The 69,739-nt window shown below is 47.5% G+C and overlaps 3 protein-coding genes across 6 annotated transcripts; all 3 read left to right on the forward strand.

Annotated features, from left to right (window-relative positions):
* The first annotated feature begins 3,968 nt into the window (after positions 1-3,968).
* On the forward strand, positions 3,969-27,449 carry CPXM1 (carboxypeptidase X, M14 family member 1). Its single transcript, XM_087723915.1, has 14 exons — positions 3,969-4,691; positions 8,783-8,887; positions 14,044-14,153; positions 15,734-15,873; positions 16,270-16,354; positions 17,284-17,434; positions 18,587-18,675; positions 19,502-19,625; positions 20,839-21,035; positions 22,265-22,444; positions 23,751-24,048; positions 24,938-25,077; positions 25,887-25,989; positions 26,943-27,449. Exons 1-14 carry the CDS (start codon positions 4,376-4,378, stop codon positions 27,269-27,271), a joined length of 2,367 nt encoding a protein of 788 aa, XP_087580041.1. The 5' UTR covers positions 3,969-4,375; the 3' UTR covers positions 27,272-27,449.
* Positions 27,450-30,156: 2,707 nt separating this feature from the next.
* Positions 30,157-37,120, forward strand: LOC106545778 (N-acetyltransferase 8F1). Of its 2 annotated transcripts, none has more exons than XM_014062437.2 (2): positions 30,157-30,263; positions 33,152-37,120. In XM_014062437.2, the coding sequence occupies exon 2, from the start codon at positions 33,203-33,205 to the stop codon at positions 33,866-33,868; it is 666 nt and encodes a 221-aa protein (XP_013917912.2). In that variant the 5' UTR covers positions 30,157-30,263; positions 33,152-33,202; the 3' UTR covers positions 33,869-37,120. The 2 variants fall into 2 exon arrangements, with proteins under 2 accessions (XP_013917912.2, XP_087580045.1); XM_087723919.1 differs by lacking the exon at positions 30,157-30,263 and adding an exon at positions 32,142-32,239.
* Positions 30,189-44,485, forward strand: LOC106555384 (N-acetyltransferase family 8 member 3). Of its 3 annotated transcripts, XM_087723918.1 has the most exons (4): positions 32,140-32,239; positions 39,922-40,068; positions 41,341-41,939; positions 44,209-44,485. In XM_087723918.1, the coding sequence occupies exons 2-4, from the start codon at positions 40,014-40,016 to the stop codon at positions 44,227-44,229; spliced, it is 675 nt and encodes a 224-aa protein (XP_087580044.1). In that variant the 5' UTR covers positions 32,140-32,239; positions 39,922-40,013; the 3' UTR covers positions 44,230-44,485. The 3 variants fall into 3 exon arrangements, with proteins under 3 accessions (XP_087580043.1, XP_087580044.1, XP_087580042.1); XM_087723917.1 differs by lacking the exons at positions 32,140-32,239; positions 44,209-44,485 and adding an exon at positions 30,189-30,263 and having other exon boundaries at positions 41,341-42,972; XM_087723916.1 differs by lacking the exon at positions 44,209-44,485 and having other exon boundaries at positions 41,341-42,972.
* The last annotated feature ends 25,254 nt before the right edge of the window (positions 44,486-69,739 follow it).

A 69,739-nucleotide genomic window follows, 5' to 3' on the forward strand; every position in this document is an offset into this window, starting at 1 on the left:
ACTTTCAGTCCTGTGGACTTCAACTCCCAGAATCCCCCAACCAGCAGATCTTATTTATCAGATTATTCTAATCTGATCTCAGCTCTTACTAAATGCCCTTTTAAGGGATCCCAAGAAGCCCCGTATAATCCCCGACCTCCGGTCCTTCCGAACGCACCCTAAAAAGTTGGCTTTTCCAGCAAGCCAGCCTGGCCTGAACAAAACAAAATAAATTATTGATCATTGTTCATTTTAATTCAGATTTTTAAAAAAATGTTATTAATAGCAATAGCAGTTAGACTTATATACCGCTTCATAGGGCTTTCAGCCCTCTCTAAGCGGTTTACAGAGTCAGCATATCGCCCCCAACAACAATCCGGGTCCTCATTTTACCCACCTCGGAAGGATGGAAGGCTGAGTCAACCTTGAGCCTAGTGGGATTTGAACAGTCGAACTGCTGAACTGCAGTCAGCTGAAGTAGCCTGCAGTGCTGCATTTAACCACTGCGCCACCTTGGCTCCTTATTGTTAATTCTAATTGGGTTTATTTGGAATATCCTATTTAATTTTTTTTTTAAACTTTTGTATTATGTGTTTCTTTTAATGTTGTACGCCACCCTGAGTCCTTGGGAGAAGGGTGGCATATAAATCTAATAAATCTAAAATCTAAAAGCCGGCAATGATTATGGGGTCTTTGAGGCCTCGCTGACTCCTTTTGAAGCAACTCGCAGTGGCTAGAAAGGAAATCTGGGGGGCAAATCATGGGGATTTTAGGAGGCAGGAAAGAGGCTCAGAAGCGGGAAAGCCGGGAAATTAATCCTGCCACAAATTAAGTTGCTCCAAGGCAGGGGGAAGGGAGGGGGAATGTTTTGCATTGGGAAGGGAGGGAGGGCAAAGAAACAGGGCAGCTCACTCAGATTATTAATTCCAGATGGTCTTGTTTTTGTTTTTTTCTTATCTGCTGGAATAGCAGGGAGGACAAGAAGGGATAATATAATAACCCTTTCCTTTCCGAAAATCTGGATTTGCGTTTCTCCTTTTGACTGCAGAGCAGGGGGTGTCAAACTCAAATTTCATCAGGGATGTGATCTTGGGGTGGGGGAAAACAGTGTCGCTGTGGTTCAGCTCGACATCACTTCGATCGGGCGTTGAGTTTGACACCCCTGCGGCATTGCCAGCCAAAACCCCCGTAGGAATCTGGCAACGGACCGTTAAAATATTAAAGGGCACATTCTTACCCAGGGGACGGGCATTTCGAGCCCGAAGCCCCCAAAGGAATTGATAGAAACCCACCGACGGCCAGCCCCATTTGGTCAGCTGCTGTCTCTGGCTACCGAATAAAGAAGGGGGCTTCCTTTCCTGCAGCCGGCCTCCATTTTATTTCCGGCGTCTTTCTCCGGATTTTTCTTCCAACGTTTTTCTCCCACTGTTGATGTTTAGTGCATCAGATGAGACGGATGCAAATGAATTCTTTGCATAATGAAGGCATCAGCCTTCCAACATCTGGGAGCTTCTAACGGAAGTCTGAGGAAGTAATTAGCTGTGGATTTCAGTTAACGCAGGGGTGTTCAACCTTGACAGCTTTAAAATATGTGGACTTCAACTCCCAGAATTCCCCAGCCAGCCATGCTGGCTGGGGAATTCTGGGAGTTGAAATCCACAAGTCTTTTTTTTTAATATACTTTTTTTATTTTCCATTTTCATAACATATAATCGCATGTATACTATTACATAGCCAATATCCTATTGTATTAAGTAGTAATTACATCAGTTCCTCTTGTCATCAACGCCCAGAAAGTTAAAAACCCATTATTAGCTCTTCTGCTCTCCATACACCTCTTTCTTCTACCTCCCTCCTACCTCCTTTCTTCCCTCCATCATCTTTTTCTACTCTACTTCCCCTTCCTTTCTCCTTCTCCTCTCTCTTCATTCCACTCCTCCTTATCCTCCTCATCTTCCCCCCTTCACCCTCTCTCCTATCCCTCTCTTCCCATCTTTCTTCTCTCCTCTGTTTCCCACTCTTCCTCTCATTGGTGTATTTCCGCTTCTGAGCAAACTCCGTTCTATGTCGATGGTATTTATGCTTCCATATCAATATACTTAACATATCCTAGTTTTAAAGAAAAAATAAGAGAAGACAGTATACATGTGCAATCATATTACTTTTTAAATCTAACACCCCTCGTCAAGCCTAATATACATCCCTCCCCCCCTCTCCCCCTCCCACCCCCCAGCCTTCCCTCCGCCAACTTCCCAGAACCCGTACACGGTATAAATCTTTAACTCCACAAGTCTTAAAGTCTTAAGGTTCAACTCCTTGATGTAAAGAGACCACAATCTCAATTCATTTCCAATTCTCCAAGGGGATTCTCGGATCCAAATCCTTTAACCTGAAGCCCATAAAGTATACTAGCTGGGCATCCGTGTTTCGCAACAAAACTATGGGATTGGGCAATGCGGGAGAAATCCGGTTCACAATCCGTCGGCTCAGTGGTGGTCGGTGATTGAAACACACAAGGGAATATCGCTCCCGCCACCTTGAGTCCTGAAGCGGTTCCATAGGTGGAAGGCGTACACATTTTGGTGAGGTACAGACGTTCAGTATTATAAGGAGCCCCAGACCGCTCCTGAGGGAAGGAGTGGAAATGTCTGCCAGTTTGAACTGAGGTAACGGAATGTGAGGCAACTGGCAGTTGGAACAGAGTTCTTTTCAGGTGGGGAGGGAGAGTAGAATGTCTAACTCCATAGCATCAGAGCGTGTTAATAATAATAATAATGTAGAAAAATATTAATGATCTGATGGTCATTTCAAAAAATCCTTTCTTAGCTAGCACCTAGAAGCCAAGAGTAGGTGCTGAATTTCAAGTTTGTAGGATTTACAGTTCTGGAGACACAAACCGGTTTGCCATAAGGCCTGCCTCCTTAGGGCACTCAGTGCAAAAGAACCTCCAAAAAACAGAGTTTATTTGTTCTCTTCCAAAGAAATCCATTCCCCAGGGAGGAGGGGGAGAATGTGGGTGAGTCCATCCCATAAAATGATACCCAAGCACTTTGGCTGTCCAGATTTTTTGGTTATGAAATTGACCCGTCATTTTTTATCTGCGGTTTTTATCTCCGAAAGGGGGAAATAAATCAAAACATCTGTCCTTCTGAAACAACAGCTGTGACTCAAAACTTCCTTAGAAACACAATCTTTACATGGCCCTTTCGCTAAAAAGTAGCTCCATTTTCCGGAATCCGATCTTAGATGCTCTCTTGGATTATGGACAATTTTATTCCCAAAGGAGGGGAGCCTTATGAAGCTTCCATGGTTAGTCCAGGAAGTGCCCAGATCAGGAGCTTCTGGGAAAGGTCCCTCTGCTTTTTGAACAAGAAAAGCTTGGGGATGAACTGTGGGGTCCTTGGTGCTCTCTGAGCTTGGTGGTTTTCTTGCAAACATTTCATGACCCAACTAGGGAACATCATCAGGTCTAGAAGGGAGAGAGGGAAGGTGGGAGGGAGGGAGGGAGGGAGGGAGGGAGGGAGGGAGGAGGAGGACTGTGGGGTCCTTGGTGCTCTCTGATCTTGGGAAGGGAAAGGGAAAGAAGAGATGGAGAGGGAAGGGAAGGGAAAAGAAGAGAAGGAGAGGGAAGGGAAGGAGAAAGAAGAGAAGAGAAGAGAAGAGAAGGGAAGGGGAAGAGAAGATATAAAACAAGAAGAGAAGGAGAGGGAAGGGAAGGGAAAAGAAGAGAAGGAGAGGGAAGGGAAGGAGCAAGAAGAGAAGAGAAGGGGAAGAGAAGATATAAAACAAGAAGAGAAGGAGAGGGAAGGGAAGGGAAAAGAAGAGAAGGGGAAGGGGAAGAGAAAGAGAAAGAGAAAGAGAAGAGAAGAGAAGAGAAGAGAAGAGAAGATATAAAACAAGAAGCGGGGGAGGGGGATGGATGGGGAAGAGAAGAGAAGAAAAGGGGAAGAGGGGAAGGGAAGAGAAGGAAAGAGAGAGAAGAGAAGTCAAATCTCTCATGCAACCCCCCAAAGCTTGGGGTGCGGAAGGCGAGGGGTGTTGGGGGGTCCCAAGGAGAAGAGCTTCAGAGGGATTCGGCCGGGCAGGAGAATCACAGCCGCCCCATTGGAAGAACAAGCGGATCAAGTGAAGCCGAGGAAGCTGACGGGCAGGAGGGCGGGCTTCCCTCTTTGTATATCTGTCTGCGTCTTTGCGAGTGTGTGATTGTGTGTCTCTGTGTGCGTGTGTGTTTTTATGGTCCCAGCTATTCCCAGCAATGCGGTACCCGTGGGGAAGTAAGCAGGAATGCCAGAGAGGAAGATGCTTTTAAGCTTCTAAGCCGCTCAGGGAGAAGCAGCCGGAGGAGACTTGGAGGAGCGAAGCTGCAGACCGTGGGGCTTAGTTCAGCTCGCCCGACATGTTGCTGTGGGTGCCCACCACGCTCCTGGCCCTCTCCCACCTCGGCTGGGTCCCCTCTGCGGTGGGACGCGCCCTTTCACTCACACCGGGACCCTCCGTGGAGATGCTCGGGGACCCCAAAGTCAACTGGACCACGGCTGCACCCCAGCTGGTCTCGCCTTCAGTTTCCACGGAAGAAAAGGGCCCGGGGCCCACGGAGCCCCCCAAAGTCTCCACAACTCTGCCCAGGGCTCACGAGGATCGGGAGCTGCCACCGTCCCCCAGCGTCGCCACAAGAGGGAGGGTCTCCACTGAGACCCCAAGGGACACCAAAGGTACCTGAGTAGCATTTGAGCTTCAGAGGAAATTTGGGGGGGGTTGCGGAGGGGTGGAAAGAGGGGGATTGATGTGGTTTTGGGGTGGAGGAGAGAGAGAGAGAGAGAGAGAAAGAGAGGAAGGAAGAGATACACACAAGGAACGTAGGACGGGAGAGTGAGAGAAAAAAGAGAGAGGCAAAGATAGAAAGAGAGAGAGAGAGAGAAAGAAGGAAAGAGAAAGAAAGGAAGAAAGAAAAAAGAAAGAAAAAGAAAGTGGGAGAGAAAAGAAAGAAAGAAAGAAAGAGAGAGAGAGAGAGAGAGACAAAAGGAAGAAAGGAAGGAAGGGGGAGAGATACACACAAGAAAGGAAGGAAGGAAGGGATAGAGAAAAAAGAAAGAAAAAGAGAGTAGGAGAGAGAGATGAAAGAAAGAAAAAAGAAAGAAAGAAAGAAAGAGAGAGGGAGGGAGAGAAAAGGAAGGAAGGGGGAGAGATACACACAAGGAAGGTAGGAAGGGAGAGTGAGTGTAAAAAAGAGAGAGAAAGATAGAAAGAGGAAATAAAATAAATAAATAAATAAATAAAAGGAGGAGGAAGGAAGGAAAGAAGGAAGAAAAAAACAAAGAAAGAAAGAAAGAAAAGAAAGAAAGAAAAGAAAGAATGAGAGAGAAAAGAAAAGAAAGGAAAATGAAAAAAGAAAGAAAAAAGAGAAAAGAAAGAAAATAAAACGAATGAAAGAAAGAAAGAAAGAAAGAAAGAAAGAGAGAGGGAGGGAGAGAAAAGGAAGGAAGGGGGAGAGATACACACAAGGAAGGTAGGAAGGGAGAGTGAGTGTAAAAAAGAGAGAGAAAGATAGAAAGAGAAAGAGAAAGAAGGAAAGAGAAAGAAAGAAAGGAAGAAAGAAAAAAGGAAAAAGAAAGAAAAAGAAAGTGGGCAAGAGAGAAAGAAAGAAAGAAAGAAAGTAAGAAAGAAAGAAAAAGAAAGAGAACTTATGACCACAATTGAGCCCAAAATTTTGATTGCTAAGCAAGAGCGTTGTTAAGTGAGTTTCACCACATTTTCCAAGTTGGCCACCCGGTCACATGGCCGGCAAGCCACTCCCACAAAACAGGCCACACCTACAGAATAGGTTGTAAAAAAACCTTGAAAGCCACCCGTGGGTGGAGGGCATCGGCTGCCCCCCCCTTTTGGAAGCAGGGTGCAGGGGGGAGCAGGTGCATAAGAAACGCAGTGCATGCCACGGACAGCCAGAGGAGAATTCAGCTCATCCTCAGCCGGCCAGTCAACCCGCAGTTGTGACGATGGGTATTGTAGTCCCTGGCATCTGGAGGACCTCAGGTTTGAGAAGGGTGGTCTGATAGGGAGTAGGAGAAGAGGTGGGGGGCTGGTGAAACATGGGTCTGTTTTTTCCCCAAAGACCCAAATCATTTTGTTTTGTTCTGGAGCATGATAGACGTAGATCGATAAAGGGGAATATTTCTAGCTCAGGGTTGAACTGTGGGGTCCTTGTGGTCTCTGAGCTGGTGGCTTTTTTGCACACGTTTCATGACCCAACTAGGGAACACCATCAGTTGTAGAAGGGAGGGAGGTTTGCAGAGAGTGCTAGGAAGGGGGGGGTGTTGCAGGGAGGAGGGGGGGGGAGGAGGAGGATTGTGCAAACTCTCTGAACTTGGTTGTTTTCTTTCATGCCATTTCATGTTTCCTAGTGCTGTATTTGTGTGCCTCTATCTATCAATCATCTATCATTATCTACCATCTATCTATTTGCTATCTATCTATCATCCATCCATATCTATACATATATTATACATATATCCCAGCAAGGGTATGGCTAGCTGATGAGAGCTAAATAGCTTGAAATGGATCTATACTAGTCTCCCTTTATTTATTTATCAGCACAAATATAGCACAAAATATTATACGTATAAACACACACACACAGACACACACACACACACACACACACACACATATGCTTCTTACATATTTATATATGTTCAACCTAAACTGACCTGTATATGTTAAACTAACGGCTACTTTTCCACAGCTTCAATCAATAGGATCTAAGCAGGTTACAACAGCTAGCAGATAATATCAACAACCACCCAATAAATGTCAAGAACATTTGTGAAGATAATCCAAGTGGCATCTAAGGTGTGGGGGAGATGGGCAGTTTCCTATATCTGACAGGTAGATGATAGAGAGAAGAGATAACGATAGATAATAGACAGACTGATAGACAAGGGGTGAGAGGGATGTATGATATATATGTATAGATTATATAGATAGTTGTTAGGTAGGTAGGTAGATTAGATAGATAGATAGATAGATAGATAGATAGATAGATAGATAGATAGATAGATAGATAGATAGATAGATAGATAGATAGATTAGATAGATGATAGATAGAGAGATAGATAGATAGATAGATAGATAGATACAGAGATAGAGAGATAGAGAGATAGATGAGAGAGAGAGACTAGATAATGATAGACAATAGATGATAGACAGACTGATAGATAGAGAGAGAGATGATGTATGTATGTATGTATGTATAGATTAGATAGATGAGAGAAAATAGATAATGATAGATAATAGACTGATAGACAAGGGGGTGAGAGGGATGTATGGTATATATGTATAGATTATATAGATAGTTGACAGATAGATGGAGAGAGAAAGAGAGAGATGGATAGATATAGATAGGAGAGAAAGAATAGATAATGATAGATGATAGACAGACTGATAGACGGGGGGTGAGAGAGATGTATGATATATAATATATAGATTATATAGATAGTAGATGATAGATAGATAGATAGATAGATAGATAGATAGATAGATAGATAGATTAGATAATGATAGATGATAGATGATAGATGATAGATGATTGACAGAGAGGGAGAGAGAGATGTATGATACATAAGGATAGATTATATAGATAGTTGTTAGATAGATAGATGATAGATAGATAGATAGATAGATAGATGATAGATAGATAGATAGATAGATAGATAGATGATAGATAGATAGATAGATAGATAGATAGATAGATAGATAGATAGATAGATGATAGATAGATAGATAGATAGATGATAGATAGATAGATAGATAGATAGATGATAGATAGATAGATAGATAGATAGATAGATGATAGATAGATAGATGATAGATAGATAGATAGATAGATAGATAGATAGATAGATAGATAGATAGATAGATAGATAATAGATAGATAGATAGATAGATGATAGATAGATAGATAGATAGATAGATAGATAGATAGATGATAGATAGATAGATAGATAGATAGATGATAGATAGATAGATAGATAGATAGATGATAGATGATAGATGATAGATAGATGATAGATAGATAGATAGATAGATAGATGATAGACAGATAGATATAGATAGATAGATAGATAGATGATAGATAGATAGATAGATAGATAGATAGATGATAGATAGATAGATAGATAGATGATAGATAGATAGATAGATAGATAGATAGATAGATAGATAGATGATAGATAGATAGATAGATAGATAGATAGATGATAGATAGATAGATAGATAGATAGATAGATAGATGATAGATAGATAGATAGATAGATGATAGATAGATAGATAGATAGATAGATAGATGATAGATAGATAGATAGTAATAGATAGATGATAGATAGATAGATAGATAGATAGATAGATAGATAGATGATAGATAGATAGATAGATAGATAGATAGATAGATAGATAGATGATAGATAGATAGATGATAGATAGATAGATAGATAGATGATAGATAGATAGATAGATAGATAGATGATAGATAGATAGATAGATAGATAGATAGATAGATAGATAGATAGATAGATAGATAGATGATAGATAGATAGATAGATAGATAGATAGATAGATAGATAGATAGAAGAGATAGAGAGAGAATACTGGTAGATAATGATAGACAATAGATGATAGACTGATAGACAGAGAGAGAGAGAGAGGGAGAGATGATGCATGGATGTATAGATTGGATAGATGAGAGAGAGAGAGATTGAGATTAATTGTGGAAAGGAAACTGACCCGCTGGGTGCTTTTTACTTTTTCCCAGCTCCCAAAAAGCCTCTCCGAGTCAAAATAGTCAAGAAAAAGGTTTTGAAGAAGAAGAAGCAGAAGCTGCTCAATCCGGAAGCCGCCAGCCGAGAGGCCTCCTCAGGTAGGATCCCTCCGGTCGCCTTTGCCTTGCAGGGATGTTGCGTAGGCAGCCCGGGGCACACACACACACACACAGACACACACACACACACACATCCATCTTTATATCTATCTCCATCTAGCTATCTTTCTTTCTCTCTCTTTCTCTAGCATCATCTATCTACCTACCTACCTATCTCTCTTTCTCTGTCTATCTGTCATCACCTCCACTGCATCTACCTCCATTCTGTTTGCCTGCCTGCCTCCCTCTAATCTTTCTCCATTTCTTTCTCCATTTCTCAATGGGAAAATTCCCCCAACAGATTCACTGAACAACCAGCTGAGTAACTTGAATGTTTGAATGTTTATTTTACTTATATGCTGCCCTTTCCCCCCGAAGGGGACTCAGGGCGGCTCACAACTCAAACCAGGGAAGGGGGATACAAACAAGAATTTAAAACGACATAAAAAACAATGCATAATTTAAAAACACACGACAGTCATACCAATTCGAGACGGGGGCAACAGCTCTTTAGCCCAGGCCTGTCGGAACAGCCAGGTTTTAAGGGCTTTGCGGAAGGCCTGGAGGGTGGTGAGGGTTCGAATCTCCACGGGGAGTTCGTTCCAGAGGGTCGGAGCAGCCACAGAGAAGGCCCTCCTCCGGGTAGTCGACAGTCGACACTGGCCGGCGGATGAATTCGGAGGAGGCCTAATCTGTGGGATCTAATCGGTCTAGTGGAGGTAATTGGCAGCAGGCGGTCTCTCAAGTACCCAGGTCCAATACCATGAAGGGCTTTATAAGTGACGACTAGCACCTTGAAGCGTATCCGGAGACCAACAGGCAGCCAGTGCAGCTCGCGGAGGATAGGTGTTACGTGGGTGAACCGAGGTGCACCCACGATCGCTCGCGCGGCTGCATTCTGGACAAGCTGGAGTCGCCGAATGCTCTTCAAGGGCTGCCCCATGTAGAGCACGTTGCAGTAGTCCAGTCTAGAGGTCACAAGGGCACTTAACAACTGCAGTGATTCACTTAACAACAGTGGCAAGGAAGGTCACAAAATGGGGCAAAACTCACTTAACGAATGTTTCTCTTAACAACAGACACGCTGGGCTAAAATTGTGGTCTTAAGTCAAGGAGTGCCACGTAATGGAGTGAGCTCCCGTGACTTGTCCCAGCTTCTGCCAACCGAGCAGTTCGAAAGCAGGTAAAAAATGCAAGTAGAAAAACAGGAACCACCTTTGGTGGGAAGGGAACAGCGTTCCGTGGGCCTTTGGCATTGAGTCATGCCGGCCACATGACCACGGAGACGTCTTCGGACAGCGCTGGCTCTTCGGCTTTGAAACAGAGATGAGCACTGCCCCCTAGAGTCGGGAACGACTAGCACAAAGGTGCGAGGGGAACCTTCACCTTTACCTTTCAGTGAATGAGACACAATTCAAGAATTAAACTTTCCAGAAAGGAGGGAAGGAAGGAGGGAAGGAAGGAGGGAATGTAGGAGAGAAGGAAGGGGGGAAGGAAGGAGGAAAGGAAGGGGGAAAGGAGAGAAGAAAGGAGGGAAGAAAGGAGGGAAGGAAGGAAGGAGGGAATGTAGGAGAGAAGGAAGGGGGGAAGGAAGGAGGAAAGGAAGGGGGAAAGGAAGGAGAGAAGGAGAGAAGAAAGGAGGGAGGGAAGGAAGGAGGGAATGTAGGAGAGAAGGAAGGGGGGAAGGAAGGAGGAAAGGAAGGGGGAAAGGAAGGAGAGAAGGAGAGAAGAAAGGAGGGAAGGAAGGGGGAAGGAGGGAGGGAAGGAAGGAGGGAAGGAAGGAGAGTAGGAGAGAAGAAACGAGGGAAGGAAAGAGGGAGGGAGGGAAGAAGAAGTAGGACCGTTGTAAGATAAGATGGATCTATGGGATGGTAAGAAAGCAATTTTCAAGTATATTGTCAACCGTAGGGAAAAAAATTGTTATAAATACATATTATTAATACACAGTTATGAGATCATATAATTGTGAATGTATATATGAAATTGATAAAATAAAAAATTAATTAAAAAAAAAGAATTAAACTTTCCAAACTTTCTGAAATTGTAGCTTTTTCCCATCGAGGGACACTCGGATTCTCCGATCTCCGGATGCCACTTTGTGCTCTTTCGGATCGTTCTTGGAAAGCCGACTCTGGGATTTAAAAATAATAAATTCTCTTGGCTTTCAGAGCTTCTGGGGGCCTTGGGTTGTTGAGTTTGGCTGCAGCTCTCCCGGTTATAAAGCCGGCAGCTCCAGAAATCTGGAAGCCTTCAGCCTGCCAGCTAGAAAGGGACAGCCGGTTCTCGGCCCGAAGGTAGAAAGGGGTCTTTTCACCGAAGAGAATAAAAGTATTGCAAAAGCAAGAGTGAGGAGAACAGCAGGGGAGGGAGGACAGGAGGCCAAGAGGAAATGCAAAGCAGCTGTCTCCCTTTGATAGATCTCCTCTCCCATCCCTCTTGCATCCTGGATTTTTTTTAATGAGTGGGGAGGGGGGGAAACTGGCTTTCTCTTGCCTTTTTTTTAATTGACCCAAACGGTGCATTTCCTGGAAGCTGGTGGGTGCGGATGCCAGCCACGGCAGCAGTGAGGACTAGCAACTTGCATGGATCATCATACCCTTGAGCATGCTTTGGGAGGATTTTGGCGGCTGTGGGAAACGTGGAGTTTGGGCTCTTTTTAAGTCAAGGCTATCCAACCTTAGGGATGTAAAACCTGTTGACTTCAACTCCCAGAATTCCCCACCCAGGCAGGGTGCAGTGATGGGGAGAGGACTAGATGCAATGAACACTCCTTCCTTCCTTCCTTCCTTCCTTCCTCCCCTTCCTCCCATCCTCTTCAATTCCTTCCTTCCTTCCGTCCTTCCTTCCTTCCATCCTCTTCAATTCCTTCCTTCCCTTCCTTCCTTCTTTCCTTCCTTCCTTCCTTCCTCCCCTTCCTCCCATCCTCTTCAATTCCTTCCTTCCTTCCTTCCTTCCTTCCTTCCTTCCTTCCTCCCCTTCCTCCCATCCTCTTCAATTCCTTCCTTCCTTCCTTCCTCCCCTTCCTCCCATCCTCTTCAATTCCTTCCTTCCTTCCTTCCTCCCCTTCCTCCCCTTCCTCCCATCCTCTTCAATTCCTTCCTTCCTTCCTTCCTCCCCTTCCTCCCCTTCCTCCCATCCTCTTCAATTCCTTCCTTCCTTCCTTCCTTCCTTCCTTCCTTCCTTCCTTCCTTCCTTCCCAGTCCTGTATTTCAAACTCCAGTTCTGGATCTGCCCCTGTGAAATTAAATGCAAATTCTGCAGCGTGTCCTGGATTGGCATCAATGGATTGGCATCCCCCACGAAAGGATGATGGGCTTTTGGCATCCCTGCCTTAGTGGTGCAACCACAAGGATTTTGACAGTGGGCCAATTTTTCCCCCCCTGTCGTTGGTGAGCAAAGCTTTGCATATTTTGGTCTGTCCTGCAGCTTTTCAAATCCTGGCAACTGGGCAAGGAGGGGAGGGGAGGGGGGAAAGGAAAGGAAAGGAAAGGGGGAAGGGAAGGGAAAAGGGAAAGAGAAGGGAAGGGAAAGAGCAGGAGAGAGGAGGAGAAGGCAAGGGGGCAGGGGAGAATGAAAGGAAGGAAGGAAATAAAATAAATAAATAAAAGGAAGAAGGAAGGAAGGAAGGAAGAAAAGAAGGAAGAAAGAAAGGAAAGAAAGAAAGAAAAGAAAGGAAAGGAAAATGAAAAAAGAAAGAAAAGAGGAAAGAAAGAAAATAAAATGAAAGAAAGAAAGAGAAGGAGGGAGGACAGAAGAAAGAAAAAAGAAAATGAAAGAAAGAAAGGGAGGGAGGGAGGAAAGAAACGAAGAAAAGAAGGAAGGAAAGGAAAAAGAAAATGAAAGAAAGAGAGGAAGAGAGGGAGGAAAGAAACAAAGAAAGAAAAGAAAGAAAAGAAAAATAAAGAAAAGGAGGAATGAGGGAGAAAGGAAAGGAAAATGAAAAAAGAAAGAAAAAAGAGGAAAGAAAGAAAATAAAATGAAAGAAAGAGAAGGAGGGAGGACAGAAGAAAGAAAAAAGAAAATAAAAGAAAGAGAGGGAGGGAGGGAGGAAGAAAAGGAAAGAAAAAGAAAATGAAAGAAAGAGAGGGAGGGAGAGAGGGAGGAAAGAAACAAAGGAAGGAAGGAAGGAAAGGAAAAGAAAATGAAAGAAAGAAAGAAAGCGAGGAAGGAGGGAGGAAAGAAAAGAAGAAAGGAAGGAAGGAAAGGAAAAGAAAATGAGAGAAAAAAGAAAGAGAGGGAGGGAGGAGGGAGGAAAGAAACAAAGAAAGGAAGGAAGGAAAGGAAAAGAAAATGAAAGAAAAAATAAAGAGAGGGAGGAAGGGAAGAGGGAAAGAAAGGAAGGAGGAAAGGAAAGAAAGAAAGAAAGGGAAAGGAAAGGAAAGGAAAGGAAAGGAAAGAGCCATTTGGAGCCCAAGGGCTTGTTCTGCCTAATTCTTCTGGTCCTTCCAGGGAGGCCAAAAGAGGCCCAGGGAGGGATTCCCTCCCCTCTCCCAAAAATTCCCCTTGCTTTGACTCCCCCCCCCTTCCCATCTCTGCCTGGATCGAGTCTTTTGGTTTGGATTTCATTCCTGGGGAAGGGGGGGGGCTCCCAAAAGAAAGAGTTCCGACCTTCCCCGCCCTGCAGCCTCTTCCGTGGGGGGGCTTGGACATGTAGGAAATTAACCCCCACTCTCCTAGAACCATGAAATATCCTGGGAAACATCGAAAAGGCAGAATATGAACGCCTCTTTTTCCTTCCTTCCTTCCTTCCTTCCTTCCTTCCTTCCTTCCTTCCTTCCTTCCTTCCCTCCCTCCCTCTTTCTTTTCTTTCTATCTTTCTTTCTTTCTTTCTTTCTCTATACAGTAGCAGAGTTGGAAGGGACCTTGGAGGTCTTCTAGTCCAACCCCCTGCCTAGGCAGGAAACGCTATACCCTTTCAGACAGATGGCTATCCAGCATCTTCTTCAAGGCTTCCAGTGTTGGGGCATTCACAGCCCCCCAGGCCTTCCCCACTGCCCCCCCCCCCCGTGAAGGGGGCGGAGGGAGAGGAGGATGGGCCCAAAGCCCACCAGCTGGTCTCTGGTGCCTCAAGGAAGGCTGGGGCTCTGGGGAGGGGGCTTTGGTCTCCTGGTGGTCCCTCACCCTGCCCTTCCCCTCCCTTCTTCTCCCCCAATCAGAATGCCCTCCGCTGGGCCTGGAGTCACTCAGAGTCCGCGACTCCCAACTACGAGCGTCCAGTTCCAAGCGGGACGGACTGGGGCCCCACCGCGGACGCCTCAACATCCAGGTAAGGCCCCACCCAGCGGTGAAACCTCGTTTGGTTTTATAGCCAGTTCTGTGGGCGTGGATTGGTGGGGGGGTCATGTGACTGGGTGGGTGTGGCTATGTCATTATATGACTAGGCCTAGGGGGGGTCAAAAGACAGAAACTCACTTGAACAATGTCCTGTTGGAGCGGGGTTGGACTAGATGACCTCCAGGTCCCTTGTAGCCCTGGATTATCCTCTGAAGCTGCTTCTAGTGCCAGGATTGTAGTCCTCCCTTCCTCTCCTCCCTCCCTCCCTCCCTCCCACTCTTTCTTCCTTCCTTCTTTCCTTCCTTCCTTCCTTTCCTTTGTCCTTCCCTCCCTCTCTTTCTTTCTTCCTTCCTCTCCTTCCTTCCTTCCTTTCCTTTGTCCTCCCCTCCCTCCCTCCCTCCCTCCCTTTCTTTCTTTCTTTCTTCCTTCCTCTCCTTCCTTCCTTTCCTTTCCTTCCTTTTCTTCCTTTCCTTCCTCTCCTTCGTCCTTCCCTCCCTCCCGCCCTCCCTCCCTTTTCTTTCTTTCTTCCTTCCTTCCTTCCTTTCCTTCCTTCCTTCCTTTCCTTTGTCCTCCCCTCCCTCCCTCCCTCCCTTTCTTTCTTTCTTTCCTTCCTCTCCTTACTTCCTTTCCTTTCCTTCCTTTCCTTCCTTTCCTTCCTCTCCTTTGTCCTTCCCTCCTTCCCTTTCTTTCTACCTTTCTTCCTCTCCTTTTCCCTTCCTCCCTTCCTTTCCCTTCCTTCCTCCTTTCTTTTTCTTCCCTCCTTCCTTTCCTTTCCTTTCCTTCCTTCCTTCCTTTCCTTCCCAGGGGGCCTCCAGGAGAGGAATTATCTTGGCCCTCCAAGGTCTCTTTTAAGCAGGGAGGCAAAGCAGAGCCAGAATGAAGAAGGCCCACCTCCTCCTCTTCCTCCTCCTCCATTTTCTCTCCTCCTTCTTCCCCCTCCTTCCTCCTTCCTTCTTCTCCATTCTCTTCTTCCCCCATTGCTCTTTCCCCTCACCCATCGTTTTCTTCTCCCCCTCCTCTATCCCTTTCTTCTCCTCCTCCTCCTCCATTTTTTCTTCCCCATCGTCCATTGTTTTCCCTTCTTCCACCATTGTTTTCTTCCTCCCTTTTTTCCATTCCTTTCTTCTTCTCCTCCATCCCCTCCTCCTTTCTCCTCCAGTTTTTCTTCCCCTTCCTCTTCCATCCCTCTGTCTTCTTCTCCATCTCTTTCTCCTCCATTGTATTCTCCTCTCTCCCCCCTCTGTCCTCTCTCCCTCCCTCTCTCCCTCTCTCTCCTTCTCTCGGTCTCCTCTCCCCCACTCTCTCTCCCTCTCTCTCCTCTCCCTCCCTCTCTCCCTCTCTCTCCTTCTCTCTCCCTCTCTCTGTCTCTTCTCCCTGTCTCCCGCTCTCCTTCTCTCTGTCTCTCCCTCTCTCTGTGTGTTTCTGTCTCTCTCTCCCCCTCAACCTCTCTCTCTCTCACACGCACACACACACACCCCAAAGGCACCCACAAACACACACACCTAACCACGTCCAAATCTTCCTGGCCTGCTTAACATCCCTGTTCCCTCCGTCCCGCTTTCCTCGCCCCAGTCTGGAATTTACGACGGCGATTTGTACGACGGAGGTTGGTGTGCCGGATACAACAACAAGGACCAGTGGCTGGAAATCGACTCCAGGCGGCTGACGCGCTTCACCGGAGTGATCACCCAAGCGCTGAACTCCATCTGGACGTAAGTGTCGCACGGAGGCTGGGAGGTGCAAACCTTCTTCCGCGGCTCCAGCTTTTCCCAATTTTGAGACCCCCCAGCTAGCCCCCAAATGGTTCACTATCGCTGGCTTAGGCCAACGGGTGGTCACAGGCGAAAAACCAACGTAGAACCAAGGAGGAATTTCCTAAAAGGGAGAACAAGTGACCCGTGGAACTCCTTGCCACCAGAGGTTGTGGGTGCTCCATCACGGAGGTTTTTAAGAAGAGATTGGATAACCATTGGTCTGGAATGGTGTAGGGTCTCCTGCCTGAGCGGGGGGGGGGGGGTTGGACTAGAAGACCTCCAAGGTCCCTCCCAACTCTTTTATTCTTCGCGCTGGTCTCTTCTGAACCGCCTGTTTCTCTCTTCTTCCTCCAGTTACAGCTGGGTGACGTCGTACAAAATCCAGTTTAGCAACGACACTCATCGCTGGGAGCCTTCCAAAAACGGGAGCCAAGAGGTGGTAAGTCCGGGTTGGGGGGGGGTAAAGAGGGGCGTCCTGAGCAAGCTTCGAGGGTTGTGTTTCCAGAGTTGGTGTCAGGATTCCAAGTAATACGCCCATCGCAAGCAGAACTTGGAGGCAGATTCCGCGAATAACAGATTTATTGGACTTATCATTGGCACGGACTGGTGGAAACCGACTCTAAAGATTCCTGTAGCTTTCACCTAATTAAAAGTAAAAGTCCCCCCCTCCACCCTTTCCCAAATAATCAGTCGCAAAAGTCCAGTCGCGGTACTGTCTGGTTGCTTGGAAACTCTAGTCCTCTTTTCAGCAAACCTGTGGGAATGACCTTGCTTCTCAAGGGGAAACTATTTTGTTTTGGCTACCAAACCCCAGCTATCTCTACACCTCCCTCCCTAACCCTCACCTTCCCTGTGGCATCACAAAGCCTCAAAGATGGCCTCAGTCCGGCCAACTTCAGAGTTGACATGGTGCGCAAATGTAGATGGGAGTTATGCTCATATCACATCACACCACAACCTTTCATTGGTCAACCTTTGTGCCAAAATTGTGTGTGTTTCCGAGAGCATGCATTCACTTGTTTCTGATAGCATGCACACCCACAATGCAATGCACCCCGTCCAATTGCACATGTGCACGCGACTCCCTCTCCCCACACGCACATGTGCATGAACCACACACACACACACACACACACACACACACATGGTGGGGGGAGTTTTCGCCCTCCCCAGGCTCCGGAGGCTTTCTTGGAGTCTTGGCAGGGCAAAAACGCTCTCCCCCAGCCCTCCGGAGGGGGGGAGGGCATTATGCCAGATCAGCAGATGGCAGAGATTTGGGGGAGGGGGCAGCCGGTCTCTGCTGGTGAACCCCCACAGCCAAATGGGCAGAAAACCCGATATCTTTCGCTCCGGCTTTGCTCGTTGCAGATCTTCCCGGCTAACAAAGAAGTGGAAACCCCCGTCCTCAATTTGCTGCCCGAGCCGGTCGTGGCTCGCTACATCCGGATCAATCCTCAAACCTGGTTCGAGAACGGGACGATCTGCTTGAGAGCTGAGATCCTGGGATGTGCCCTGCCAGGTAGGCGCATGGTGTTGTGGCCTGTCAGCCACGGGGCCCTCCAGCAGCTGAATCAGATAGGTGTGTGGCCTGTCAGCCACGGGGCCCGTCAGCCACGGGGCCCTCCAGCAGCCGAATCAGGGGAGGAGGAGGAGACATGGGAGTCAAAGTCAGCATCAAGGCAACCTGAGAACTCCGAGGTGGAAGAGGAAATGGAGATGTCAAAGAGGGGGGGGGGAGGGGGGAAGGGAGGGGAGGCTGGGCTGTCCATCAGCCCTCAGATGGAGAGTCAACAGCCCCAGGTCTGGAGGTGGCTGATGAGGAAGAGGAGGAACAGCTGGGTCAGTGCCTGACGCACAGATATGCAGAAGGCAGAGGAGAGGAGAGCAGTGGAAATCTATGGGCCGGTCCTTGGGACGGAAGAGCCTCTGCTGCTAGCGAAGCCCCAACCAAACTCTGGGGATAAAAGGCAGAGGGTGGAGATGAATAGGTGTGGCACACAACTATATATAATGTTAATTCTCCTTAACTTTTCTATTTTTGGGGTTCACTGGCTTCTTTCATTGGTCCTTGTTTCTTTCCTCCACCCACCTATACCATTTTTCTCATATCTGAGAATATTCTGTTTCTTCCTTTCCCTGGATTTCTTTTGTTAATTTGTCCATTTTAGCACTGTCCATAACCTTTCTTATTATTTCATCTTCGCTTAGTATTATTTTTCCATTTTTTGAGTGAAGGCAATCCTCGCCGCCCTAATTATGTGTAGAATTAAATACTGGATTTCTTTTTTTATATTTCGTTGTCATTATTCCTAGTAAAAATACTTCTAGTTTCCAATCAATTTTGACTCCTGTTATTGATTCTAGCCACTTTTTAATCCTTTCCCAATACTTTTTAGCTTCCTCCCACCTCCACCATACGTGATAATATGTTTTTAAATATTTTTTATTCAACATTTTTAAACATTAAAATCACGGTTACACTTTTATAGCTTTCCATTATCGGTATTTTTTTCCCCCTAATTTTGAATTTTCCATTCTAAGGCCTATTGTTTTATACATATACCTCCTTATTTCATAGTTACTTCTATAATATATACAGCATTTACACCTCGGTTACTCTCTAAATATACTTGCCGTAGTTTTAATTTACGTCTCCTCCGTTCCTTTGCAGATCCCAACAACATTTATCCGTGGGAACACACCCCTGGCACCAACGATAAATTGGATTTTAGGCATCACAACTACATGGAGATGAGGAAGGTGGTTTCTTTCTAAATTAATTCTTTTTCCCTTAGAAAATAATAATTATTTTTTAATTTGTTTTCTTTTATTTTGATTCCAACATCATCTTCCATTAAATCAGTGTTTCTCAACCTTGGCAACTTGAAGATGTCTGGACTTCAACTCCCAGAATTCCCCAGCCAGCATTCGCATTCGCTGGCTGGGGAATTCTGGGAGTTGAAGTCCAGACATCTTCAAGTTGCCAAGGTTGAGAAACACTGCATTAAACTGTGTGTCGCCCGGGTATCCGTATTTTGGGCAGATATTTTATACAATAACAATGACAATTTACAGCCATATTTATTATTTTATCTATTTTTAACTTAATACTAATATATACCATACCTAATACTATAACAATCCTCTTCTTAACTTTATTTAACTTTGTTAAAACATTTTCGCTATTTCACTCCCCCATTTTTCATATTTATTCTCTAACCATTGATAAAATGATTCCCGTATGTTATAATAATCAGATAGTTCCTTCTCCTTAATTTCAAGCGTGAACCTATTTATTTCTGCACATTCCAATATTTTCCTAATCACATTCTCATCCATAGGAGATATCTTCATTGTTTCCTTCACTTGCTCCTCTTCTAGTTTAATACGCAGTAAATAACTATAATTTTTTTTATCAATCTCTCATCAGTTCCTGTTAATATCTTATCCAATTCTGTCAGTTCTGTATAAAAAATATAGAGTTTTGGACGGTTTTCAGGCTGTTTTTGGCCTGAAATATCCGATCACCATCAATTCTTCAATGTCAGAGTTTTTAATTGAGAGAAATTTAATTTTCTCCCGTCAGTTGATGAAAAGAGTCAGCGAGACTTGTCCGGATATCACAAGGATATACAGCATCGGGAAAAGTTACTTGGGGTTGAAAATGTACGTCATGGAGATTTCAGACAACCCCGGGCAGCACGAAGTAGGTGAGTGGCATATCGGGATGCTCTCTACGTTTCGCAGAAAGAGAGTTTAATCGGAGTTTAGCTGCAGAGGACGGGAATCGTGGCTTGTATCCGTTGACAAACAGTTTCTCTGCTGACTGGGTCCAAATCAGACTATCAAGTTCAGGGGTCTCCAACCTTGGCAACTTTAAGACTTTTGGACTTCAGCTCCCAAGAATTGAACTCTGGGAGTTGAAGTCCACAAGTCTTAAAGTGACTTCAACTCCCAGAATTCCCCAGCCAGCCTTGCAATCTAGTTTATCTGGAGTTTTTCAACTTGGGCTAGTTGATTAGACTTCAACTCCCAGAATCCCCCTCTTCTGACCGAGGCTTCTCCAGGAACACGAAGCCGAGTCCTCGTCCCGATAACCCCTTTCATTTGATTGACAGTGAATTCGTCTCCAGCAAAGTCTTTCCTCTCCCATAGTCTCCCAAGAGAGTTCACAACTACTGAACTTGGAGAGTGGCCAGTGGGTAGCTTTCAGATGCCACAGTACTTGGCAAGAATGCAGGAATGAACTGATTGTCTCCTGCAAACTCTACTCCCCTTTCGCTCCTCTTTTATGTCCTCTGGGAGGGGCCATTCACCGTCCACCTGTGGCTTTACTCCCAAGTCGACCCCTGTTCTTTAGCTCTTCCCTTTGTCTGGCAGCTCTGCGCCTGCGCACACTGGGAACAGGATCCAGCTGTTCTTCTGCCCCACTGATCTCCGACACTGAAGGCAGCTGATAACTGGCATCCGGCCTCCCTCTCTGCCTCCGACACAGACCCTTCATCAGAGCCTTCCCCAGACTCCAAGACCGGCCCATGTTCCTCCCCAACCTCCTCACCGTCCGACTCTGCTGCCAGATCCACTGGGCCACAACACTCCCCAGCTGCCCTTACAATCTAGTTTATCCAGTGTTTCTCAGCCTGGACAAGTTGGGTGGAACTTCAACTCCCAGAATCCCTCTAGCTGGCCTTGCAATCTCTCTCGCCGCTTTCTCTGTGTTTCTCAATCTTGGCAAGTCAAAGGCGGGTGGACTTCAACTCCCAGAATTTCTCAGCCAGCCGAGAATTCTGGGAGTTGAAGTCCACCCATGTCCCACTTATAAGGTTGAGAATCATAGATCGGGGTTTTTTTGGGGGGTCCACAAATGGGGTCCTTGGATCCCTCAAGAAACCCACACACGACGTTCTCCTTCCACCATTGCAGGAGAACCGGAGTTCCGCTATGTGGCCGGCATGCATGGCAACGAGGCACTAGGCCGGGAGCTGGTGCTGAACCTGATGGAGTATCTGTGCCAGGAATACAAGCAGGGTAACCTTCGCGTCCGGAGGCTGGTCACCGAGACCCGGATCCACCTGATGCCCTCCATGAATCCCGATGGTTACGAGACGGCCTACAAGCTGGTGCGTGGTACTGTGTGGGTGTGGGGGGTGTGTGGGAGTCTGTCTGTCTGTCTGTCCTCGGAGAGCCACCCCATTCCTCTGCCCAACTCTGATTTCCTCCATCAAAGTTGCCCTTGTGGGAAGGATTTCGCAAAAGCCTTGCAAACCCCCCCATAAAATAAAGTTTAAAGTCAGTTTCTGGCGATCCGGAGAGGCCCCCGAATCTCACTTACAAAGGAAATCTCAGAGAATATCTTTCTTTTTTTCTTTTCTTTCCTTTCTCTTTCTTTTGCTTGCTTCCTCCCATCTTCTTTCATTCCTTCCTTTCCTTGCTCCTTCCTCCCTCCCCTTTTCTTTCTTTCTTTCTTTCCTTTTATTTCTCTTCCTTCCTCCATTTTTTTTCTTCCTCCCTCCCTCCTTCCTCCTCCCTCCCTCCCTGCCTCTTTCCCTCCCTTCCCGCCTTCCTTTCTCTTTTCCTTCTTCCCACCCTTCCCTTCCCTCCCTCTCTCCTTCCTTCTTTCCCTTTATTTCCTTCCTTTTCTTTCTTCCTTCCTACTTTTTCTTTTCCTCCCTCCCTCCCTTCATCTCTTTTTCCTTTCTCTTCTCTCCCTTCTTTCTTTCTCTTCCTCCTTTCTCTATTCTTTCCTTCCTCCCTCCTTCCTTCCTTTTTTAATATTTCTTTCCTTCCGTTTCTTTCTCTTCCTCCTTTTTCTTTTTCTTCCTCCCTCCCTCTCTTCCTCTCTTTCTTCTCCCTCCCTCCCTGCTTCTTTCCCTCCCTTTCCCTTCCTACTCCCTCCTTCCCTCTCTTCCTTCCCCTTTCTCTTCCTCCTTTCTCTATTCCTTCCTCCCTTCCCCTTCCACCTCCTCCTTCCTTCCTTCCCTCCCTCCTTCCCAGTTAAAAACTCACACTTCAGTCCACACTCAGACAAAGCAATCAAATGGGTCTCCCCAGACCAACTCATCAAACCAGTCTTCAAAACTTTGGGGGAAAGCAGCAAAGGCGGAGCCAATCTTATCCCCGGAGAAGGAGGTTCCACAGGGAGGGAGCCACCACCGAGAAGGCCCTTTTACCTGGTCCCTCCAGAGGGACATCCTCGGTAGCTGAGTCCCACCCCATGGCCTGCTTTCCTGTTCGGGGAGGGGGGGAGATGTAAGTGGGGAGTGGATTACTGAGTTCCCCGAGCCGATCCATCCGGAGGGGCACCGGATGGTGAGGTCTCCGTCCCCTCCTTTCTCTGGCGATTCTGCAGGGCTCGGAGATGTCCGGCTGGGCGATGGGCCGATGGACGTACGAAGGCTTTGATCTCAACCACAACTTTGCCGACCTCAACACGCAGCTGTGGGATGCCGAGGACGCCGAGCTGGTGCCCCACAAGTTCCCCAACCATTACATCCCCATCCCGGAGTCCTATACTTTCCCCAATGCCACGGTAAGTCTCGCGCCGGAGCCCCCTTACCAGTGGGCTGGTCCAGATACCCAGCTTCCTCCCTCTTGGTTCCTCTACTTCCCCCCCCCCTCTTTCAAGCATTGGTACCGCCATAGACCAATTGGAGACAGATGGACCGCGATGGACAGCCGCAGGGAAGCACAAAGTTTCCTCTTTGGGGCGCTAAGTGAGCCAGTAGTTAAGTGAGTTCTCTTCCGTTTTACGACCGTCCTTGCCACAGTTGTTCAGGGGAAAGACTGCAGTTGTTGAGTTAGCAACATGGTCGTTAAGTGAATCTGGGTCCCCCGTGGACGTTGCTTGTCGCAAGGTCGCAAATGGGGATCGTGTGACCTCAGGACGCCGTCATAAATATGAGTCAGTGGCCAATGAATTTTTTTATTAAGTGAGCATGGGGATGCTGCAACGGTCGTAAGTGTGAAAAACGGCCCTGTTGCTTTTTTTCAATGCCGTTGTAACTTGGAACGGTCACGAAACGAATGGTTGTAAGTCGAGGACCACCTGAAAAAGCAATCCATGGGATTGTTCAACTGTACTTTAACAATCGTTCCTCAGCCAGCCAGCCTTGCGGACTTCAATTCCCAGAATTCCTCAGCCAGATAGTCTTGTGGCTTTCAACTCCCAGAATTCCTCAGTGGCCAGTCTTATGGCCTTTAACTCCCAGAATTCCTCAGCCATCCAGTTTTGTGGCCTTCAACTCCCAGAATTCCTCAGGGAACCTTGTGGCCTTCAACTCCCAGAATTCCTCTGCCAGCCGGCCTTGTGGCCTTCAACTCCCAGAATTCCTCAGCCAAACTTGTGGCCTTCAACTCCCAGAATTCCTCAGCCAGCCAGCCTTGTGGCCTTCAACTCCCAGAATTCCTCAGCCAGACTTGTGGCCTTCAACTCCCAGAATTCCTCAGCCAGCCGGCCTTGTGGCCTTCAACTCCCAGAATTCCTCAGCGGCCAGTCTTGTGGCCTTCAACTCCCAGAATTCCTCAGCCAGCCAGCCTTGTGGCCTTCAACTCCCAGAATTCCTCAGCGGCCAGTCTTGTGGCCTTCAACTCCCAGAATTCCTCAGCCAGCCAGCCTTGTGGCCTTCAACTCCCAGAATTCCTCAGCCAACCTTGTGGCCTTCAACTCCCAGAATTCCTCAGCCAACCTTGTGGCCTTCAACTCCCAGAATTCCTCAGCCGGCTGAGGAATTCTGGGAGTTGAAGGCCACAAGTTGTAAAGTTGCCGCAGGTTGGAGACCCCTGCCCGAAAGGGAGGGCATCTCTGCTCTGGCTCATCCTGGTTTTTTCCTGCCAAGGTTGCCCCAGAAACCCGGGCGGTTATCAGCTGGATGCAGCGCTATCCCTTCGTGCTGGGCGCCAACCTGCACGGAGGGGAGCTGGTGGTGACCTACCCCTTCGACATGACCCGCACCTATTGGAAAGCCCAGGAGCTGACCCCCACCGCCGACGACCCCATCTTCCGATGGCTGGCCACCGTCTACGCCACCTCCAACCTGGTGATGGTAGACGACGAACGGCGGCTTTGCCACTACGAGGACTTCATGCAGGAGGGAAACATCATCAACGGAGCCAACTGGCACACCGTGCCGGGAAGTAGGTGAACGGGACATTCCCCCATGAGGACTAGCAGTAAAGGGTTGTCCCAAAGGTGCTTTGTTTTTCAAGAGGCAACTGGATTTTCTGGTGTTTCTTTGAACCTGAGGACAGAGATAAACCTCCAAGTGGCCTCAACGACCCTCTAAAAAGGATGCAAATGACCAGCTGTCCGCAAGGAGTATCAATACCTTCCTTTCCCCACCATCCAGTCAGAGGTGAACAAGATTCTTTGAAGACGTTTCGCTTCCCATCCAAGAACCTTCATCAGCTCTGACTGGATGGTGGGTAAAGGAAGGATTGATATTCCTTGGAGACAGCTGGTCATTTTCATCCTTTTTAGAGGGCTGTTGAGGCCACTTGGAAGTCAGTCTGTGTCCTCACCAGAGTCATTGAGAAGTTGGAGCTGTGCTTCCTGCAGGAGGTTTTTAGACCTTCACTGTTGAATAGAGGCGCACAGTCACAATGTAGACTCCTCCTCAACAGCCTGTCTTCAAAATACTGATTTCTGGGACAGTACCTGAACCATTACACCAAACCGTCTCTTGTTATATCACTTGTGGGTTAAGCCCCATCAGAGGAGGAGGTTCCCCAGGACAGGGGTTCCCAACCTTGGGCTGCGGCCACATGACTGGCTGGTTAGTGCATGCGCATGTACGCACATGTGCACAGACCTCGTGCTGGTGTTACCAAGAACGTTGCGCGATCACTACCATTGCCACTCTGTTTGCATCGCACGCGCAGCCACGTTCGCACATGAGCATGTGTGTGTAAAGGGCCCTTCCCCGCCCTTCCCCTCCTCCCTCCTCCAAGCCACCGACCCAGAAAGGTTGGGGCACTCTGGCCTCAGGGTCACAGGGACGACTGCTCAAGTTCTCCTCCCTTGCAGGTATGAACGACTTCAGCTACCTGCACACCAACTGCTTTGAGGTGACCATCGAGCTTTCCTGCGACAAATTCCCACACGAGTCGGAGCTTCCCCAGGAGTGGGAGAACAACAAGGAATCCCTGTTGCTCTACATGGAACAGGTAGGGGGTCATCTCTATCCATCTCCCCCCGCCTCCAATCCCGTGTTTTAACCCAGGATCCTGGGACCGGTTCCAAACTTTGATGAATCCTGTGGGAGATCCCGGCCCAGTGATCATCCGGGTAGCCCAGTCCCTTGCATGCAGGCTGTCCTTGACTTACGACCACAATTGAGGAGCCCAACATTTCCGTTGCTAAGCGAGACGGTTGTTGAGGCAACTTTGCCCCATCGTACAACTTCTCCTGACACAGTTGTTTCACTGCAGGGGGTGGGTGGGTTTAGTAACCCGGTTGTTTTGCTGGTTAGAAGGTCGCAAAGGGGGGACCACAGGGACACGGCAACCGTCGTAGATACGAGGCAGTTGCCAAGGGTCCAAATTTTGATCCCCGGTGATCACAGGCGCAGTCATAAATGTGAACAACATCACCAATCACCATTCCAGTGCCGTTGTAGCTTCAAACGGTCACTAAACGGACCGTTGCGAGTCAAGGACTCCCTTGGCAGAAGACTTGAGAACGGCAACATGGGATTTGGTATAGAGGAAGTCCTCTGACTTATGACCGTAATTGAGCCGTAAGCCATGCTGGACCTAAGTCACGCCCATCGATAAGCAGGTCATCACGTGACTGCGCCAATCTTTTTTTGTGGCAGTCGTTAAGTGAATCACCACAATTAGGCAGGCCCATTGTCCACAAGGGGTGTTTTTTTGTGGCTTCTGTGCCCTGATAAAGGACTAGAACTCACCATTTCCTGCTCTCTGGTTGGGTGCCTTCACCAAAATCTGCCGGCTAATCGTTTGTCTCCTTTCAGATCCACCGAGGGATTAAGGGGATCGTCCGGGACAAAGACACAGAGCGAGGAATCGCCGATGCCATCATTTCTGTTGAGGGCATCAACCATGATATCAGGACAGGTAGCGAAGGGCGGGGCAAGGTTCCTGTGGGCAGCTGATGCAACGGCGCCTCTTCCGTTGACCAAGAAAGGAGAACCTTTGTAGCTCACGGTTGAACTGGGGGGTCCTTGGGGCTCTCTCAGCTGGGTGATTTTTGTTAGAGTTTGTTGCATAAATTCAAATCCAGAGAACTGATGCAGCTGGATTCATTAACTCCGTTATGTACATAAGAATAGACGGATAAATGTACAACACCAACAGGTGATTCTCCCAAGGAAACATAAGGCAGGAGAGCTACAGGCAAATACCAGCAGTTGGCTTCATTTCAGCAGACAAGCCCAGGCAGAGTACTAGTTTACTTCTCAGAGCAGCAGACTGCTTAAGTTTCTGTTTCAACTCTCTGCACAGACTCAGATCTGTCTAAGCTCCCATTGGCTGACTTAGTTGCCGTGCCTGTTCATTGGCTGACCTTGTTCCCATGTCTCTCCCAGTCATGAATATTTTGACAGGTTTCCTTGCAGATGTCTCATGACCCAACTAGGGAATGTCATCAGTGCTGTTGAACATTTACTGATGATGTTACCTAGTTGGGTAGTGAAACATCTGCAAGAAAACATCCAGGCTCAGAGAGCACTAAGGACCACACAGTTGTCGTCCTCCTCCTCCTCCACCTCTTCTCCACAAACCTTACTCCTTTCTAGCACTGATAATATTCCCTAGTTGGGTAATGAAACGTCTACAAGAAACATCCAAGCTCAGAGAGCACTAAGGACCCCACAGTCATTATCCTCCTCCTCCTCCTCCTCCTCCTCCTCCTCCTCCTCCTCCTCCTCCTCCTCCTCCTCCTCCTCCTCCTTCTCTCCACAAGCCCCACTCCCTTCTAGCACTGATAATATTCCCTAGCTGGGTAACGAAACGTCTGCAAGAAAGCAGCCCAGTTGAGAGAGATTTCTCTTCCATTTCTCCCCTGGCAGCTTTCGACGGGGACTACTGGCGCCTTCTCAACCCTGGCGAATATGAGGTGACCGCCACGGCCGAGGGCTACCACGCCGCCAGCCGAACCTGCCACGTCACCTACGAGGACAACGCCACCCTCTGCGACTTCCGCCTGACCAAGACCCCCAAGCAGCGTCTGCGGGAGATCCTGGCGAAGGGCGGGAAGGTGCCCAAGGACCTCGCGCTGCGCCTGCGCCAGCTGCGTCTCCGCCAACTGCAGGCCAGGGACAGGCCCAGGGAGGGCAAGGAAGGGCCGCCAGATAGCGCCCCGAGGAGAATGTGGCTCTTTGGCCCTTCTTCTGCCTAAGGGCCTTTGGGTTGTGGGGAGGGGGGGGGGCTGCGAGAATGCAAGGCCCTCAGCCCACAAACTATGAATGCGCCTTCTGGGACTTTCAAAAGAACGGCGATATCCGAGCCTGGCATTTTACGGAGGAATATTGTTGATAGCTTTACAGTGCCTGAACATTTCTCTTTCCTTCCTTCCTTCTTTCTTCCTTCCTTCCTTTCCCTTCCTTCCTTCCTTCCTTCCTTTTCCCCTTTCTTTCGTTTCCTTACTTCCTCCATTTCCTTTCCCTCCTTCCTTTCTCTTTCCTTCATTCCTTTGTTTTCTTCCTTCCTTCCCTCTTCCTTTCATTGTCTTTCTCTTAGCATTTCCTTCCTCTCCTTCTATTTTGTTTCCTTTTTCTTTCCTTCCTTCCATCCTCTACCTCCTTCCTTCCTTCCTCTCTCCTCTCCTTTTCCCTTCTTCTCCTTTCTTTTCTTCTCCTCTCTCCCTCCCCATCTTTCCTTTCTACCTCCTTTCTCCCTCACTCCTTCCTTCCCTCACATCCCCTTTTGCTTCGCATCTCCCTCCTTCTTTGTTTTCTCTCATCCCCATCGCCTTCCCTTCCTTCCTCTCTCCTCCCTTCCTTTCTTCTTCTCCTTCCTTCCCTCTCTCCTCCTCCTTTCTTCCTTGCTTCTTCTCATCTCCTCCCTCCCTCCCTCTCTCCCCCCTTTCTTCTTCTCCTTCCTTCCTTCCCCCTCTCCTCCCTTCCTTTCTTCATTGCTTCTTCTCATATCCTTCCTTCCTCCCTCCCTCTCTCCCCCTTCTTCTTCTCCTTCCTTCCTCTCTCCTCCCTTCCTTTCTTCCTTGCTTCTTCTCATCTCCTTCCTTCCTCCCTCCCTCCCTCTCTCCCCCCTTTCTTCTTCTCCTTCCTTCCCTCTCTCCTCCCTTCCTTTCTTCCTTGCTTCTTCTCATCTCCTTCCTTCCTCCCTCCCTCTCTCCCCCCTTTCTTCTTCTCCTTCCTTCCTTCCTTCCCTTTCTCCCTTCCTTCTCCTTCCTTCCTTTCCCTCTCCTCCCTTCCTTCTCCTTACTTCCTTCCCTCTCTCCTCCCTTCCTTTCTTCCTTGCTTCTGCTCCTATGCTGGGATTCTGGGAGTTGAAGTCCACAGGGCTTAAAGTCGCCAATGTTGAGAAACACTGCTCTATGGTTTAAGTCCCAAGTACTGGAATGAGGCCAAATGGGTCACAGCTTTGTGGCTGGCAGGCTGGCCCTGCCGGAATGGGCTGTGCTTCTCCGGATGGGAGGCCACGGGGTGCTTGCGGGCAACGTTTGGGGGGGGGGCAGGAGAATCCTGGCTTACGGTTTCCATGAAAATGCGGGCATTGCTGTGCCCTTGCAAGTCAAGGGGCTTTTTCGAAGAGTTTTAACCAAATAAATTCTTTGGATATTTAATCTTCCCAGGTTGTGTGCCGCTGCTTTTTATTCTCTCGCCTTCCCAGGACGACAACGGCAACACACCGAGTTGCCAAATAGCACAGTCACACGGCTCCTTGCTGGTTAGGGCCTGGTGTACGATCTGCCCGAAATATTATTAGAAGGGATGAGTTGTCAGCCCAAAGAGGAGTGGAAAAATGAAACAGGCTTACGAGAGGTGGATGGATGGATGGATGGATGGATGGATGGATGGATGGATGGATGGATGGATAAGCTAGATGGATGGATGGATGGATGGAAGGAAGGAAATGGAGGGAGGGAGGGAGATGTTAGATTAATGGATGGGTGGATAGATGGATGATGATGGATAGATAATAGATAGATGGATGGATGAAAGGAAAGGAAGGAAGGAAGATGATAGATGATGGATAAGTTTATAGATAGATATAGATGGATGGATGGATGGATGGATGGATAGGAAAGGAAAGAAGAAAGGAAGGAAGATGAATAGATGGATGGAAGGAAGGAAAGGAAGGAAGATGACAGATGAATAGATGATAATGGATAGATTAGATAGATGGATGGATGGATGGATGGATGGATGGATGGATGGATGGATGGAAAGGAAGGAAGGAAGGAAGATGAATAGATGGTTGGATGGAAGGAAGAAAGATAATAGATGAATAGATGGATGATGATGGATAACAGATGGATGGATGGAAGGAAAGGGAGGGAGGAAGATGATGAATAGATGAATGGATGGATGGATAAGATAGATGGATGGAATGAAAGGAAGGGAGTGAGGAAGATGAACAGATGGATGGATGGAAGAAAAGGAAGAAATAGATGAATAGATGGATGATGATGGATAACACGGATGGATGGATGGATGGATGGATGGATGGATGGATGGATGGATGGATGGATGGAAAGAAGGAAAGGGAGGAAGGAAGATGATAGATGAATAGATGGATGGGTTGATGGTAAGATAGATAAATGGATGGAAGGAAAGGAAGGGAGGGAGGAAGATGATAGCTGAATGGATGGATAAGATAGATGGAAGGAAGGAAAAGAAGGGAGGGAGGAAGATGAACAGATGGATGGATGGATAATGACAGCTGTTTAGTTCCCAAGGCATCCTGGGAATCATAGTCCCCATGCCCTGAACGGCCGCCAGGGGCATAAGACAAGATCTGCGCCTGCGCAGCCGACGCCTCTTGGGAGGAGCTCCCGAGGACCCTTTGGAGCCTTGGGGGCCTTTTCTCTCTCTCTCTCTCTCCCCCACCGTCTCTCTCCCATCCGCGGAAGAGCGCGCAGGCGCACAGGTGGCCGCACGTGCAAGCCTGCCTAGCCACGCCCCCTTTTAACCCCGCCTGGAAGAACGAGTCCTTCGGGCTGGCGATTTCTTACCATAGAGGTGTACCACCATAGAGAGGTCTCTAGAGACCATAGATCTCTCTCTCTCTCTCTGTCTCTCGCTCATACACACACTCTCAGAGCCGGAAGCGCGCTCGCCCTCCGGAAATGACGACATTCGATGCGGCCAGCTGGAGGCCGCGGCGTTGCTGCTGAGGGAGGCGGTGGCGGCGGGACTCGCCCGCAGGTACTTGAGCCCGCAGGCCGAGGAAGTCTCCCTTATCCGGGCAGGGAGCGCGGGTCGCCCCCCTCCGGTTTACTCGCCCGCCCGCGCGCTTCCCCACTCCAGTGGGTGGGGGACTACAACTCCCATCGTCCGCGGCTTAGCGCAGGGGACTCTTAAGGTTTTTCTCCAGCCTGGGGCCTCCCAAAGTGCGCAAGAACTGCCATGGTTTCCTTTCCGCAGTCGGCCTATTGCGGCATCCTCAGAATAAGGGAAGGCACCTTTAGAGGTCATCTAGTCCAGCCCACAAGCAGGAGACCCTGGCCTATAGCATTTCAGACAAGGGGCTGCCCAGGTCTCTCCATAACCAGTTTAACGTGGTTTTTGGGGAGGGGAGGGGAGGTTATAAAACCAATCTGTTTTTAAGAAACCTCCAGTGATGAAGACGCACCCACTACTTCTGGTGGCAAAGAGTTCCACTGGTTAAATGTCCTCACTGTCAGCGAATTCTTCCTTAATTCCAGGTTGCTTCTGTCCTTGAGCAGTTTCCATCCGTCGTTTCTTGTTCTCTGGTGCTTTGGAGAATAATTTGACCCCCCTCCTCTTTGTGGCAGCCCCTCAAATACTCTGCTACCATGTGCCCCCCTCCCCCCAGTCCTCCTCCTGAATAGAATTAATAGAATTTAGAATTTAGAATAGAATTTAGAATAGAATAGAATTAATAGAATAGAATTTAGAATAGAATATAGAATAGAATATAGAATAGAATATAATTAATAGAATAGAATTTAGAATAGAATTTAGAATAGAATATAGAATAGAATATAATTAATAGAATAGAATTTAGAATAGAATAGAATTAATAGAATAGAATTTAGAATAGAATTAATAGAATAGAATTAAGAATAGAATAGAATTAATAGAATAGAATAAATAGAATAGAATTTAGAATAGAGTAGAATATAGAATAAAATAGAATTAATAAAATAGAATATAGAATAGAATAGAATTAAGAATAGAATAGAATTAATAGAACAGAATTTAGAATAGAATAGAATTAATAGAACAGAATTTAGAATAGAATTAATAGAATAGAATATAGAATAGAATATAGAATAGAATATAATTAATAGAATAGAATTTAGAATAGAATAGAATTAATAGAATAGAATATAGAATAGAATATAGAATAGAATATAATTAATAGAATAGAATTTAGAATAGAATAGAATTAATAGAATAGAATATAGAATAGAATATAGAATAGAATATAGAATAGAATAGAATTAATAGAATAGAATTAATAGAATAGAATTTAGAATAGAATAGAATTAATAGAATAGAATTTAGAATAGAATAGAATTAATAGAACAGAATTTAGAATAGAATTAATAGAATAGAATTAATAGAATAGAATTTAGAATAGAATAGAATTTTTAGAATAGAATAGAATTAATAGAACAGAATTTAGAATAGAATTAATAGAATAGAATTAATAGAATAGAATTTAGAATAGAATAGAATTAATAGAATAGAATTTAGAATAGAATAGAATTAATAGAACAGAATTTAGAATAGAATTAATAGAATAGAATTAATAGAATAGAATTTAGAATAGAATAGAATTTAGAATAGAATAGAATTAATAGAATAGAATTTAGAATAGAATAGAATTAATAGAACAGAATTTAGAATAGAATTAATAGAATAGAATTAATAGAATAGAATTAATAGAATAGAATTAAGAATAGAGTAGAATAATTGAATTCAATTTAATTCTTTATTGGCCAAGTATGATTGGGCACACAAGGAATTTGTCTTTGGTGCGTAAGCTCTCAGTGTACATAAAAACCTTGGCCATACCGAAATCCTGAAACTGTTCTTCGTATGTTTTAGTCTCCAGACCTTTGATTCTCCTCCTTGCTCTTCTCTGTACTTTTTCCAAAATATCAACATCTTTTTTTATAAGGGGGCGACCAAAATTGGATGCATTGTTCCAGGTATGGCCTTACTAAAGATTTATAAAGCAGTACTAATACTTCACGTGCTTTTGATTCTATGCCTCTTGTTTATACAGCCAAGGATCGTATCAGCTTTTTTGGCTGCTGCCACAGACGGCTGGCTCGTACCTAAGTGATCATTCACTAGGACTCCAAGAGTTAGTGACAAACAGTCACTAACTCTTGAAGAAGATTGATTTTGCCTAATCTGTACTTGTACCTTTGGTTTTTTCCTGCCTAGGTGTAAAACTTTGCTTTTCTCCGCATTCATTTTGTTGGATAGGGCTCTTTTGTTCCAGCATAGTATGATCTTTTTGGAAACTGAGGTGTTGGCTTCCCCAGTATGATCTTCCCACCCATCCATATCCCACCATTGGTATGTACCCACATATATGACACAGAGAAACAACACGGTCTAATCTGATGAAAAGAGGACAGGGGGAGACATGATAGCAGTCTCCCAGTATCTCAGGGGCTGCCCCAAAGAAGAGGGAGTCAAACTATTCTCCAAGGCACCTGAAGGCAGGACAAGAAGCAATGGGTGGAAACTAATCAAGGAGAGAAGCAACTTAGAACTGAGGAGAAATTTCCCGACAGTGAGAACAATTAATCAGTGGAACAGAATTTGCCTCCAGAAGTTGTGAATGCTCAAAACACTGGAAGTCTTTAAGAAGATGCTGGATAGCCGTTTGTCTGAAACGGTATAGGGTTTCCTGCCTAGGCAGGGGGTTGGATTAGAAGACCTCCAAGGTCCCTTCCAACTCTGCTATTGTATTCTATTGTAGTTTGGGCGTATACATGTTTATGGCGAGAAAAATGAATCTCGTGAGTTTATACCAGAAACGAGAGATACTTCTTTGTCTTCTCCATTAACCGCCTTTCTTTTGATTTTGATTTTTTTTTTAAATCAAGGGGTCTCCGGATTCTCCTTGCCGCTCTTGACTCACCCCTGCCTGGCGCAACATGGTGTCTTACCACATCCGCGAGTACTGTCCTGGGGACTACGAGACCGTGCGGGACTTATTCGCCACAGGGATGAGCGAGTACGTGCCCACCCTGTGCCTCCACATGCTGAAGCAGCCTTGGGTCATTCTGATCCTGGGTTGCACCTTCAGCCTCCTGCTGACCAGCTCCAAGTCCTTGCTCCTACCCATCCTGGCTATCACCTTGCTGCTGGCGGTCGGCCGGCAACTCCTGGGTTACATCTGGTCGATGTATATTGACCACTGCCTCCAGAAGGACCTGCTGGACATCCAGGCCACCTACCTGGGCGACAAGGGCTCCTGCTTTTGGGTGGCCGAGGCGGATGAATGTGTGGTGGCCACCGTGGGGGCCAGGCCCTCCGAAGAACAGCCGGACGAACTCATGCTGAAGAGAATGTCTGTCCGGAAGGACTATCGGGGATTCGGCATCGCCAAAGCTCTTTGCAAGACTGTGATCTCTTTCGCCCGGGAGCACGGCTATTCTTCCGTGGTGTTGAACACCCTCATGGTCCAGCACGAAGCCCGGGCGATGTACGAAGGGGTGGGCTTCCGCAAATACCACCATTACACCCTCCCCACCGTCTACGGCAGGCTGGCCAACTGTACGATTTCCAAATATCGCTACGACGTCCCTAGCGCCGAGTGAGGGGAAACCCGCCAGCCGGAAGGGTTTGCCTCCAGCGATGGGCTGGATCCGTCCTCTCGTCCCTTTTCTCCTTTCCTACACCTGGGACCACCACCACCACCCTCCCCTCCCGCCCCCCCAGGTGAAGCCAACCAAGGGCACAGGGAAAGCGGTTAGATGTTGAACACGCTGCCAAGATGCGTCTCCACTTCCAGATGATTTTTGATTTTTCAAGGAGAGCCTTAATAGAATCGAATCGCAAACGTTTTAGCGAGGTGGGGAGAGAGATCCCTCCCGTCTCCTTTGCAAGCGAGGAGGGGAAAAAATTCCACATCTCCGTTCGCAGGGAAGCAGCGATTTGCCATCCTGGGGGTGGGTTAGCAATTTTAAACTCCCGTGTGTCCAGAGAATGGTTCACACAATGGCAAACCCTCCCGTAGGTGTGCCAGGAAAAATCTCTTGGATGCTTATTTTTTTGCCTGCGGTGTTTGGCTTAATGAGAGCTGGTTTTGGTCTTTTTTTTTCATCTCGTCCCATTCAGAAAAAAAGTATCTTCTACCCTTTCTCCGGGATACGTAGCACCTGGCACCCTGCTGACTTGGAGGCGCAAGAAACACACTCTCCTCATTTCCCAGTTTGCGGCTTAGAACGAGAAGGCCTGCAAAGTCACCCCACTACTACAGGATTCATACCAGTCCCCTACAAAGACGTATCTTGGGAGTAGTGGCTTTTAGCGCCTGGAACTCCCAGCCCAAACGCACCTAGGAGGCGCCCAGCTAAGAAGGGCTGCCTCAGACTAAGCTTCTCCCTCCCTGGGTCCCTTTTCTGGACCTATGTTGCTACCCGAGGAATCATCCTTTCCTGTCCTGCCCCCCGCCCCCCCACGGATTGTTTCTCTTATACAGGCAGTCCTCGATTTACGGCCGCAGTTGAGCCCAAGATTCCTGTTGCTAAGCGAAACATGTTCAGTGAGTTTTGCCCCATTTTACGACCTTTGCTGTTAAGCGAATCACTGCCGTTAAGTTAGTAAATGGTTGTTAAGTGAATCCGGCTTCCCCTGTGGAGTTTGATCATCGTCAGGTCGCAAAAGGGAACACTGCGACCGTCATAAATACGAGTCAGTGGCCAAGGAAGCCTGGCTTCTGATCCCGCGACCACGGGGATGCCGCTACGGTTGTGTGAATAAGGGTCATAAATCATTTTTTTTCAGTGACATCGTAACTTTCGTCACTAAATGAACCCCCACCGTAAGCCAAGGACTACTAGATCTAGCCAGCCAATCAGGGCGCATCTAGTGATTAAATGAAGCATCCTAGCAACTCCAAACGGAATGATAAAAATGCCGCTTCCTTTTCCACCAATGCCGCTGAAGAGAGAGTCCTCAACGTACAACAGTTCACTTTGTGACCGTCCAAAGTTACAACGGCACTGGGAAAAGTGACTTACGGGCATTTTTCGCACTTAACTGCCTTCGCAGCGTCCCCGTGGCCGAGAGATCAAAATTGCTTGGCAGCCGGCTCACACTTACGACCGTCGTAATGTCCCAGGGCCACGTGATCCCCTTTTGCGACCTCCCGACCAGCCAAGTCAGCGGAGAAGCCCGATTCACTTAACAGCCGTGTCGCTAACTTATCGACCGCAGTGATTCACTTAACAGCGGTGGCAAGAAAGGTGGTAAAATGGGGCCAATGTCTCACTTAGCGGCAGAATTCTGAGGACTCCCATTGTGGTTGTAAATCGAGGACCACCTGCGTAAATGGGATTGCAGGAGAGAGAGGGGATGTTCAAGGGAAGAGAAGCTGAATTTCATTGGTCCAGGCCTTCCTTATTGGGTCAACCAACCGGATGCGAAGGATTTTTCACACTCTTTAATTTTTGGGGAAAAGGTAGAAAACTCAGCACGGGGTTTGAGGGGGGAATTTTTTAGTTAGGAAAAAATGGGGGGCAGACACTGAGTGGTCCAGGAGGCAGAAAAAGTGGAATATTAGAGACGATTCTCCTAAGAATGCAACTGATTAAATTAAAAGTCTCAAAGAATCGGGACAGAGGTGAAAAAAGGAAGTTATTTCTGCAGCGTCTACTGAAAACCATAGAGGGGCTGCTTGGAAATGAGGCTGGGCCGGTTTAGGCCTCTGGAGTCCTCCAGTCGGCCATTTTTGGTACTGGCAAGATGGCGGCCAAATGTCTTAATAGGAAAGATTGGGCGTGAAAGACGAAGGCCGCTTCAGCCCGCGGCGGTGAGTTCTAGTCCTGCCACAGGCATGGAAGCTGGGTGGGTGACTGCGTCAGTCGCTCGCCTTCAGCCTAGCCCACCTCACAGGGTTGTTGTCGACTGGGTGATTTGGGGTCAATAACCAGGAGACCGGGAGTTCTAGTCCTGCTTTAGGCGTGAAAACTGGCTGGGGACTGGGCCAATCACGCGCAACCTAGTCCACCTCACAAGGTTGTCATAGGCTGGGTGATATCAATAACCAGGGGACAGGGAGTTCTAGTTCTGTCCTAAGCATGAAAACCGACTGGGTGACATTGGGCTAATCATCAGGAGATGGTGAGTTCTAGTCCTGCTTTTGGCATGAAAGTTGGCTGGCTGGGTGACTAAGCCAGTCACTCGCTCTCCACCTAGTCCACCTCGCAGGGTCGTCGTAGGCTGGGTGACTTTGGGTCAATAACCAGGAGACAGGGAGTTCTAGTTCTGCTTTATACATCAAAGCTGGGTCTGTCACTCACTCTCAACCTAAGCCCACCTCAAAGGGGGGTTGTGGCCTCGGTGAATTTTGCTCAATAATCAGGAGACTGGGAGTTCTAGTTTTACCCTAAGCCCAAAAGCCGTCTGAGTGACTTTGAGCCAGTTGTCAGGAGTTCTAGTCCCGCCTTAGGTCCCAAAACCAGCTGGGCGACTTTGGGCAATTCACCAGGCGACCGCGAGTTCTAGTCCTGCTCCTCACAGAGTTGTAGGGCAAAGAGGAAGGACCAGAAGTTACCTTCGCCCCCTTGACTTATATCTAAAAATGATAAAGGCGGGATTTTTTTAAAAAAACCACTTAAACTTGGTTTGGACAAACAGCCTCGCTCGGTTGAAGAAATTCTGATGGTCGTGTTGCCGATTTGAATGGATTGGGTCCATGGCTCCAGTCCTCATTGTGCCTACACTGATTTCTGAATGTCTCGCCATCTGAGCCCTGAGCCTGTTCTCCTGGAGGGGGGTTGTGCACCGGCGTTGTGCAGCGTGGGAAAATTAAATTTGATTATTCAATAAAGTTGAAATCTTTCTAAGCCTGGCCCTCGTTTATCTCAACACAGTCTTGAGTTCGAATCTGCTGGGGGGGGGGAGATTGGGGCAGGGAGAACAACAGCATTCGAGTTTTCCGAACGTCGTTTCTGTTCTATCGCGCAATTAGAGGGATGCGGTGGCTCAGAGCGCTGAGTTTGTTAATGAGAAAGGTCGGCAGTTCGGCGGTTCGAATCCCTAGCGCCGCGTAACGGAGTGAGCTCCCGTGACTTGTCCCAGCTTCTGCCAACCTAGCAGTTCGAAAGCACGTAAAAAATGCGAGTAGAAAAATAGGAACCACCTTTGGTGGGAAGGGAACAGCGTTCCATGCTCCTTCGGCATTGAGTCATGCCAGCCACATGGCCACGGAGACGTCTTCGGACAGCGCTGGCTCTTCGGCTTTGAAAGGGAGATGAGCACCGCCCCCTAGAGTCGGGAACGATTGGCACATGTGTGCAAGGGGAACCTTTAGCTTCACCTTTTTATAATGCAATTATATTTATTTGTTAAATATATTTGCCCCCTATCTCACCACTGGTCCGCTTACAACAATAACATTGGGAGTGGGCGGAGATTAAAAATATAAATATAATAATAAACCAATAAAAAGAAACAATGGCACACAGGGGGTCCTCGATTTACGACCACAATTCAGCCCAAAATTTCCATCGCTGAAACATTCCCCCCCCCCCCATTTGACGACCTTGCTTGCCATGGTTGATAATTGAACCACTGCAGTCGTTAAGTTAGCCACCCGGTTGTTCAGCGAATCCAGCTTCCCTGTTGACTTTCCTCGCGAGAAGCTCGCCAGAGCGGATCCCACGATCCACAGGGACCCCGCGACCGTCGTAAATACGAGACGGTGGCCATGCCTCTGAATTTTGGATCACGGGGGGGGGGGGGGAATACTGCACAGTCTTATGACAAATGGACCGTACGCTACTTTTGTCCGTGCCACTGTAACCTGGGTCACTAACTGAAGCGTCGTAAGTTGAGGACCGCCTGTAAAATGGAAATTAAAAAAGTCGGGCGGAGGGGAAGCAGGTGGATGTTTAACCACTCGTGTTTTAATATTAGCAGCTGTGTAACTGAGCATACTAGTGCCAGAGTTAATAAGTCATCCACTGGTAATTAATTAAACCATTGTTTTAATTAGGGGGAATAGATGGGGAAACTCATTACATTTGCAGACGACACCAAGCTAGCAAGAGCTAACCCTAACTGATCAACTGCGGTGATTCAGTTAACAACCGTCGGCAAGAAAAGTCGTGAAATGGATGCAAACTCAAAATATTTCGCTGAGCAACAGAAAGTTTGGATTCTCTTGTGGTCATAAATCGAGGATTACCTGTATATACCCGATTGATGGATTTAATTTAAAGTCCATCCTGATTGCAGGTAGTCCTCGACATACAACGGAGGCAGAAAAAAATGGCAGCATGCCCAATTTCTGGTATGTAAAGGTGCCCCAGGTACCCACCCACCTGGAGACACCTGCCACCAGGTGTACTTCAGGTGTACCTTACGGATGCCGTGGCCCTCTGCACCTCTCGCCAAGTGGGAGAGGGTTGGACTAGATGACCTACAAGGTCCCTTCCAATTCTGTTAGCCTCTTAAAACTTTCCAAGTCACAAAACTTCTCATTGAAAAACAAAACAGAATCCCAAACTACATTTTATTGCCTTGCAATAATGAAGAAATAAAATTCCAGGCTAGAATTTGTCTTATGGCTCAGCCTTAAAAAAATGGGGGAAAGGCTCTTAATCTGAATTTTGATTGGTTTATCAGGCATTCAACAGATTAGAGTACAAAATCCTCTTCTTTTTTTTTTAAAGGATAGCTGTTCTTCAGCGCCAAGGAGCCTTTTGAATCATTTCCATTTGATTTAATCTAAAAAAGCGGATCGAAATCTCGCAGCTTCGATCCTGGTTTTAAAGGTTTATTACCTTTAAATCTGGAGTTAAATGTATAGCAAAACCTGGACCGGAGCTGCGGGGTTTCGATCCTCTTTTTTAGATTAAATCAAATCGAAATGATTCACCGTGTACCTACGAATTCCTTTTTTTTTTTCATCTCGGGATCCTGTCCCCAAAGATTCGCTTAACGGCCTCTTGGGTGAAATGTAGGTTATAGAGGTGTAGCCGGAGCCGAGGGAGATCGAAGGGGGCGGCTTCGGAGGAATGTGGGCAGGGGCAGGCTGAGCCAGCCCAGGGGCCCTCAGGATCAGGACGGTTTGTTAGCAGGAGAATCAAGAGAGGGCAAGCAGTGGACGCAAGAAGCGACGGAGCTCAGACGATAAGCAAGGACCACCGCCTCCTGATCCAAGAGCCCGGAGAGCGGAGAGAAGGCGCGAACAGCGCAGGCTGACCCAACAACTCGGGAGGAGAGCTCCCCGCTCCTCTTCACAAGGCACACCTGGAGAATGAGGCTTACAGAGATGCTGTTGGGGTGGGGGCAGGAGGGGGCATTTGTCGGGAACAAACGCTGAATTGGTAGAGTTTGGGGTGCCGGTAGAGACATTTGGAGTTTGCAGAACTTATGGTTTCTTCCTCGTTTCATGGACTCATTTCCCTGTTCCTTTGCCTTGTTGGAATGGGTGCAGAAGAGGCTGCCCTGTGTGTGTGTGTGTGTGTGTGTGTGTGTGTGTGCACGCCCGCGCACTTCGCTCTGGGACTTGCCAAAAGCGTGTGAGGGTTTGAGAGGCCATTTGGAGCATTAAAGGGGACTTTGATCTGTCAGCTGACTGTGTGACCTTCGTGCATCAGCCGTGCAGCACGGAAATAATAATTCTTTACTTTTTTTTAAGGCTTCCCTCCTTTTAATCCGGTTGCTGCCCGCTTGGCTGCTCTTCTTGCAAAGGCTCCGCAGCATAAGATATACCTCCTTCTTTTCAAGATCATGGCTGCCGGCACAGGTGGCCAGAAGACGCCAACAGCTGCACACCTGACAGCAGGTAAGGGAGGCGGGATGGGCATATTTCTATCTATATTTCTATTCGATATTTCCATTTGACCTCCTTTCTATTCTATTCATATTTCTATTCTAGTCTATATTTCTGTTCTATTCTAATATTCTAATTTCTATTCTAATTTCTATTCTATTCTAATCTAATTTCTATTCTATTCTAATCTAATTTCTATTCTATTCTAATCTAATTTCTATTCTATTCTAATCTAATTTCTATTATATTCTAATCCAATTTCTATTATATTCTAATATTCATATTTCTGTTCTATTCTACATTTCTATTCTATTCTGGTAGTCTATTCTGGTAGTCTAATTTCTAATATTCTAATTTCTATTCTATTCTAATTTTTATTCTAATTTCTATTCTAATTTCTATTCTATTCCTATTATTCCATTCTATTCATATTTCTGTTCTATTCTACATTTCTATTATATTCTGGTAGTCTATTCTGCTGGTCTAATTTCTATTCTATTCTATTTTTTTCTCTATTCTAATATTCTAATTTCTATTCTAATATTCTAATTTCTATTCTAATATTCTAATTTCTATTCTAATATTCTAATTTCTATTCTAATTTCTATTCTATTCTAATATTCTAATTTCTATTCTATTCCTATTATTCCATTCTATTCATATTTCTGTTCTATTCTACATTTCTATTATATTCTGGTAGTCTATTCTGCTGGTCTAATTTCTATTCTATTCTATTTTTTTCTCTATTCTAATATTCTAATTTCTATTCTAATTTCTATTCTATTCTAATATTCTAATTTCTATTCTATTCCTATTATTCTATTCTATTCATATTTCTGTTCTATTCTACATTTCTATTCTATTCTGATATTCCAATTTCTAATATTCTAATTTCTATTCTATTCTAATTTCTATTCTATTCCTATTATTCTATTGTATTCATATTTCTGTTCTATTCTATATTTCTATTCTATTCTAATTTCTATTCTAAAATTCTAATTTCTATTCTAATATTCTAATTTCTTTTCTGTTCTATTCTACATTTCTATTCCATTCTAATTTCTACTCTATTCTAGTCTATATTTCTATTCTATTCCATTCCTAAATTCCTATTCCTATTCTGTTTCTATTCTATCCTTAATTGGAGCTGACCTGTTCAGAAGGCGGCCCCCTGTCCCTCTCCCTCCATTGCTTCTCTACGTGGGACATTTGAGGTCCTCAAACCATGAACCAAACAGATCCTCCTCCTTCTTCTCCTCTGCTTCCATATCTTCTGTTTTCCAGGACGGGAGAAGGGTGACTCGCTGGCAGGCAAGTACCACATCCGGAAGTACGAGGAGAGAGACTATGAGATGGTGCGGGCATTTTACATTCAAGGGATCCGGGAACACATCCCTCGCGCGGTCTGGAAATCCTTCAGCCGTCCTCAGCTACACCTGGCGCTTCTGGCCGTCTTCCTCCTGACCTACCTCTGCTCGGCTTCCGTTATCACCTCCCTGGCGGTCGTCTCCCTCCTCTTGACGGCCGGCGCCCTTCACATGAAGAGGCTGTGGGATGAATATCTCCATCACGCCCTCACCACGGACATGATGGACATCAGGAGGGCTTATCTGGAGCCAAAGGATTGCTGCTTCTGGGTGGTGGACACCGGAGAGGAAGTGGTAGGCATGGTGGCCGTCATCCCTCCATCCTGGTGGAACAACGCCCAGGAATTGCTACGCCTTTCCGTGAAGAAGGAGCATCGGAGACAAGGGCTTTCCAAAGCCCTCGTCAAGACCGTCATCCAATTTTCTGAGGAGCGCGGCTACCAAGAAGTCATCTTGGGGACCTCCATGGTCCAATATGCAGCTCATCGGGTCTACGAGAGCATGGGCTTCCACAAGGTCCTGGAGACGTATCCCTTTCCCCTTGCTAAGTTGGTAGGCTTTTCCGTCTACTGGTATTACTACAAAATCCCCAACACTCCCTGAGGTCACAATTCACCTCCCGCAAAGGAGAAGCGAATTCTACATTTGGACCTGGTGGACTCTGCAGGATCGCTGGGTCAACTTTCTCCTGGTGGGAGTTGAGCCAACTCTCGGAAGAGGCTGTGCGTGAGCTGAAGTTGGCTTCCCAACAGAAGGGCCTTTGAACTCTCTGCTCTCTGTCTGGGTTAACAGGCCTGGCAGGATAGAGCCGAGGTGGCGCAGTGATTAGGGTGCAGCACTGCAGGCCACTTCAGCTGACTGCTAGTTCTGCAGCTCGGCGGTTCAAATCTCACCGGCTCAGGGTTGACTCAGCCTTCCATCCTTTCGAGGTGGGTAAAATGAGGACCCGGATTGTTGTTGGGGGCAATATGCTGACTCTGTAAACCGCTTAGAGAGGGCTGGAAGCCCTATGAAGCGGTATATAAGTCTAACTGCTATTGCTATTGCTATCTATCTATCTATCTATCTATCTATCTATCTATCTATCTATCTATCTATCATCTATCTATTGGATTGTTGGGGGCGATATGCTGACTCTGTAAACCGCTTAGAGAGTGCTGAAAACCCTAGGAAGCGGTATATAAGTCTAACTGCTATTGCTATTGCTATTGCTAGGATGTCCCTATCTCTGGATTGCTGGCCACAGGTTCCTCGCAAAGGACTTCTGGTTCAAGTCCTATCCTCCTTCATCAGCCAACAGCTTTGAAGAGAAGGAACATGCTGGACCCTTCATTGCAAATCCCAAATCTGTAGCAGGGAGGGAGGGAGGGAGAGAGAGAGAGAGAGAGAGAGAGAGAGAGAGAGAGAAACAGAGAGAGACAAAGAGAAAGAAAAGAGAGAGAGATAGAGAAAAGAGAGAGTAAGTAAGGGAAAAAGAGTGAAAAGAGAAAAACAGACAAAGAGAAGAAAAGAGAGAGCGAGTAGGAGAGGGAGAGAGGGAAAGAGGAGGCGGAGAGGGAAGAGTAAGAGAGGGAGAGGAGAGAAGAGGAGGAGGGGGGAGAGAGAGCAGGAGAAGGAGGGAGGAGGAGAGAGAAAATGAAAGAGAGAAAGTGAGACAAAGAGAAAGAGTGAAAAGAGAAAAACAGAGAAAGAGAGACAGAGAGAGAGGAGGAGGACGGGGAGACAGAGGAGAGGGAGAGAGAAGGAGGAGGAGAGGGAAGAGAAAGAGAGGGAGAGGAGAGAAGAGGAGGAGGGGGAGAGAGAGCAGGAGAAGGAGAAGGAGGGAGGAGGAGAGAGAAAATGAAAGAGAGAAAGTGAGACAAAGAGAAAGAGTGAAAAGAGAAAAACAGAGAAAGAGAGACAGAGAGAGAGGAGGAGAGGGAGAGAGAGTAAAAGAGAAGGAAAGAAAGGGAGGGGGAAAAGAAAGAGACAAAATAGGAAAGAAACAGAGAAAGAAAAAGAAAGATAGAGAGACAAAGAAAAAGAAAAAAGAGATGAGGAAAAACAGATAAAGAGAAAGAGACAAAGAGAGAGAAAAGGAGAGAGAGAAAAGAAAAAAATGACAAAAGGAGAAAGAGAAAAAAGGAAAGAGACAGAGACACAGAGAGAAAGAGGGAGATTAAAAAAGAGAGAAAGGGAAAAAAGAAAAGAGAGAAAGGGAGAGGGAGGGAAAGATCCTCCCAACGATTGGTCTCCAACTGGGAGACGCTTCATCTCCCTGGTGCCTTTAGGACTACAATTTCCACGATCCACAGTCAAGCAGGTTGGGTTGATAGGAACTAGAAGCCAACAGAGTTTTGATCTGGAATTTTAAAACTGCTCAAGCACAGCTTCAGAGTTTGGCCTTTTAACGTCCGTTTAGTTTCTTTCATTATTCACTTTATTCCCTTATAAAACTCCATATTTTCAACATTTAAGGAATTGTCCTCTTTATCCTTCAGCTAAGCCTGAATCCTCCCCTGTCCCCAGAAGAGGAGAGGTTTTCCGGAACCCATGGAGCATAAAGAGGGGGGCATAAAGGGGAAATGTTTTTAAAATTTTTACAAAACCAAATTTTTAAAAAGAAAAACAATGTTGGATGTATACTTAATGCTCTATGCTGTGTGTATAACACAAATGCCATCACATCTCAATTATAATAACTGTTACGAGCTTGTAATCAATCTAGTATTAAATTCATTGCTTGCGTATATTGTTTCATTATTGTTTATACACTAATGTGCATTATTTTTATTCTCTTTTACAGAAGTACCTGTCCTCTTTTTAAGATATTTGCACGTATGTTTGAACGTAATTAATAAATGTACGTAATAAATGTATGCAATTAATAAATGTACGTAATTAATAAATGTACGTAATTAATAAATGTACGTAATTAATAAATAGCAATAGCAATAGCAGTAGACTTATATACCGCTTCATAGGCCTTTCAGGCCTCTCTAAGCGGTTTACAGAGAGTCAGCATATTGCCCCCAACAATCTGGGTCCTCATTTTACCCACCTCGGAAGGATGGAAGGCTGAGTCAACCCTGAGCCGGTGAGATTTGAACCACTGAACTGCTGATCTAGCAGTAGCCTGCAGTGCTGCATTTAACCACTGCGCCACCTAAACATAAATGTATGTAATTAATAAATGTACATAATTAATAAATGTGAAAGGGATCCGTGTGCTCCCCCTGCTTTTGGCATGTGATGGGAAAAAATCTTAGCCACCACTGTCCTAAGCTGTACTGTTTCACAGTGTTTTACAGTCCTCTCTAAGCGATTTACAGAGTCAGCCTCTTGCCCCCAATAATCTGGATCCTCATTTTACCGACCTTGGAAGGATGGAAGGCTGAATCAACCTTGAGCCGGTCAGGATCGAACTGCTGATAGCCGGCAGAATTAGCCTGCAGTGCGGCATTCAAACCACTGTGCCATCACGGCTCAGATAGATAGATGAGAGATAGACCCAACAATCTGGGTCCTCATTTTACCAACCTCGGAAGGCTGAGTCAACCTTCAGCCAGTGAGAATCGAACTGCCAAACTGCTGGCAGCCGGCAGTCAGCAGAAGTAGCATATTCTAACCACCGCGCCTTCACAGCTCATATTTGCCATAAATCAGGATTTGTTTAATTTTCACTTTAAGATGGGTGGACTTCAATTCCCAGAATTCCCAGCCAGTCGGCCAGGTGGGGAATTCTGGGAATTGAAGTCCACCCATCTTAAAGTGGCCAAGGTGAAGAAACACCGTAGAGAAAATAAAGACTACGATAATCCTCCAGATGTAAACGATAACAGTTAGGCTTAATTTAATTAAATTAGAAAGGCACAGAAGAAACACAGGCAAAAAATATAAAGGACTTGGCCGTAAATTTCTTAATGGAAATGCAAATGAACTTATAACTTATTGGACTTATGCAAATGAACTTATAACTTATTGGACTTATGCAAATGAACTTATAACTTAATGGACTTAGCAAATGAACTTATAACTTTTCTCACTAGAAATAATCCTGGGGTGTCAGTCTCTTTAGGAGTACATCCAAGCAGACATACACCAGTCAATCTTATATTGGCTTTTGGAATCCTTTGCTAACTTGGGATGCCAAGAAGGTCCCGGAGAAGGGGGTCCCCCAGCCAGATTCGCTCGTGGGAGTGGGCTAGATCCCAACCTCGGAGTACAATATGGAGATCAACACAATTCCAGCTTCTAAATCGCAGCTTCTAAAGTATCAGGGCAGGAGGCGCCAGGCCCAAGCCCTGAAACGACATAGATACACAATCCCTTCCACCGGTCGCCACCTTGTGAGCCAAGCCCACCAGCCTCCTTCTGTCCTGGCAGCCCCCGTGGGCATCAGGGTAGACATTTTAGCGCCCCTGAAACCGGGTCGTGGGAACTTTCCCACGGAACTAATTGTCCCATGCGGCAAATCGTCCGGGGCAATTTGTCCTGCGGTGAATCGCCCGGGGCGAAGCGGCGATGGGGAGCGACACGGAACGGGTAGGCGAGGAGGAACGTCCCCTGTGGGTCATCTGGAATGGGGGGGTAGATTGGGTGAAGTAGCCGGGGTCAAGCGGCTGCGGCCAATTGTCCCATTCCAAGGCCAGGTTAACAATGAAGGCTGGGGTACGAAGTAGCGTCCTTTTGTCACAGACAGAAACACGCCCGTCAATTGTGGTAGGCACAAAATGGAGAGAAAATGTCCACAGTCAGCTCTTCTCCCACAACCCGGATGAGACGTTTTTCCCCTCGTCCTGGCAGGAGACGGTCGTCTTCAGTGGCAATTAAAAACGATTTTGCGCCTCTGATACGGCGAAACGTCCATCCGGTATGAGGGCCCTTGGCGCATAACAAAGGGAGAGCCCGCATATGTCCTTTGTCGAGGCCCCCTGGACCGTGGGAAGATGTTTTCTTCGTCGTAGGAGGGGTAAGGCAGGAAGGGGTCAGGGGAAACCCACGGGTGGCAGTGAAAGTTGTCGAGGGCCACATCTACGGAGAAAGTAAAACGAGGAAGAAGCGGTAGAGAATTGTTCTGACCGAGGCTTCCCGAGAGCCTGAAGGAAACTCCTTGTCCCAACAAAAAACCCTTTTATTAATTTCCTGTGAATTCTGCTCATTCCCATCCAGCAAAGTCTTTCGAGGGAGGATTTACGGTCACAGACCTTCTCTGGCTTGGAGAGCTGCCAGGCCAATATCTGCAGAACTTGGCAAGGTGTCTCCGAGAGTCATGAACCAATTAAGTGAATTAATTGTCTCCTGCAAACTCCACTCCCCTTTTGCTCCTCTTTTATTCCCTCTGGGAGGGCCCGTTCATCGTCCACCTGCGGTGTTACTCCCAAGTCGACCCCTGTTCTTTAGCTCTTCCCTTCGTCCTGTCACTCAGCGCATGCGCACACTGGGAACAGGCTCCAGCTGTTCTTCTGCCTCACTGATGTCTGACTCCAAAGGTAGCTGATAATTGGCATATGGCCCTGGCCCCCCTCTCTGCCTCTGACACAGAGCCCTCATCCGAGCCTTTCCCAGACTCCAGGACTGGCCCAGGTTCCTCCCCAACCTCCTCACTGTCCGAGTCTACCGCCAGCTCCACTGGTGGGCCACAACAAGAAGGCTTCCCTGCTATGCCCCTCAAACACGTAGCCGGTTTTGGCCATCGAAAGAGAGATCTTCACACAACCCACCTCCAACGTAATGAACTCATTATGGGCTTCATAGCAGTGGTGAAATTAAAACATTTTCTACCGGTTCTATGGGCGTGACTGGGTGGGCGTGGCTATGTAGTCATGTGACTGGGGGATCAACAGACACAAACTTACTTTAACAATGTCCTGCTGGAGCAGGGTTGGACTAGATGACCTCCAGGTCCCTTCCAGCCGTGGATTATCCTCTGAAGCTGCATCTAGTGCCAGGTTTGTAGTCCTTCCTTCCTCTCCCTTTTCCCTCCCTCCCTCCCTCCCTTTCTCAGCACCCCCCCGACCCCACCCCTGCTTTTAGCCTAGCAGGCTTCAGGGAACCAGTAGTATTTTTTACTACCGGTTTGGGAGAACCGGGGAGTAGGGGAGAGAGGAAGAAAGAGTGGGAAAGATGGGGAGAGAAGAAATAGGGAGAAAGAGAGGGGGGAGAGGGACAGAGAGAGAGGGATGGATGGAGAGAGCAAGAAGGGAGGGAGAAAAAGAGAGGGGAAAGGGAGGGCAATAGAGGGAGGGAGAAAGAGGGGAGAGAGGGAGAGAGGGAGGGACAAAGAGAGGGAAAGAAGTGGAGACGAATGAAGAGAAAGACAGGGAGGGAGAGAGGGAGGAGAGAGAGGGAAAGAGGGAGAGAGCATGCACAGGTGCTCATAACCACTGACCTCCGAACACGTTTCCTTGGGTCTTTTTTTTTCTTTTTTTCTCCTTTTTTCTTCCTCTTTTTTTTACAAGCCGTCCGGAGTCCTTCGGGATTGGGTAGCATATAAATTTTGATAATTAAATTAAATTAAATTAAGAAGGGAGAGAGAAAGAGGGAGAGCAAGGCAGGGAGAGAGGGAAGGAGAGAGAGAGGGAAAGAGGGAGAGAGCATGCACATGTATAACCACTGACCTTTGAACACGTTGCCTTGGGACTCCTCAAAGCGGGTAAACCCCGAGAAAGGCATCGGTGGCCCCACATCGTTGGGATCAAATAAGCAGTCGTTGTAGAAACTGGGGCCCTCTGGGTAAGGCCGGTCGGCTTCGTAACGGTCATCAAAGGTCATTCGTCCTGTAGGATCAAAGGGGAGCATTCTGGGCTCCTCAAACCCCCCACCCACATCAGGGACATCCACAAGGTGTAACCCCCAAGAGATCAAGATGGCCATGCCAGCAAGGACCCATCTCTCGTGATGTCCGTCAGAAGGCTACGCCATGGTGGCCATCTTGACCCCATCCTGCCCACGTGGAGGACCTTCCCGTGTTTGCAAGCCAAACTAGGGGCTCCGGAAGCCTCCCGTAGCTGAATGGTGACCTCCAGCTCGCTAGAACCCCTCGGCATGGTCTCCTCCCTTTCATTGCCCAAGGTAGCGGCTCCAGTATTGTTCAGGGAGAAGAAAGATGGCTCCTTTAGATTATGTGTGAACTTCAAAAACTTAAACTGCATCTCAGCTCAGAACTTGTACCCCTTACTACTGATGAAGGACATGCTGGCCCAACTGGGGAAGGACCGGATTTTCACTAAATTGGACCTAAGGGAGGCGTAATTAATGAGGTTTTACATGACCATCTTACAAAGGCGTAACGGTCTATTTAGACGATATCCTTATTTACACGGAAACACGGACTTATTCTCTAAGCAAGTCAATTTCATCCCTTGCTCCAAGATCCGTTCAGCTAAATCTCTCGCTAAGATGTTCATCTCTCACATATATCGCTTACATGGGGTGCCCGACTGCATCATTTTGGACAGGGATGTTCATTCACCTCCCTATTTTGGAAAGAGTTTCTGAAGTGGATTGGCTCCGCCCAGGGGTTAAGCTCCTCCCACCACCCTCAGACTAATGGGGCTTGCGAGAGGACTAATTCTGTACTGGAACAATATTTATGTTGTTTCATCAACTACCAGCAAGATGATTGGGTGGGAATTGTTGCCTCACGCTGAGGTGGCTTACAACAATTCCGTGCACAGCAGTACTGGCTTTACCCCTTTTCATGTTGTGTACGGCCAAGATTTTGCGCCCATTCCTCGCGAAATTCCTCGCGAGCAACTGCAGGTGTCTTTGCTTTCCGAGTGGAGTGATCGCCTTCGGGACATTTGGCCTTTGGGTCTCCAGACTCTAGATGCTGCGCACCGCGCTCATAAGAAACAGATAAGTCTCCTGATAAGACACGGACTAAGCCCTATGAGTACAAAGTTGGTGATCAAGTTTATTTATCCACTAGATTTCTTCAAACACCCCAGAAGTCGAAGAAATTGGGCCCCAAATATGTTGGCCCGTTTCCCATTGTCAAGATCATCAACCCTGTTTCCGTCCGGCTCCAATTGCCTAAGCATCTCAATCGGGTTTACCCTGTTTTTCATGTTAATCTCCTGAAGCCTCTCCTCACTTCTTCTTTGAGAAAACCTCTCCCTCCTCCGCCTGCACCACTTTTGATAGAGGGAGAGCAACATTTCGAGATCCGTGAGATTCTGGACTCTCGTAGGCGGCGAAACCGTGTCCTGTACCTGGTGGCTTGGAAGCATTTCCCCCCGTCTCACACTGAATGGGTTGACGGATCCCATGTTCGAGCGCCTCGTCTGCTCCGCATGTTCTACTCTGCCTATCCTGACAAGCCCTGATTGTTGGACAATCTCCTAATTTTCCTTTCCCTTACCCATTCTCTCTTCCATGTGTTGTTGTCTGTCGGTTTGCTTGTGTTCTTTTCGTTCCTGCAGGTCTGACCGCCTTTTTCTGGAGGAGGGCCGAATGTCAGCCTCTGCTTTGCTGCTGCTTCGGCTGCCATTGAAACGGGGAGGGGGGCATGGTATTTGGATGGGAATCATTCTGTACTGGAAGAAGATTCTAGATGCTGCCTGACCATTTTACTGTGCATGTGGAGGAAGGGAGTTTCCCGCCAAGGTTAACTGTCCGGCATTCCATCCTGGTGATGTCTTTTGAAGTTATCTCCCACCTGACAGTTGGGTGAATTATAATTGGACTATGGACTGGGGTACCAAAGGGAAGGGATTGAATTCTACATGATATTCTTTGCTTCCGCGCCTAATTAACCAGATTCAGCTTAGCTTCGCTACTGTTCGTTTCTAATTAGTAAAAGTACACTTAATTTCAAACAAATGGAGTTGAGTGGTTTCTTTCCTAATTATTAAATGAAGTTGCACCTGACAAAATTTTCTACCGGTTCTATGGGCGTAACTGGGTGGGCGTGGCTATGTAGTCATGTGACTGGGGGATCAAAAGACACAAACACACTTTAACGATGTCCTACTGGAGCAGGGTTGGACTAGATGACCTCCAGGTCCCTTCCAGCCCTGGATTATCCTCTGAAGCTGCATCTAGTGCCAGGTTTGTAGTCCTTCCTCTCCCTTTTCCCTCCCTCCCTCCCTTCCTTTCTCAGCACCCCCTGACCCCACCCCTGCTTATAGTCTAGCAGGCTTCAGGGAACCAGTAGTATTTTTTACTACCGGTTTGGGTGAACCGGGGAGTAGGGGAGAGAGGAAGAAAGAGCGGGAAAGAGGGGGAGAGAAGAAATAGGGAGAAAGAGAGGGGGAGAGGAAAGAGAGGGATGGACGGAGAGAGCAAGAAGGGAGAAAAAGAAAGAGGAAAGGGAGGGCAATAGAGGGAGGGACAAAGAGAGGGAAAGAGGTGGAGACGAAGGAAGAGAAAGACAGGGAGGGAGAGAGGGAAAGAGGGAGAGGAAGGCAGGGAGGGAGGGAGGAGAGAGAGGGAAAGAGGGAGAGAGCACGCACGTCTCCTCCTAACCACTGACCTCTGAACATGTTGCCTTGGGACTCCCTCAAAGCTGGTAAACCCCAAGAAAGGCGTCGGTGGCCCCACATCGTTGGGAGAAAATAAGGAGTCGTCGTAGAACTTGGGGCCCTCTGGGAAAAGCCGGTCGGCTTTGCAACGGTCATCAAAGGTCATTCGTCCTGTAGGATCAAAGGGGAGCATTCTGGGCTCCTCAAACCCCCCACCCACCCACCCACCCACATCAGGGACATCCACAAGGTGTAACCCCCAAGAGATCAAGATGGCCACGCCAGCAAGGACCCATCTCTCGTGATGTCCGTCAGAAGGCTACGCCATGGTGGCCATCTTGACCCCATCCTGCCCACGTGGCGGACCTTCCCGTGCTTGCAAGCCAAACCAGGGGCTCCGGAAGCCTCTAGCAAGCTGGAACCCCTCGGCATGGTCTCCTCCCCGGAACTCTCCAAGATACTTGCGTTCCTTGTAGAGGCATCCGGTGGTTGGTGTGGGGCTGTCCAGGAAGCCACTGGCCTCTCCGGAGTCCCTCCTGCCACTTGTGCCGTGTCCTAGAATGTCCTCGGGGCAGCTAGGAGCCCCAGGGCCTTTCTGGGCTCTGAAGGAGAGGAGGACCAGTCACTGGGTCTGCTTGGTGGTTTTTTACAGGCATTTCATTAATGTTTAATTTCCAAGCAGCAGGGGAGAGAGTGGGGGAGGGGACGGTCAGGGGAAACCATTTTCACCCTCCCCAGACTCCTAGAAAGCCTCTGAAGCCTGGGGAGGATGAAAAGCGGGGCCATCCCGCCAAAAGAAGGTGGGAGGGGGGGTGCATGTGCGCGGGGTCACACGCACAGCATTATGGGTGTGGGCACGCATGCACAGAACCCCGGTTGCGCCCCCCTCCCCGCTTTTGGCACGTGATGGGAAAAAGCTTAGCCATCGCTGTACTGCTTCACAGTGTTTTACAGCCCCCTCTAAGGCGTTTGCAGAGTCAGCCTCTTGCCCCCAATAATCTGGATCCACATTTTACCGACCTTGGAAGGATGGACGGCTGAATCAAACTTGAGCCGGTCAGGATCGAACTGCTGGCAGCCGGCAGAATTAGCCTGCACTGAAGCATTCTAACCACTGTGCCACCACGGATCAGATAGATAGAAACACAGATAGACCCAACAATCTGGGTCCTCATTTTACCGACCTCGGAAGGATGGATGGCTGAGTCAACCTTCAGCCAGTGAGAATCGAACTGCCAAACTGCTGGCAGCCGGCAGTCAGCAGAAGTAGCATATTCTAACCACCGTGCCTTCACGGCTCATATTTGCCATAAATCAGGTTTGTTTAATTTTCACTTTAAGATGGGTCGACTTCAATTCCCAGAATTCCCAGCCAGCTGGCCAGGTGGGGAATTCTGGGAATTGAAGTCCACCCATCTTAAAGTGGCCAAGGTGAAAAAACACCACCGTAGAGAAAATAAAGACTACGATAACCCTCCAGATGTAAACAATAACAGGTTTAATTTAATTAAATTAGAAAGACACAGAAGAAAGACAGGCAAAAAATATAAAGGACTGCGCCGTAAAATTCTTAATGGACATGCAAATGAACTTATAACTTAAAGGACTTATGCAAATGAACTTATAACTTAATGGACTTATGCAAATGAACTTATAACTTAATGGACTTAGCAAATGAACTTATAACTTAATGGACTTATGCAAATGAACTTATAACTTAATGGACTTATGCAAATGAACTTATAACTTAATGGACTTAGCAAATGAACTTATAACTTAATGGACTTATGCAAATGAACTTATAACTTAATGGACTTATGCAAATGAACTTATAACTTAATGGACTTATGCAAATGAATTTATAACTTATTAGACTTATGCAAATGAACTTATAACTTAATGGACTTAGCAAATGAACTTATAACTTTTCCCACTAGAAATAATCTTGGGGTGTCGGTCTCTTTAGGAGTACATCCAAGCAGACATACACCAATCAATCTTACATTGGCTTTTGGAATCCTTTGCTAACTTGGGGTGCCAAGAAGGCCAAGGAGAAGGGGGTCCCCCAGCCAGATTCCCTCGTGGGAGTGGGCTAGATCCCAACCTCGGAGTACAATATGGAGATCAACACAACTCCAGCTTCTAAATCGCAGCTTCTGAAGTATCAGGGCAGGAGGCGCCAGGCCCAAGCCCTGAAACGACATAGATACACAATCCCTTCCACCGCTCGCCACGTTGTGAGCCAAGCACACCAGCCTCCCTCTGTCCTGGCAGCCCCCGTGGGCATCAGGGTAGACATTTTAGCGCCCCTGAAACCGGGGTCGTGGGAACTTTCCCGCGGAACTAATTGTCCCATGCGACAAATCGTCCGGGGAGAAGCGGCGGTGGGGAGCGACACGGAATGGGTAGGCGAGGAGGGACGTCCCCTGTGGGGTCATCTGGGATGGGGGGGTAGCTTGGGTGAAGTAGCCGGGGTCAAGCGGCTGCGGCCAATTGTCCCATTCCAAGGCCAGGTTAACAATGAAGGCTGGGGTACGAAGTAGCGTCTTTTTGTCACAGACAGAAACACGCCTGTCAATTGTGGTAGGCACAAAATGGAGAGAAAATGTCCACAGTCAGCTCTTCTCCCACAGCCCGGACGAGACATTTTTCCCCTCATCCTGGCAGGAGATGGTCGTCTTCAGTGGCGATTAAAAATGATTTTGCGCCTCTGATACGGCCGAACGTCCCTCCGGTATGAGGGCCCTTGGCGCATGACAAAGGGAGAGCCCGCATATGTCCTTTGTCGAGGCCCCCTGGACCGTGGGAAGATGTTTTCTTCGTCGTAGGAGGGGTAAGGCAGGAAGGGGTCAGGGGAAACCCACGGGTGGCAGTGAAAGTTGTCGAGGGTCACATCTACGGAGAAAGTAAAACGAGGAAGAAGCGGTAGAGAATTGTTCTGACTGAGGCTTCCCGAGAGCCTGAAGGAAACTCCTTGTCCCAACAAAAACCCCTTTTATTAATTTCCTGTGAATTCTGGTCATTCCCATCCAGCAAAGTCTTTCGAGGGACGATTTACGGTCACAGACCTTCTCTGGCTTGGAGAGCTGCCAGGCCAATATCTGCAGAACTTGGCAAGGTGTCTCGGAGGGTCATCAACCAATTAAGTGAACTAATTGTCTCCTGCAAACTCCACTCCCCTTTTGCTCCTCTTTTATTCCCTCTGGGAGGGGCCGTTCATCATCCACCTGCGGTGTTACTCCCAAGTCGACCCCTGTTCTTTAGCTCTTCCCTTCGTCCTGTCACTCTGCGCATGCGCACACTGGGAACAGGCTCCAGCTGTTCTTCTGCCTCACTGATGTCTGACTCCAAAGGCAGCTGATAACTGGCATATGGCCCTGCCACCCCCCTCTGCCTCTGACACAGAGCCCTCAATTGGCCGAAGAAGATTAAAACTTGGAATGGTTTCTAAGCAAAATCCTATCCAAAAGGTCTCCCCCCCCCCCGTTTCAAAAAGTGCGGGCAATTCACCCGCCCCAGCACGAAACTACAGTCATTACTTCCTCCCCCCATAGGGGAGCCGTTAACTAAAGAAACTTTTCAGAAGGAACTGGCTGAAGCTTTTAAAAATCCTATAGTTACGATGGAAACAAAAATTAAGGAGGAGATATCCGTTGCTCATAAAGAATTGTCTGATAAACTTGAGACCCGGGTTCAGAAGATCAGGGATGATATGCTGGGGGTTCTTAATTCGTTTTCAGATTATGTGTCCGGAATTGAAAGCAGATTAGAAGATCTTAATGATTCTAATATTAATTTGGTAACCAAAATGGACGTGGTTCAACAAAAAGTCGGAGATGCTGAAAAAGAAATTATTATGTTACAGTATAGACAAATGGAACTTGCACTAAGAATAAGAGGTTTGCGTGAAAATAACCAGGAAAATCTGAAACAGATTCTCTCAGAAGCTTTCGATAGTCTGATGGGAAGGCCAGGGGGGAATTTTGATTGGCAAATTGATAAGGTCAACTCCTGGCTGGCTAAACAGAAGCAACTTCCAAGTGACATTGTGATTTACTTTACCACAAGAGACCTGAGGAATATGATATTGCAAGAGTCCTATAAGATCAAGCTTCAAATTGGGGGTCAGGAAGTGACGGTTTTGAAAGAGATACCACCGCAAATGCTAAGATCTAGGAAAGACTACGCCTTTTTAGTTGAAGAGCTTAAAAATCGTCAACTACAGTTCAGATGGGATGCACCAGTTGGACTAGCACTCATTTTTCAGGGGCAAAGATACCGTCTTAATTCAGTATGGAAAGCCCGAGATTTTTACCAAAATATCTTGAAGGCCAGACACCCCGCCCCACCTGGACCTAGAGAAAGAGAACAAGAAGGACAAGATAGACAGCAAACTACACAATTATCAACAAGGATGGATCATCTTTTTCTCTCAGAAGCACAAGGAGCCAAGGAACAAAGACAAACCCGTGTGATTACCAGACGAATCGACCAACAATTAAAAAAGCAGCAATCACAACAAACACCTGTTACCGGTCAAGATGCTACAGGTACCAGCTTAGAAGCAGTGGGAGGAGCCAGACAAAAGGCTAAATTCCAGGATGTTCAGATGGCTCTAAAAAGCTTCAGGGAGCCAAAGATGACAACTAAGTTCCTAACATGGAACGTCAATGGATTAAACTCTCCACAGAAAAGAAAGAAAATAAATCACTTTCTTAAACAGTTCAAGAATGATATAATTTGTTTGCAAGAAACTCACATTAGATCAACTGATCAAAAATATCTGATTAATAAAAGATTTGGACAACATTTTATAGCTTCTGCTTCAGAGAAGAAAAATGGTATAGTTATATACTTAAGGAAGGATATGAAAGCTGAATTAATCGAAGCAGATCCCCACGGAAGATATATTGCAATAGACTTGGTATTAGAAGGGAAAAGGACATTGCTTCTGGGAATATATGCTTCCAATCAACAAGATGGATTTTATAGAATGCTTCATGCAAAATTAGTACAGTGGGATTATAGGTCCTGCATACTTTTGGGTGACTGGAACGGTGTTATGGACACTAAGAAAGATAAGAAGGCTTCTCGGCCAAATGCTCAAATGCGAGTGAAACTACCTAAGTCCTTTTTCGATATGATGGATGATTTCGAACTGAGAGATATTTGGCGAGAAAGAAATGCAGAAGAGTACGATTTTACCTTCTTTTCTGATAGACATCACTCCTTTTCCAGAATTGATTTCATACTAACTACCAATGATTTGCTTTCTAGGGTGAAGAAGACAAAGATATGTGCCAGAGTTTTATCAGATCACAATCCAGTTTGGATGGAGTTGGGAGGGGTGACGCAAGCAAGAAGGTCTTGGAGATTGAATGAAAATTTATTTAGATATGAGAAATATACTAACGAATGTAAAAGATTGTTAGCAGAATACTTTGTTTTTAATATGAATAAGGGTACATCTATGGAAATTGTATGGGATGTAAGCAAAGTGCATATGAGAGGAGTTTTGATAAATCTAAATAGATTACATAGACGTAAACAAGGGGAAAAGCGAACAGAACTGGAAGATGAAATTAGGAAGAAAGAGCAAGAGTTAACTTTAAAACCAGGAGATATAAAGATTAAAGAAGCAATTACCTTATTAAACGACCAATTTAATATGCTGATCTCAGACCAGGTAGACACTAGTCTGTTATATGCAAAACATAACACTTTTTGCAATGCAAATAAATCTGGTAGATGGTTAGCATATTAGATTAGGAAAAACAAAAATTTCGTAACATAGCTAAATTGCACTACAGAGGGAAAGAAGTGTATCAACAGGATGAGATTCAAAAGATCTTCCGTGAATTCTTTACAGCGTTGTACAAGGGTGACAAAATTAAAGATCTAGATATAGAGAGATACTTGGATAAAGAAAAAATACCCATAGTTAAAGAAGAGCAGAGGGAAAGATTGAATCAACCAATAACCTCGGGGGAAATTCTACAGGTAATTAAGCAGTTGGATGAGGGAAAGAGGTGGAGACGAAGGAAGAGAAAGACAGGGAGGGAGAGAGGGAGGAGAGAGAGGGAAAGAGGGAGAGAGCATGCCACATGTGCTCATAACCACCGTGACCCGTCAAAACCGCGCTCGACTAAACCGCGCCCGATTAAACCGCGTCGCTGACGTCATCAACAGGGCGACAACAGCCAGCGCAGAGAAAGAAGGGCGCTTTAAATAGCGCTTTGAAAGCAAGCCGATTCAACTTAAGGTAAGGGTTAGGTTTAGGGTTAGCTTTAGGGTTAGGGTTAGGTTTAGGGTTAGGGTTAGGTTTAGGGTTAGGTTTAGGGTTAGGTTAAGGGTTAGGGTTAGGGTTAGGTTTAGGATTAGGTTTAGGGGGGTTAGGTTTAGGTTTAGGGGTTAATTTTAGGTTTAGGGTTCACAGTGTGCTTCTGTCTCCGTGCTGTTGTCGCCCTGTTGATGACGTCAGCTACGCGGTTTAGTCGGACATGTTTAGTCGGTTTAGTTGAGCGCGGTTTGGTGGTGGAACCCATAACCACTGACCTCCGAACACGCTGCCTTGGGTCTTTTTTTCCCTTTTTTTCTTCTTTTCTTTTTTCTTCTTTTTTTTGAAGGCCGCCCGGAGTCCTTCGGGATTGGGCAGCATATAAATTTTGATAATTAAATTAAATTAAATTAAGAAGGGAGAGAGAAAGAGGGAGAGGAAGGCAGGGAGAGAGGGAAGGAGGAGAGGGAAAGAGGGAGAGAGTATGAACGTCTCCTCATAACCACTGACCTCCGAACACGTTGCCTTGGGACTCCTCAAAGCTGGTAAACCCCGAGAAAGGCGTCGGTGGCCCCACATTGTTGGGAGAAAACAAGGAGTCGTCGTAGAAACTGGGGCCCTCTGGGTAAGGCTGGTCGGCTTCGTAACGGTCATTAAAGGTCACTCGTCCTGTAGGATCAAAGGGGAGCATTCTGGGCTCCTCAAACCCCCCACCCACCCACCCACATCAGGGACATCCACAAGGTGCAACCCCCAAGAGATCAAGATGGCCATGCCAGCAAGGACCCATCTCTCGTGATGTCCATCAGAAGGCTACGCCATGGTGGCCATCTTGACCCCATCCTGCCCACGTGGCGGACCTTCCCGTGCTTGCAAGCCAAACCCGGGGCTCTGGAAGCCTCCCGTAGCTGGATGGTGACCTCCAGCTTCGTAGAACCCCTCGGCATGGTCTCCTCTCCGGAATTCTCCAAGATACTTGCGTTCCTTGTAGAGCCATCCGGTGGTTGGTGTGGAGCTGTCCAGGAAGCCACTGGCCTCTCCGTAGTCCCTCCTGCCACTTGTGCCATGTCCTAGAATGTCCTCGGGGGAAGCTGGGAGCCCCAGGGCCTTTGTGGGCTCTGAAGGAGAGGAGGATCAGTCACTGGCTCTGCTTGGTGGTTTTTTTACAGGCATTTCATTAATCTACTAGGTAGCATCATCAGTGCTAGAAAAGAGGGGGAGGAGGAGGAGGACTGGAGAGTCCTTGGTGCTCTCTGAGCTTGGTGGTTTTCTTGCAGACGTTTCATGACCCAACTAGGGAACATCATCAGTGCTAGAAGGGAGGAGGAGGAGGAGGAGGAGGAGGAAAAAAGACTGTGGGGTCCTTGGTGCTCTCTGAGCTTGGTGGTTTTCTTGCAGACGTTTCATGACCCAACTAGGGAACATCATCAGTGCTAGAAGGGAGGAGGAGGAGGAGGAGGAGGAGGAGGAGGAGGAGGGGGAGGAGGAGGAGGGGGAGGAGGAGGGGGAGGAGGAGGAGGGGGAGGAGGAGGAGGGGGAGGAGGAACAATGGGGTCCTTGCTGCTCTCTGAGCTTGGTGGTTTTCTTGCAGACATTTCATGACCCAACTTCGGAACAACATAAGTGCGAGAAGGGAGGAGGAGGAGGAGGAGGAGGAAGAAGAAGAAAGAAGAAGAAAAAGAAGAAGAAGGGGAAGAAGAAGAAGAAGAGGAGGAGGAGGAGGAGGAAGAGGAGGAAGAAGAAGAGGAAGAAGTTAGTGAGCTTTATTGTTTTCTTGTAGACATTTCATGACCCAGTTAGGTAACATCATCAGTGCTAAAAGGGAGAGGAGTTTGCAAGGAAGAGAAGGAGGACTGGGGGGTCCTTGGTGCTCTCTGAGCTTGGGGGTTTTCTTGCAGACGTTTCATGACCCAACTAGGGAACATCATCAGTGCTAGAAGGGAGGAGGAGGAGGAAGAGGAGGAGGAAGAAGAAGAGGAGGAGGAGGAAGAAGATAAGAAGGAGGAAGAGGAGAAGAAGAAAGACAACTGTGTTGTCCTTGGTGCTCTCTGAGCTTGGTGGTTTTCTTGCAGATGTTTCATGACCCAACTAGGGAACATCATCTGTGCTACCATAGTATAGACTAGAGACTAGTGGACATGAGAGAGAAAAAAGACGTCTCTCTCTCTCCCTCCTTCCCTCTCCCTCCCCCTCCTTCTCCCCCTCCCTCTCCCCCCCCCTCTCCATTGCCGTCTTTGGCCTCACCAGAACCTTCCACTCTTGACTCCAGAGGAATCCACCCTTGGGGGGAAAAAGAAATCTCTTCTGGAGACCAGAGGTTCGCCCTTTCGCTTCATCCTGGTTCCCGCAACCCAAGGGAAGCGGGCCGGCAGGGGTCCTCCTTCTACCTACCCCCCCAAGGATTCTTCTCTGGGACCACCACCCCCCAGGCGTCGGCCAGGTGGGTCAGGAGAAGGTTGGTGATCCGGCGATGCACCACGTTGTTCCAGTGGATGCCGTCCTTCCCTCGGTTGCCCATGTCGAAGCGGAAGTGGAAGTGGAGATCCACCACGTCGAAGAGGTGGAGGGCGGCCAGCGTGGCCCCATAGAAGTTGCCTTCGATGATGTCCCGGCGGAGAGTGTGGCTCAGGTGTTGCAGCTGGAAGGCAAGCAGAGAACCACAGGCAAAACAAATAGCAATAGCAGTTAGACTTATATACCGCTTCAGAGGGCTTTCAGCCCTCTCTAAGCGGTTTACAGAGTCAGCATATCGCCCCCAACAACAATCCGGGTCCTCATTTCACCCACCTCGGAAGGATGGAAGGCTGAGTCAACCTTGAGCCGGTGAGATTTGAACAGCCGAACTGCAGAACTGCAGTCAGCTGAAGTAGCCTGCAGTGCTGCATTTAACCACTGCGCCACCTCGGCTCTGGTTGGGTGGGCAAGCAGTGGGGGTTCGACTAGGGGGGGAACCATTTAAATAGGAGCCAGCCATCTCCTCCCTTGAGTGAGTCTAGAACCCACTTCTAAAAAGGACTGACTGCCCCCTTTTTTGAGACCCATTTCACCCAGTGAAGAAAAGCAGAGGGGGAAATTCCCTAGGTTTAGCCATGGATGAAACAAAAGAGTGGTAGAGGAAATAGTGGTACTGTTTTTTTAGGCCAGGACTCTTCAACATCTTCATCAATGACTTGGATGAGGGGATAAATGGGGAACTCATCAAATTTGCAGATGACACCAAGCTGGCAGGAATAGCCAACACTCCAGAAGACAGGCTGAAGATACAGAAGGATCTTGACAGATGTGAACATGGGGCACTATCTAATAAAATGAAATTGAATGGTGAAAAGAGTTAAGGTTCTACATTTAGGCAAGGAAAACGAAATGCACAGGTACAGCATAGGTGGTGCCTTGCTCAACAGTAGCAACTGTGAGGGGGATCTTGGAGTCCTAGTGGAGAACCATTGAAATAGGAGCCAGCCGTGGGCAGCAGCTGCCAAAAAAGCCAACACAGTTCTAGGCTGCATCAACAGAGGGATAGAATCAAGATCACGTGAAGTGTTGATTACCACTTTATAAGGCCTTGGTGAGGCCACACTTGGAATACGGAATCCAGTTTTGGTCTCCACGATGTAGAAAAGATGCTGAGACTCTAGAAAGAGTGCAGAGAAGAGCAACAAAGAGGATGAGGGGACTGGAGGCTAAAATATATGAAGAACGGTTGCAGGAACTGGGTATGGCTAGTTTAATGAAAAGAAGGACCAGGGGAGACAGGATAGCATCTTCCAATATCTCAGGGGCTGACCCAAAGAAGAGGGAGTCAAGCTATTCTCCAAGGCACCTGAGTGTAGAACAAGAAGCAATGGGTGGAAACTAATCAAGGAGAGAAGCAACTTAGAACCGAGGAGAAATTTCCTGACAGTTAGAACAATTAATCCGTGGTACAGAATTTGCCTCCGGAAGTTGTGAATGTCCCAACACTGGAAGTCTTTAAGGAGATGTTGGATAGCCATTTGTCTGGAACGCTGTAGGGTTTCCTGCCTAGGCAGGGGGTTGGACTAGAAGACCTCCAAGGTCCCTTCCAGCTCTATTATGCTATGCTCTGAAAGATTTAGGAATCCAGCGTCATGAGTCAAATCCTTTCGCTCCTAAACTTTGTGGAATAACCAGATCTGAAGGACTGAAGGATGAGATGCCAGCAGTCTTCCAATATTTGAGCAATTTGGGGCTCAATTGTGGTCCTAAGTCAAGGACTCCTTATGTTTATGACGGTCACAATGTCCCGGGGTCACGTGACCCCTCTTTATGACCTTCTGATGAGCCAAGCCCACAGGGGAAGCAGATTCATTTAATAACCGTGTTACTTTAACAATAGCGGAGGTTCGCTTAACGGCGGTCGAGGAGAGAAACAACGTGGAATCAAGGAGAAACTTCCTAGTCCGAATGGGGAGACCAGACTCACTTAACAACCATTGCAGAAAACCCGAAGGAGCTACGGAAACAAACCATGATCCCCGAAAACCCACCATGCCTCCCGCCCAAATGCCACTGTCCACTGTTCACACAACACCTCCAAGACCCTGCGGGGGATTTCCACTCCTACCTCTGGAATAAGGAAGCCACCTTTGATCCTGGGTCCGAGAGGCATGGTCATGTTCCAGATGACCAAGCAGGAAAGTGGGAGGACGGCATCCAACTTGTTGAAGGCAACCACCAGGTTCTTGCGGTATTCCATCATGGAAGACGAGCCGTATCTACTCGGGGGAGAAAGAAACAACAAACAAACCGGGATCTGTTGAGAACCAAGGGACTCCAACGTTTATACCTCTCTATGAATAAACTTTGCCCTGTAAAGTACCACTCGATACAGACACAGGGGCTTCGGGGGCTAAGACGCTGAGCTTGTCTATCAGAAAAGTTGGCAGTTCGGCGGTTCGAATCCCCGGCGCCGCGTAACGGAGGGAGCTCCCGTGACTTGTCCCGGCTTCTGCCAACCTAGCGGTTCGAAAGCAGGTCAAAAATGCAAGTGGAAAAACAGGAACCACCTTTGGTGGGAAGGGAACGGCGTTCCGTGCGCCTTCGGCGTTGAGTCACGCCGGCCACATGACCACGGAGACGTCTTCGGACAGCGCTGGCTCTTCGGCTTTGAAACGGGGATGAGCACATCACCCCCTAGAGTTGGGAACGACTAGCACAGATGTTCAAGGGGAACCTTGTCCTTTATATAGGCTTAGTAAAGCCACACTTGGAATAATGCACCCAGTTTTGGTGGTCATGTTATAAAAAAAGTGTGGAGACTCTGGGAAGAGTGCAGAGAAGAGCAACAAGGATGATGAGGGGACTGGAGACTAAAACATATGAAGAACGGTTCATTAAAGGGTTGTAGTTTAATGAAAAGAAGGACTAAGGGAGACATGATAGCATCTTCCAATATCTCAGGGGCTGCCACAAAGAAGAGGGAGTCAAACTATTCTCCAAGGCACCTGAGGGCAGGACAAGAAGCAACGGGTGGAAACTCATCAAGGAGAGAAGCAGCTTAGAACTGAGGAGAAACTTCCTAACAGTGAGGGCTATGAACCGGTGGAACTCCTTGCCACCAGAAGTTGTGGATGCCCCGTCACTGGAGGCTTTTAAGAAGAGTAACTTTGAACAGTCACTAAATGGACCGTTGTAAGTGGAGGACTGCCTGTAGCAAGTTCTGGTTTGCAAGTCACACAACAGGAAAAGGACTAGCATCGACAACGTAAGTCAGGGGTATCCAATCGTGGCCACTTTTAAGACTCGTGGACTTCAACTCCCAGAATGCACGGCTTGGCTGAGGAATTCTGGGAGTTGGAGTCCACGAGTCATAACGCCGGCAAGGCTGGAGACAGATATGTCCCACAGATTTAAGCTTTTCCGAGTCCTCAGAAGACCATCAAAGAGTTTGACCCCCTAGCAACAAGCGATGCCGTACCTGGAAAGATCCCAGACGCAGGAATTGAGGATCAGAACATCGGGCTGGGGGCCAGTCCGGAAGTCACTCAGGATGCTTTCAAAATATTCTGAGTAGATCCGGGTCAGGAAGTAGAAGCGGACGAGGTGGTAACGGGTGCGATACTGGCGGACTTCCCGATAACGGATTCCGTTGTGTAGGCCATCCAGTATGCCGCCTTCAATTAAGTGGTCGTTTTCGAAACTGAATTCCCCCTGGAGAGAGAGGGGGGAGGGGGAGGGGTATGGAGGGAGAGGGAGGGAGAGGGAGGGAGGGAGAAAGGGAAGGAGGGAGAGAGGGAAGGAGGGAGAGAGAGAGAGGGAGAGAAAGGGAAGGAGATAGAGAGGGAGGGATAGAGGGAGAGAAACGGAAGGAGAAAGAGGGAGGGAGAAAGAGAGGGAGAGAGAGAAATGGAAGGAGAGAGAGAGGGAGAGAAAGGGAAGGAGGGAGAGATGGAGAGAAAGGGAAGGAGGGAGAGGAGGAGGGAGAGAGAGGGAGAGAGAGAAAGGGAAGGAAAGAGAGGGGGAGGGAGGGAGAGAGAGAGGGAAGGAGAGAGAGAGGGGGGAGAAAGAGAGGGAGAGAAAGGGAATGAGAGCGAGGGAGAGAGGGAAGGTGGGAGAGAAAGGGAAGGAGAGAGAGGGGGAGGGAGAGAGAGAGAGAGGGAGGGAGGAAGGAAGGAGGGATAGAGGGAGAGAAGGAAGGAGAGAGGGAGGAAGAAAGAGAGGGAGAGAGAGAAAGGGAAGGAGAGAAGGAGAGAGAGAGAAAGGGAAGGAGAGAGAGAGGGGGAGGGAGGGAGAAAGAGGAGGGAGGGAGAGAAAGGGAAGGAGAGAGAGGGAGAGGGAGGGAGGGAGGGAGAAAGAGAGGGAGAAAGGGAAGGAGGGAGAGAGAGAAAGGGAAGGAGAGAAAGAGAGAGGGAGGGAGAGAGAGGGAAGGAGAGAGAGGGAGGGGGAGGGAGGGATGGAAGGAGGGAGGGAGAGAGGGAAGGAGGGAGAGAGAGGGAGAGAGAGAAAGGAAGGAGGGAGAGGGGGGAGGAGAGAGGGACAGAGGGACGGAGAAAGGGAAGGAGGAAGGGAGAGGGACATGATAGCAGCCTTCCAATATTTGAGGGGCTGCCCCCAGAGAGGAGGAAGGGGGTCAAGCTATTCTCCAAAGCACCCAAAGGCCAAGGAAGGATGGATGGATGGAAACTGACCAAGGAGAGAGATTCAACCTGGAAAGGAGGAGGAATTTCCTGACAGTTGGAATAACCAACCAGTGGAAGAGAAGTTGTGGGAGCTTCGTCCCTGGAGGCTTTCAAGAAAGAGACTGGATGGGCCATTTGTCAGAAACGGTGGAGGGTCCTCCGGCTTGGATGGGGGGGGGGACGACCGGGTAGGACTAGATGACCTCCGAGGTCCCTTCCCACTCCAAAACAGCCGTTCCCTGCTGCAGGAGACCCAATGCCCGATTTACCTTGGACTTCATCTGGGACGTGGTGAGTAAGGAATCACTTTGGAGCAGCTGGACGAGGTCCTTGTAGACCGAGCGCTGGACTGGAGGAAGAGGAAGAGGAAGAGGAAGAGAGAAGAGGATGGCAGGTGGGCCAGCATTTATGACGGGCAGGGAGGGGGGTCTGCTCATCCACAAGAGCCCTCAGACTCGTCCCAAAGGGGTTTTTCTTTTTCCCAAGAGGCAACTGGTTTTCCCTTTGAAGGCATTTCGCCTCCCCTCCAAGAAGCTTCCTCAGCTGGGACAGGAAGGTGGGCAAGTCAGAGCTGAAGAAGCTACTTGGAGGAGAAGCGAAATGCCTTCGAAGGAAAAAAAACAGGAAGGCCCAGTTGCCTCTTGGAAAAGCATCCGTGGGGAGGACCACGGATGACGGGGACTCTCCAGAGACACGGAGGCCCATAGGCTGCTTCGCAATTGCTTGACAGGCCCCTCTAAGCGGTTCGCAGAGCCAGTCTATTTGCCCCCAACAATCTGGGTCCTCATTTTACCCACCTCGGAAGGACGGGAGGCTGAGTCGACCTTGCGCCGGTCAGGATTGAACTCCTAGCTGTGGGCAGAGTTAGCCTGCAATGCTGATTCTAACCACGGCATGAATAGAATAGAATAGAATAGAATAGAGGAATGGAATGGAATGGACTAGATTAGGATAGAATAAATAGAATAAAGAATAGAATAAAGAATAGAATAGAATAGAGGAATGGAATGTAGACTAGGATAGAATAAATAGAATATAGAATAGAATAGAATAGAATGGAATGGAATGGAATGGAATAGAATAGAATAGAATAGGAGGAATGGACTGGACTAGACTAGGATAGAATAAATAGAAAATAGAATAGAATAGAGGGAATGGAATGGATTGGACTGAACTAGACTAGACTAGGATAGGATAGAGAATATAATAGAATAGAATAAGGAATAGAATAGAATAGAATAGAACAAAATAGAAGTAGAATGATACTGTATACAATAACTAGCTAAGTAAAGATTAGGTAGGTAGGTAGGTAGGTAGATGGAGATAGATAGATAGATAGATAGATAGATAGATAGATAGATAGATAGATAGATAGATAGATAGATGATCGATAGATAGATGATAGATAGATAGATGAATGATTGATACATAGATGATAGATAGATAGATAGATAGATAGATAGATAGATAGATAGATAGATAGATAGATAGATAGATATTTTATCCATGCAAGATTGCCGGAGGGGGGGGGGGGGTTGGACTAGAAGACCTCCAAGGTCTCTTTCCAGCTCTTTGATCCTATATGAAGTCCACCTTCTAGGAGTGTGGACTAGAAGTCAGAACAAGGAAGGTCCATGCATTTTCCTCCTCCTTCTCCAGAAGAAGCCAGCTACAGCTCCTTCTTCTTCTTCCATCAACAGAGAAACATTCAACTCTAACCCCCACCAGGCCTTGACTATCTCCCCACCTCCACCATTCCAGATAGATTTGGCCCCTGGTTTCCCCATCTGATGTTGCTGGACCTGAATGACTCACAGACCCATAAGCTAGTTCTGGTGCCTTCAAGAAAGCTGGGAGCTCTTCCCCCTACACTCACTTGAGTCCCCTAAGATGACCACAAACTTGTTGTGTAGCAGCTGGCGGACCTCCTCGGAATTCAAGCGGAGCATCTCGGAGGGACGACGTGATTTTCGGCACCCGGGGAATTCAGGATCTGCAAGAGAAAACACCCCGTTCTCAAGGGCTTGTCCCAAGACTCACGTCCTTCCTCAACCCCAACACAACTTCTCAGCGTGGGAAGAAGCAGGAAGATTGCAGAGGACAACAACTTTGCTACAGAGTCTCCTGCTTGAGCAGGGAGGGGGTTGGACTAGAGGACCTCCAAGGTCCCTTCCAGCTCTATTCTGATTGATGGCCTAGGGCTGGGATGGTGGCACGCAAAGCCATTGGTTAGGGCATGCGAGGAGGCGTTGCTCTGTCAGCTTCAGCATGCGCTGACCAGCTGACCGGTCTTCATTGTCGGCTGTTTTTCGGGGGCGGGGGGGCGCACGCACGCACACAGGAGGGGTCACGCACCTGATGGAGACAGAAAGAGACAGAAAAAGAGAGAGAGTGAAAGAGAGAGAGGGAGAGAGAAAGAGGGGGATATGGAGACAGACAGAGAGACAGAAAGAGAGAGAAAGAAAGAGAGGGAGAGGGAGACAGAAAGAGACAGAAAAAGAAAGAGACAGAGGGAGGGAGAAAGAAAGAAAGAGGGAGATGGAGACAGAAAAAGAAAGAGTGAAAGAGAGAGAGAGAGAGAGAGAGAAAGAGAGGGATATGGACAGACAAAGAGACAGAAAGAGAGAGTGTGAAAGAGAGAGGGAGAGAGAAAGAAAGAGAGGGAAATGGAGACAGAAAGAGAGAGAGTGAGAAAGAGAGAGAGAAAGAGAGGGATATGGAGACAGTGAAAGAGACAGAAAGAGAGAGGGTGAGAGAAAGAGAGGGAGATGGAGACAGAAAGAGAGAGAGTGAAAGAGAGAGAGGGAGGGAGAGAAAAAGAGGGATATGGAGACAGACAAAGACAGAGAGAGTGAAAGAGAGGGAGAGAGAAAGAAAGAGAGGGAGAGGGAGACAGAAAGAAAGAGTGTGAAAGAGACAGAGGGAGAGAGAAAGAAAGAGAGCGAGATGGAGACAGAAAGAGAGAGAGTGAAAGAGAGAGAGAGGGAGAGAGAGAAAGAGAGGGATATTGAGACAGACAAAGATAGAAAGAGAGAGTGAAAGAGAGAGGGAGAGAGAAAGAGGGAAATAGAGAGAAAGAGAGAGAGTGAGAAAGAGGGAGAGAGAGAAAGAGAGGGATATGGAAACAGACAAAGAGACAGAAAGAGAGAGAGTGAAAGAGAGAGGGAGAGAGAAATAAAGAGAGGGAAATGGAGACAGAAAGAGACAGAAAAAGAAAGAGACAGAGGGAGAAAGAAAGAAAGAGGGAGATGGAGACAGAAAAAGAGAGAGTGAAAGAGAGAGGGGAGGGAGAGAGAGAAAGAGAGGGATATGAAGACAGACAAAGACAGAAAAAGAGAGTGAAAGAGAGAGTGGGAAAAAGAAAGAAAGGGAAATGGAGACAGAAAGAGAAAGAGACAGAAAAAGAAAGAGAGAAAGAGAGTGAAAGAGAGGGAAAGAAAGAGAGGGAGAGAGGGGGGGAGAAAGAGAGAGAGAAAGAGAGAGAGAGAGAAAGAAAGAGAATGAAAGAAAGAGGGAGGGAGAAAGAGAGAGAGAGGGAGGAAGAGAGAGAAAGAGAGAAAAAAGAAAGAGAAAGAGAAAAAGAGGGAAAAAGAAAGGAAGAAAGAAAGCAAAAGAAAGAAGGAGAAAGAGAGAAAGAAAGAAAAAGAGGGAAAAAGAAAGGAAGACAGCGAGAAAAAGAGAAAGAAAAAAGAAAGAAAAGGAGAGAGAGAAAAAGAGGGGAAAAGAAAGGAAGAAAGAAAGAAAAAGAAAAAGAGAAAGAGAAAGAGAGAAAGAGAGATTCCACCAGATTTCTCCATCCTCCTCCGGCCTGTTCCAGAAGCCCGAAGTCACGAAGCCCATCCTCCATTTGGGGGCGTGGGGGCCTCTCCCATGCTTGCTCCCCCCCCCCCAAGTCCACCCTTGGATTAGAGAGAACTCTGGAGATCCTCCTTTCCCAAGGATGGGCTGGGTTTCCCCCTCCCACCCTCCCACACCCCCTAATCTTCCCCTTGCTCCCTCCCCCCCTCCCCTTCCCTTGACCTTGGAGACGGAGGAGGAAACGATAACGCAGCTTCACACTCCCCCCCCCCCCATTTCTAATCCCCTGGGCCTTGAGCGCAATGCCCCCCTCCTGAAAACTCCCCCCAAAACCCTTCACCAAAAACCGAGGCAGGAACAGGGGGGAGACCTCCGTCCGTTGCTCCGAACCACCCCATATTGTCCAACCTGGCTTGTCGGCTGAATGTGGCTCCCACCTTAAGCCATGGTCTGTTGGAGGAACCGCAACGTGGTCAGTCCTGCCTCCACCTGGCCACCTTTGGGTTGAGACAGGTATCCTTCCTGCCTAAAGTAGGGGTGGGGGGGTGCAGGGTGGGACTACAAGACCTCTGAGGGCCCCTCTTCCAACTCGGTTATCCCGCAGAGTTGACTACAGGTCAAGGAACATGCCGTCCATCGCAAGAAGGACTGAATTTCCCGCATCTCAAAGAATAACTCTTCCCGCCTGTGGGTGCCTCCCATCGTTGGTCCTCCACCGGTCCAATCAGATTTCAAAGAATTTGTTTTCGGGACAGTCCTCCGGGGAGCGCAGCCCCCACCCCACCCCCTCATTCCGTTTCCCAAGCATCTGTCCTTGAGACGGTGCTGGGAAGGGACCACCGGGCTTTTCATGCCCTCCAATTGGCAGACTGGCACCTCAATTGTATTGTCAGGTGGCATCTGACGAACGTTAAGACCAAATACTGAATCCCACGTTGGTCAACAGGAGAAAGCAAAGACGTGGAGACTCTGGAAAGAGTGCAGAGAAGAAAGAGGATTTAGGAGGCTAAAAGGCGTGAATAGAGAACAACAAGAGTTGGAAGGGACCTTAGAGGTCTTCTAGTCCAACCCCCTGCTCAACAGGAGACCCTCTACCATTTTAGCTCAGAGAATAAGAGAGTTGGAAGGGACCTTAGAGGTCTTCTAGTCCAACCCCCTGCTCAACAGGAGACCCTCTACCATTTTAGCTCAGAGAATAAGAGAGTTGGAAGGGACCTTAGAGGTCTTCTAGTCCAACCCCCTGCTCAACAGGAGACCCTCTGCTATTTTAGGTCAGAGAATAAGAGAGTTGGAAGGGACCTTAGAGGTCTTCTAGTCCAACCCCCTGCTCAAGCAGGAGACCCTCTATCATTTTAGTTCAGAGTATAAGAGAGTTGGAAGGGACCTTAGAGGTCTTCTAGTCCAACCCCTTGCTCAAGCAGGAGACCCTACACCGTTCCAGACAAGTCGCCATCCAGTCTCTTTCCGAAAGAGATGGTGATGGATGGAGCCCCCACAATTTCTGGTGGCAATTTCTGTCCCACTGATTAATTGTCCACAAACCCTCCGGCTTCCCTTTGCCAGCTGCCCTCCCACTTCTGCAAAGTGCCAACGCATCCTATGCCTCATTTCGCTTGCGAGCGCCCATCGCGCCCCCTGCTGGCCGATACGACGTCAAAG

The sequence above is a fragment of the Thamnophis sirtalis genome, unplaced genomic scaffold, assembly GCF_051295495.1.
Source record: "Thamnophis sirtalis isolate CommonGarterSnake01/CBP01778 unplaced genomic scaffold, rThaSir2_p1.2 scaffold_10, whole genome shotgun sequence".
Taxonomy (NCBI): domain Eukaryota; kingdom Metazoa; phylum Chordata; class Lepidosauria; order Squamata; family Natricidae; genus Thamnophis; species Thamnophis sirtalis.

Excerpts from the sequence above, each read along its gene's own strand:
- LOC106545778 (XM_014062437.2), top strand. The coding sequence starts at position 33,203 with ATGGTGTCTTACCACATCCGCGAGTACTGTCCTGGGGACTACGAGACC.
- CPXM1 (XM_087723915.1), top strand. The coding sequence starts at position 4,376 with ATGTTGCTGTGGGTGCCCACCACGCTCCTGGCCCTCTCCCACCTCGGC. Across the intron at positions 15,874-16,269 it reads GCGCTGAACTCCATCTGGAC|TTACAGCTGGGTGACGTCGT; the intron begins GTAAGTGTCGCA and ends TTCTTCCTCCAG. Across the intron at positions 21,036-22,264 it reads ACGAGACGGCCTACAAGCTG|GGCTCGGAGATGTCCGGCTG; the intron begins GTGCGTGGTACT and ends GCGATTCTGCAG.
- LOC106555384 (XM_087723917.1), top strand. The coding sequence starts at position 40,014 with ATGGCTGCCGGCACAGGTGGCCAGAAGACGCCAACAGCTGCACACCTG. Across the intron at positions 40,069-41,340 it reads AGCTGCACACCTGACAGCAG|GACGGGAGAAGGGTGACTCG; the intron begins GTAAGGGAGGCG and ends TCTGTTTTCCAG.